This window comes from Phocoena phocoena, chromosome 17 (assembly GCF_963924675.1).
Source record: "Phocoena phocoena chromosome 17, mPhoPho1.1, whole genome shotgun sequence".
NCBI classification, from domain to species: domain Eukaryota; kingdom Metazoa; phylum Chordata; class Mammalia; order Artiodactyla; family Phocoenidae; genus Phocoena; species Phocoena phocoena.
This window is the reverse complement of record NC_089235.1, coordinates 12537078-12609166: the sequence shown is the minus strand read 5'-3', so window position 1 is coordinate 12609166 and position 72089 is coordinate 12537078. Positions and strand designations below refer to the sequence as shown.

Here is a 72089-nt window from a genome sequence, read left to right as displayed (position 1 = left end):
ATGAACAGAGCTTATCTATGGTGGTGGTATAGACTTTTTTCTACATTTATACATATACGCAGTATGTTCAGTATAAGTATTTTACTGTTGTACTATGAAGAAACAGTTGAATTATAAAGCAAAATTAATTGGAGACTAACAGAAAAATATGAATTAGTATAGTATTTGTTAGATGCTTTACCAGACTAGTCCTGTTCTCTAAGAATTTGTTTTCCAATGAAATGGTAGAAGAGTTATTCCTCCTCCTCCTTTTTTAAGCAGTTTTCAAATATGGTATTATTAAGTATGGTCACCATGTTGTACATTACATCCCTGTCACTTACTTATTTTATAACTGCAAGTTTGTACCTAAAAGCCTTTACTTTTGTTTTTGCTATGATTTTGTTTTATTAGATTCATGAAGAGGTACAGATGGTACCATTAGTTAACATTTTATCCATATAACATTAAAGAGCAGTTGTCGTTGTGCTGCTTCAATTAAGTTTTTTATGGACATCTCTCAGGCATTATTAAAAGAAAAAACCTCATTTATGCTAGTATTCATTTCACGAATTCTGAGTGCTACTATCTCTCCAGTGTTGTGCCAGGCCCGGGAATAGAAAGTGAAATAGGCCACTGACCTTTTCCTGACTCTGAAAAGCTTCTTGTCTAGAAGGGGAAACAGAAAAGTAAACTGAGTTAACCTGCAGTGTGATCAGGGCTGTGGTGTTCATATGCATGGGAGCATTAAGGAGGGTACCTACCTAACCACCACTGAAGAAGAATCCTAGAGGAAGTGACACCTAAATTGAGTTTTAAAGAATACATAGCTATTACTGGTGTTTGGGGAACTGGAGCAATTTGGTAGTGTTGCTTTGTAGAAATCAAGTTAGGATATGATGAGAGAGCTGTGAGATAGGAGCAAGGGTAAGGAATCTTAGGCTGCCTTTTATGCCGTGAGAAAGGAGCTTGGACTTACCATATAGTTTGGTGGGACCATTAAAGGTTTAACTCTGAAGGCTATATGGAGTAGAGATTTGAGGAGAGTAAGATTAGAGGGAAAACCAATTTTGAGGCGGTGGCAGTGCTTCAGGCAGGAGATGGGCCTGAACCAGGTCAGTTGTACAAGGAATGGAGAGAAATGTAGCAGAGAGCCATCTGTGACTGATGGGGGACTTGTGCAGTGTCACAATCCTTGCTTCCTGATCTCTGATCCCTTTTCTTGGTTCTGTTTCCAACAAACATGACTTCAGTGGAAGTGTATATATACCAAAGGAAATAATTTGCCTAGTTTTTCTTTCAACCAGTTGTTGATGCCATGGATTTCTATAAGAAGAGGGTATGGATAGTTCTGCCAAATTTGTTGTAACATGATTTGACCTTTAGTAGAGGTTTAGTATCAGTGGAAAAGGTATAAGCTGTGGAACGATATACAGGATTCAGATCCAGGCTTTGCCGCTTACTAGCTATTTGATCTAGCGAGAACTATTTAAACTCTCTGAGCTTGTTTCTTTTTCTGTAAAATTGGGCTCAGTTAGGAGGAGAAAACGAAATTATGTGAAGTGCCTGATCAGAGCTGGGTAGACAATAGAGATTTAGGTGGTATCTATCCTTCCCTTAAAGCAATAGAGTATCCATGCTCACTGGGGCCATATAGGTCTGAAGGGGGTGAAAATTGGTTCTTGGGGGAGGGTAAAATAAATCTTACTCTATTTAATGAAAAAAGTACAGATATACATACAGTATGTAAACAGATAAACAGTATATGTGTAGTATGCAAATATCATGGTTGAGGCAGATTAGAAAGATAATGGCTAAAAATAATTCTTAGGTAGATAATGAAAACACAAGGTTGATAAACAGTTCAATAGAGTTATTACTTTTTATAATTCTGCCTGCTTAAGTAAGGAATAGTTGGGTTTGTAAAGTATCAATATTAAGAAACATCGTTTTTCTTACTAGTATTTAGGTGTTCAGTTCTGAGGAGTTTACTATTTTGGCACCCGTTTAGATTTTTTTTTTTTTTTTTTTTTTTTTGGCGGTACGCAGGCATCTCACTGTTGTGGCCTCTCCCATTGCAGAGCCCAGGCTCTGGACGCACAGGCTCAGCGGCCATGGCTCACGGACCCAGCCACTCCGCGGCATGTGGGATCTTCCCAGACCGGGGCACGAACCCGGGTACCCTGCATAGGCAGGCGGACTCTCAACCACTGCACCACCAGGGAAGCCCCCGTTTAGATTTTGACCAAAAAAATTAAATGCTACCATCTAAGTTTTTGATATGTTTTGGTATTCTAGAGTATTCGATAAATGATATCCTAGAGTGTTTTACAAAATACCAAGTACATTTAAGATAACATTAATAATAAATAAATGAAAGATTACCACCATAGAAGTAATTTATCCAAATAAAGTTTAATGATAAATTCAGCAGTCAGAACTTCTGTCAGAAGTTATTAACGTTCTGTGTGCGGGAGTTCTTATTAATATTCAAAATTTTAAATTAAATTTCTGTATTCACCCTTAAATATTGGCAATTCTAGTAGTACTGTATCATTAGTGAATGAAGTGTTCATGTGCAAGTACATGTTCTAGTTAACTGAAATGTTAAGTGCCAAGGCTTTTTAAATTTATATACTTCAAACTGATACACTGAGCAACTTCAGCCAACTGCCATGTGGATTCACATTTCTGTTTATCAGTGTGGGAAGGGGTTAGAGCTCTGAGAGATTGGAGGTACGTAGTGATTAATTCACTTCATCAATAACCTCCATTCAAAGCTCAGATTCAATAGTGTAGTCCTCTAGTAGGAAAGATAAAAGTTAACCTTTCTTTGTTAAAATGAACTTTAAAAAGTCCTGACCAGAAAAGCAGTACATATACATTATCAGATTAGAAAATAATGAAAGTCTAAAGAAACAAAAATAACCATATTCCACAAACCAAAAGTAACTTTTATGTTCCTTCCATTCTTTATTAACTTCTTGAACAGTGGTTATCATTCTTAACTTTTATTTATTCTTTTTTTTTTTTTTTTTTTTTTTGCGGTACGCGGGCCTCTCACTGTTGTGGCCTCTCCCGTCGCGGAGCACAGGCTCCGGACGCACAGGCTCAGTGGCCATGGCTCACGGGCTCAGCCGCTCCGCGGCATGTGGGATCTTCCCAGACCGGGGCACAAACCCGTGTCCCCTGCATCGGCAGGCGGATTCTCAACCACTGCGCCACCAGGGAAGACCCTATTCTTAACTTTTTATTTGAAACTTCTTATTGATAATAGGCACTGTCAAAGGATGTTCTTGAAAACAACGTTTTTGTGAAATAGTGGGTTGCTTATAGCTATTTTGTGGGTTTCTAATGTTTATTCTAAATCTCATCAATAGGTCATTTCCCCCCTAAATTTCTGTTTTAAAAAGTCAACTTTGCAACAACAAAATACATTAATTACTTATATTCAGTCTACCTATTTACTTTTCTCCCTAGCCCTTTCCATCTGTTTTTATTAGTTTTAACCTAAATATAGAATATATTTTTTATATTCTCCTTTAAAAACATAGTATCTTTCTGTAACCTTTTCTGTTGTTCTAGTCCACAGTTGCATACTAGTTTACTTTGAACTGGATTGGGTCTTCATATGTATTTTGTTTAATATGCCCAGTATTGACTCATGCAGCTTTAAAGACACTTTTTATTTTTAAAGATGTTGGGGGTAGGAGTTTATTAATTAATTAATTTATTTTTGCTGTGTTGGGTCTCTGTTTCTGTGCGAGGGCTTTCTCTAGTTGTGGCAAGCGGGAGCCACTCTTCATCACAGCGCGCGGGCCTCTCACTATCGCAGCCTCTCTTGTTGCGGAGCACAGGCTCCAGACGTGCAGGCTCAGTAGTTGTGGCTCACGGGCCCAGTTGCTCCACGGCATGTGGGATCCTCCCAGACCAGGGCTTGAACCCGTGTCCCCTGCATTAGCAGGCAGATTCTCAACCACTGCGCCACCATGGAAGCCCCTAAAGAAATATTTGAATTAGTTCCTACATTTAAAAATGGGGGGACTTACCTGGTGGTGCAGTGGTTAAGAATCTTCCTGCCAATGCAGGGGACACGGGTTAGATCCCACATGCCACGGAGCAACTAAGCCTGTGCACCACAACTACTGAGCCTGCGCTTTAGAGTCCGTGAGCCACAACTACTGAGCCCATGTGCCACAGCTACTGAAGCCTGTGTGCCTAGAGCCCATGCTCTGCAACAAGAGAAGCCACTGCAATGAGAAGCCCACGCACTGCAATGAAGAGTAGCCCCTGCTCGCCGCAACTAGAGAAAGCCTGTGCGCAGCAGTGAAGACCCAGCACAGCCAAAAATAAATAAACAAATAAATAGAAGACATTAAAAAAAAAGGGGGAGAATTAAACATTAAAAACCTGGATTTCTGGCTTCTCTTGAAATGCCATTTGATATTGAAACATTGGGCCTCTACTCTTCCATGGCAGCACTTGGCAATGGCTGCCATCTTAGATGGACCATGCATTTTCTAGTCATGTTCCCTCATTCCATATCGCTTCCTATATGTTGTATTACACCAGACTGCATCGCTCACTTAGGAGATCTGCCTTGCGATCTCTGTTCAAGGCTAATCCATATTAAAGCAAGCCTGGGTTGAACTCTCTTGTTAGTTGCTAATACTGTATCTTTATTTTACAGGAGAAGATGTATGGTCTTATGCAAAGGGGCTTCCTCACATGTTCCAGCAGGGTGGCGTATTCTACAATATTATGAAGAAAACCATGGGTATAGTTGCTTTCTGATTTTATTCTTAGATAATATCTCCACTCAAGCTATTCTAAGATTAAGAAAGTTCAGATAATATTCTTATGAAACTATTTCCAGTGTTAATATTAGGTATATATTTTTCTTTATCAGTCTGCCTAGTTAAAATGGATTATTATCCTGGTATGGTCAGCTATGTTTTCTGCTATAATATTACTAAAAATCTCCTATCACTTTCTTTCTCCTGTTTTCTCATTTAAGTTATGTATATGATCCTTAACAACTAAAGACAAATTGTGAAATTAGAGGCTGATTTGTTTATAATGCTAGTGACTGTCCCAGAACCAGATAATACAGTGTTTTTTTGTTGTTGTGTTTTGACTATGATTACTATATACCTCAGTATTTTCTGGATTCTAGGAAACAGCTCACTTTACATTTAACCTCTTTTTACATTGGGTATACATTGTTTATAAAGATATGTGCAAGTATATAACTGTATCTTCACAGTTTCAAGAGAGAGGTTGCCAGTATGTATGTTTGGACCCCATGTGTTTTATCAAAAATTTGATGTGAGTAATTTTGGCCCCAGAATTTATCACTCTGGCTTATCTCACTTTCTTACCTACCTGACCTCTGTAGATATTAAGTACATAATCTCTATTTTATGTTTGTTTGTTTGTTTTCTTTCTCATGCACTTCTTTTTCCTTCTTAAAAAAACAAAACCCAACTTGGCTATTGTAGAAATGTTGAAACACATAAAAGTAGCAAGAATAATGTAATGAACCTCTATTTACTTACCACCCAGGTTCAGTAATTATCAGTACATTTCTACCTACCCCATCTCAAATGGACTGTTTTGAAATAAATCTCAGACATAATTTCATCTGTAAGAACTTCAGTATGTATTTCTAAAAGTAAGCACTGTTTTTTTTCTTTTTAAAAAATAACCATAATACCATTATCACATCTAAGAAATATGAACAGTAATTTTTAAGATATCACCAACTATCCAGTCAGTGTTTAAATTTCCTTGATTTTTGATTGTCTCAAAAAATGTTTTTTCTTTTGATTTATTGAATTGGGGACCAAAGAATAGCCAGCTAGCCAGTTGCCTTGCTTCCTTCCTTCCTCCCTCCCTCCCTCCCTTCCTTCCTAAGATAGGATTATTGAAACATAATTTGCATACAGTAAAATTCACCCTTTTTAGGAATACAGGCATGTGAATTTTGACAAACATATACAGTCATGTAACCACTACCACAATCAAGATATAGAATATTTCCACCATTCCAAAAAAGTCGCCTTGTGCCCCTTTCTAATTAATCCCTTACCTCTCCCCCTAGGCTCTGGCAACTACTGATTTGATTTCTGTCTCTATATGTTTTCCTTTTTCATATCACCGTATAAATGGGACCATATCATTTAACCTTTTGTGTCGGCTTCTTTGATTGAGCACAGGGGTTGGCAAACTCCTACCCGTGAGCCATACCAGGCCCGCTGCCTGTTGTATATAAAGTTTTATCAGAACACAACCACACTCATGTTTACATATTGTCTGTGGCTGCTTTCGCAGTGCAGTGGCAGAGGTGAATAGTTGTGACAGAGACTATATGGTCTGCAAAACCTGAAATATTTACCAGGTTGCCCCTTTACAGAAAAATTTTGCCAACTTCAGTTTTTAGCCTGGTGCTTTTGAGATTCATCCGTCTGGTTGCATGTAGTTTATTTGTTTTTTATTGCTGAGTATTATTCCATTGTATGTATGTATCACATTTTAAAAATTCCATAACCAATTGAAGGACATTTAGTTTGTTTTTAGATTTTGGCTACTATGAATAAAGCCACTATAAACATTTGTGTACACATCTTTGTGTGGATGTATGTTTTCACTTTTCTTTGGTAAATACCTAGGAGTGGGATTGCTGAGAAATGTGGTAAGTATATGCTCATCTTTATAAGAAACTTCCAGACCATTTCCAGATTGGCTGGACCATTTTGTATTCCTCCAGCACTTGGTAGTATTAGTTTTTTTTGTTTTGTTTTTGTTTTGTTTTGTTTTATTTTTGCAGTACGCGGGCCTCTCACTGTCGTGGCCTCTCCCATTGTGGAGCACAGGCTCCGGACGCACAGGCTCAGTGGCCATGGCTCACGGGCCCAGCCGCTCCGCGTCACGTGGGATCCTCCCGGACCGGGGCACGAACCCGTGTCCCATGCATTGGCAGGCGGACTCTCAACCACTGCGCCACCAGGGAAGCCCTCTCTTGCTTTTTTGCACTGGCTATAAATTCAGTGTTGAATAGAGTGGTGAGAGTGGATATCCTTGCCTTGTTCCTGGTCTAAGGCGGAAAGCATTCAAACCTGTAGGTTTTTCAGAAATGCCCTTTGTCAGGTTGAGGACATTCCCTTCTATTCCTAGTTTATTGATGGTTTTATAGTATCGTGAATGGATGTTGAATATTATCAGGTGCTCTTTTCCCACATCTATTGAAATGATCTTATAAGGGCTTTCTTTTTAGTTTGTTGATAGTGTGAACTACATTGATTTTTGACTGTTGAACCAATGTCACATGCTGGATTCTTTTCTTTTTTTGTAATCCATTAAAAAAATTTTTTTTTGTTTATTTATTTATTTTTGGCTGTGCCAAGTCTTAGTTGTGACAGGTGGACTCCTTAGTTGTGGCTCCCGGACTCCTTAGTTGTGGCTTGCCGGCTCCTTTAGTTGCAGCTGGTGGGCTCCTTAGTTGCGGCTCACGGGCTCCTTAGTTGTGGCATGTGAACTATTAGTTACGCTGTGCATGTGGGATCTAGTTCCCTGACCAGGGATCAAACCCACGTCCCCTGCCTTAAGAGGCAGATTCTTAACCACTGTGCCACCAGGGAAGCCCCTTTGCTAATATTTTGTTGAATGTTTTTGTGACCGTATTCATGAGGCATAATAATGATATGTAGTTTTCTTGTAATGACTGTTTAATCAGGGTAATGTTGGCTTCAGAAAATTGAGTTGAGAAGTGTTCACTCCTTTTCTGTTTTCTGGTAGATTTTGTAATAGCTTTGATATTATTTCTTTCTTAAATGGTACAATTCACCAGTGAAGCCATCTGTGCTTGGAGTTTTCTTTATTGGATGGTTTTTAACTATGAATTTAATTTCTTTAATAGACTGCTCTTAAGGTTATTCCTTTCTTCTTGAATAAGCTTTGTTAGTTTTGCCTTTCAAGAAATCTGTCCATTTCATCTAAGTTATCAATTTTATTGGCATAAAGTTGTTTATAATATTCCCTTACTGTCCTTTTAATGTCTTCAAGGTCTATAGCTCTGTCATTTCTGATATTGGCAATTTGTGCCTTTCTTGTTTTGCTGACTAGTCCAGCTAATGGTTTATCAGTTTTGTTGATCTTTTCAAAGAAACAGCTTTGGTTTTATAGGTTTTCTGCATTGTTTTCCTCATTTCATTTTCTTTGTCTTCTGCTATTTACTTTTTCTTCCTTATGCTTCCTTTGGATTTAATTTGCACTTCCTAGTTTCTTTAAGTAGAAGCTAGATTATTGATTATAAATTTTTGTTTTCTAATACAAGCATTTAAAGCTATAAATTTCTCTCTGAGCATCCCCCTGCCTTTTTTTTTTGCATCCCTTTTTTTTTTTTTTTTTTTTTTATTGCGGTATGTGGGCCTCTCACTGTTGTGGCCTCTTCCATTACAGAGCACAGGCTCCGGACGCGCAGGCTCAGCAGCCATGGCTCACGGGCCCAGCCACTCCGCGGCATGTGGGATCTTCCCAGACCGGGGCATGAGCCCATGTCCCCTACATCGGCAGGTGGACTCTCAACCACTGCGCCACCAGGGAAGCCCTGCATCCCTTTCTTTTTAACTTTCCATCTATTTTTTTTAAAATAACTTTCCATCTTTCACTTCATTCTACCTTCGGAAATATATCAATACCAGTTAATTTTTTTTTAAATAAATTAATTAATTTTTGGCTGTGTTGGGCCTTTGTTGCTGTGCGCGGGCTTTCTCTAGTTGCAGCGAACGGGGGCAACTCTTTGTCGCGGTGCACAGGCTTCTCATTGTGGTGGTTTCTCGTTGCAGAGCACGGGCTCTAGGCACGTGGGCTCAGTAGTTGTGGCTCGCAGGCTCTAGGGCACAGGCTCAGTAGTTGTGGCACACGGGCTTAGTTGCTCCGCGGTATGTGGGATCTTCCTGGACCAGGGCTCGAACCCCTGTCCCCTGCATTGGCAGGCGGATTCTCAACCACTGTGCCACCAGAGAAGCCCCAGTTAGTGGTTTTTCAAAAGTTATTACTTAATTATGATTGATGATAGGGCTCCCAGTAATTGGGGTTAGTATGCACTGTCTTTCATAGGACTGAACATAACTTCCCTCAGTTGTTTTTGTGTGTGGGAGGGTTGTGGTGGGTGGTGTGGGGATGACGCTCTTGATTATTTTCTAAATAGTTTTTTGGTTTTGGTTTGAAATTATTTTTAAAATGTTAGCTGTGATGCTAAGACAATTTAATGCGGGAAAGAATAGTTTTATCAGTGAACAGGGCTGGGGCAACTGGATATCCACATGCACAAGAATGAAGTTTGACCTCTCCTTCCCACCAAATACAAAATTAACTCAGAATGTATAAAAAAACTGGAGTATGAGAGCTAAAACTAGAAAGCTCTTAGAAGAAAACATAGGCATAAAACTTCTTGACTTTGCATTAGGCAAAATCTTTTTAGATATGACACCAAAAGTACAAGCAAAAAAATGTAGCTAAATAAAAACAAATTTTTGTGTTGCAAGGACACCAACATGAAAGTGAAATAACAACTCACAGAATGAGAAAATTTTGCATATTATATATCAGATAATAGATTTGCATCTAGAATATAAAGAGCTCAGCAGTAAAAAGACAAACAACCCAGTTACAAATGGGCAAAGGATCCAGAGAAAATATATAAATGGCCAATAAGCACATGAACTGATGGTCAACATCATTAACCATAGGGAAATGCAAATCAGAACCACAATGAGATAGTACTTCATACTCACTAGCAAGGCTATAATCACAAAGACAGATATTAAGAATGGTGGGGGCTTCCCTGGTGGCGCAGTGGTTGAGAGTCCGCCTGCCAGTGCAGGGGACACGGGTTCGTGCCCCGGTCCGGGAAGATCCCACATGCCACAGAGCTGCTGGGCCCGTGAGCCATGGCCGCTGAGCCTGCGCGTCCGGAGCCTGTGCTCCTCAATGGGAGAGGCCACAACAGTGAGAGGCCCGCATACCACAAAAAAAAAAAAAAAAAAAAAAAAAAGAATGGTGGGCAAGGAAATCCTGGTGGGAATGTAAAATAGTGCAGCCGCTTGGGAAGAAAGTCTGGCAGTTGCTCAGAAGATTTAAGATGGAGCTACTATATAACCCAGCAATTCACTCTTAGGTGTATACCCGAGAGAAATGAAAACGTGTCCACAAAAAACTTGTACACAGATGTTCATAATAGCATTATTCATAGTAATCAGAACTGGAAACAATGCAAATGTCTATCAACTTAGACACTGGATAAGTAAGATGTGATATATCCATACAATGAAATATTACTTGGCAATAGAAAGGAATGGGAATGCAGTACTGATACAGACCACACTGATGAACCTTGAAAATCTTATGCTACATGAAACAAGCCAGAAACAAAAGACCATATATTGTATTATTTTACTTATATGAAAAGTCATATAAATGACAGAATAGGCACACCTAGAGAGACAGAGAGAGTAAATCAGTGGTTGCCTAGGGATGGGGGAGGAAATGGGAGTGACTGCTAATGGGTTCAGGGTTTCTTTCTGGGAAAATGTTCTAAAAGTGATTGTGATGATGGCTACACAACTCTGAATATGCTAAAAAAACATTGAACTGTACACTTAAAAATGGGTGAGTTGTGTGTGAATTATATGTCAGTAGAGCTGTTATATTTTTTAAATGTTACCTGTGGTATTTATTCTTATTAGGAGGGAGTTTAGAGCTCTGGAGTAGGAACATCTGATACTAAATTTTGGTTCTCCTTTTTCCTGTGTGACTTCTAAGTCTCAGTTTCTCTATTTGTAAAGTGGGTATGATAATATCGGGGTTATTATTAGGATCAAATGAGATTGTGCACATAAAGCAGTTAGCAAAGGGCCTGGTACCTAATAAATACTTAGCTAATGTTTGTTATTATTATTAGAATCCCAGCTGTTATTTGCAGAATTATTTAAAAAATTTTTGACTGTAACACAGCCATTTGAAGTGGGTCGCCATCAGAAAATCATTTTACCTTTCAAAATATAATTTCATCTGATATTTGTGGTAAAATGTTACCTCTATTTTTAGGACAGATTCATGTGGCAAATCATTATCATCATCCCGTGGTCAAAGAATCAAAGCATAACAAGCCCTCCTCACCCCCAGACATACACCCATACCCTCCAAAAATTGGAAAAGAACATAATTCTCTTACTTTGTTCAAATCCACCCTAACAGATGGATGGTTATATCTACATTTGAACAGACATATTGCCCAATATAACAGATAGGCTTTTAATATTCCTATTCTTTATGTTTGGAAAGGTATTTTTAAATTAATTCATTCATTGTTCTGATGCACTTCAGGTAGTTTCCAGTTTTTTGATGTAAGAAAGAATGTAGCTATAAATATTATTATACATGTCTTTTGGTGTATATGTGCAATAGAATTGTTGATATATGGTATCGAAATTTTAATACACCTTGATTCTTAAAGTTCAAAGGACTATATAAGTTATATAAAACCTAAATGATTGTTTAATCACAACAGTATTTGTATTGATTTTTCAACATATATTTTAAAGTTTTTTAATAATGTAAAAAGTTTAGAAACTATAGAAATGGGGAATATCACCTATAATTGCTAAATACTTGTCTTATACGTGCATTTTTTGGTCATGATTGTAATTCCAATACTTAGATTTGTTTCCTGCTATTTTCCTGTATTATGCATATTTTACTGTATCAATGAGGCATCATAGGTTACTTATTTATATCAGTATTAATAGCTGCATATTACTTCTGTCAGGTGATAGACTGTAATTTTCTTAACCCTTCTCTTCTTGTTGAAGCTTAGATTGTTTCCAGTGTTTCATTGTAAATAATACTGTGATAAACATGTGGGACCGTGATTCTTTCCAGGGATAGCCAAGGGAAAGCATCACCGTAGCAGCCTGGAAACGACTACAAACCCTTGTGATCTAATATAGAAATTAAAACTATTGACTGCATGATGTATATTAGGCACTGTAGTATGTGCTTTGCATGTGTTCTCATATAATCCTCAAATAATTAGTTGAAATAAGTACTATACTCATTGTTATACTTACCTGATTGCATTATAATTGTCTATTGACGCTGGTCTCCATCTCCTAACAATTACATTTTATTTTGGAATCTTCAGGGTCTACTTTAGCTCCTGGCATATAGTGAGGCTCAATAGTTGTTATCTATTGAAATGATTGTTTAAAAGCTTTTCCTTGGGGCATCCCTGGCCTTACCATTCAAAATTCTCTTTTTTGCTACCTTTGTTTCCTGAGCTATGGTTTACAGATCTCTGAGGTAGGGGATTGGTAGAATGTAAACTGATTTAAGGGTTGTACTCTGAAGGGTACTATTTAGACATCTCTGATTTTAATTTTTGTACATCTATTTTTGTCAGTTCTCTCTGCCAAAAATGTGCCAAGAGGAAATTCTCATTAGATTTTCACTTATCACTGAAATGAATGTTTATTTGAACTTACTATATGGTATTTATTCATTTGAAGTTGTTTTTTTCTCTGATTATTTGGAATATTCACAGTAAGATACATTAGAACCACTCTGTAGCTTTTTTCAGAGAGGAAGGGACTATTCTTAATAACCTGCAAAACTGGAGAGAGCCTACCTAAGTGCCCACAAAGCATTCCAGAGTTCACTCATCCTTCCCCTCTCTGAATTTCTATAGTACTTACTAACAGTCTCATTCATTTTAAACTAGTTTGCTTTTGCCTTTATATTTTACCATAAACATACCCATATATTATTAAAAGTTCATTTTTTTAAAACAGAAAATCTGTGGTTTCATAAACGTTGAAAACCCTTATTTTTGCATATTTGGAGTCTATACTTAAAATGTAAAGATATTGGATAGCTTAAAACACACATGCAATTTTTTTATGCCCAGGCTGGAAAAAGTATAAAAATTTGAAATACCATGTAGTGAGACCAAACTCTTCAGCTAGAAAATAAAGGGAAGCCTGCTTTAAAATTCTTACCCTCTACTGCTGCATTGACTGTGAGAAAGTATATCGCACTGGGCCATTTGAAGAGCATCCATAACTCACTCTTGTTTTGGTGGTTCTGATCTGCCAGAGAGGAATAAGAGTTGTAACATGAAGTACAACTATTTCAAAGGAATTGAATTGAATACAATGTTATTAATCTTTTGTAACTAAATGTCAGTTCTTCCAGTTATACTTAAGTCACAGTGCCTTCCTTAATCCTAGCTTTCCTAAATGTGCCTCCACACCTATTTAATATGGAGTATCTTATTTTGAAAGTTCATACTTCTTATATTTGTGAAAAATACATATATGTACACAGAGAAAACTTTTATTCTGGTATTCTGTAATTTAATAGAATCACTTATGATTTTTAATTCAACACACTGCACAACATATGTACACAACACTTTGCCCTTATAGGTATTTTTAAAGTTTATAATTTGAATTTTACTAAATGAAAGTATATTTTCTTATTGCTTTACTATAAGCAAATGCTTTACTAACACAATTGCTAGTGTTTTTCTTATGCAAGCTGTTTGTTTCAAGCCTAACAAAGGGTTTGTTTCAAGCCTAACTTTCCTAACCTTGTGATAGGTTAATGATATATATTTTTCAAATCCCCTGGGAAACTACATTAAGGTTTATGGTGGTATTTCTTTTTTTGTAATAGCATTAAATTCTATTAATAAGTGTAATAAATTATTTGCTAATTAAGTTTGTTTTGAAAGCTGTTACCTGTAAATTATTATTGGAAGTTTACTATTTCAATTATAATTGTCTCTACTACACCTTTCAAGTAAGATTTTAATATGTTAAATTCTTTCTCCTCTCTTCAGGTATGGCTGATGGCAAGCATTGCACTTTTCCACATCTGCCTGGCAAAACCTTTGTCTATAATGCTTCTGAAGATAGGCTGGAGTTGTGTGTGGATGCTGCAGGACATTTCCCCATCGGTCCTGATGTTGAAGATTTAGTCAAAGAGGCTGTAAGTCAGGTTCGAGCAGAGGCTACGACAAGGAGTAGGGAGTCAAGTCCCTCACATGGGTTATTAAAACTAGGTAGTGGTGGAGTAGTGAAAAAGAAATCCGAGCAGCTTCATAATGTGACTGCCTTTCAGGGAAAAGGGCATTCTCTAGGAACTGCATCCAGTACCCCACACCTTGAGCCAAGAGCTAGGGAAACTCCAGTTGTAAGGAAGCAGACCACAGGGACACACTTTAGTAGTTCCATTAAAACAGAGCCTTCTGTATTCACAGCTGCTCCTAGTAACAGTGAGCTTATTCGAATAGCTCCTGGAGTAGTTACAATGAGAGACAGCAGGCAGCTTGATCCTGATATGGTTGAGGCCCAGCGAAAAAAATTGCAGGAAATGGTTTCTTCTATTCAGGCGTCGATGGACAAGCACTTGCGGGATCAAAGTACAGAGCAGTCACCGTCTGATCTTCCTCAAAGGAACGTCGAAGTTGTGAGTCCTTCTGTGAAGTCTGGGAGTCTTCAGACTGGCTTACCTGAATCTTTTTCTCTAACTGGTGGCACTGAAAATTTGAACACGGAAACAACTGATGGCTGTGTGGCAGAGGCACTGGGAACAGCATTTGCTACAAGGTCAAAAGCACAAAAGGGAAATTCCGTGGAGGAGCCTGAAGAGATGGATAGTCAAGATGCTGAGATGACAAACACAACTGAGCCAATGGATCACTCTTGATTTAATTAGAGGCTAATAAAGGCAGAATGTTTATTGTGAACATGTAATATTTGTTGGCTGGGCCACATAACTTGATTAGTCATTAAAAATCTTGTACGTATATCATTCAAAGATTATATCTTGTTATTCAGTGCATGATAGCAAGTGTGTGATTGGCAATAGCTTTTAATATACTGCCCAGGCTGGCTCTAAATTCCTATAAATTAGTTATTAGATCCGCTGAAATGACTTTCTTCCATATATGTGGTTCACTGTAATTTTAATTCCATGAAAGTCTTAATGTTTAAAACATGAAAATTCTCTTGCTACTTATGTTTGATTTCTGAAAAGGCTAGGGCTGGGGGGAAATAAGATTTTGCTAATGTTGATGTCATCAGGGTAACCATTCCACATATTTATTAGCGTGTCAAAGGATTTATGTAAATTTGAAGGTTATCTGAAGTAAATTGTATCTTGAAATTCATAAAAGGATATATTAGACACTGGGATCCTGACACTTTTGTGAACATGAACACATTCATAGAGATATATATTCTTGGTGAAACTATCTTGAGAATGTAGTGTAATGATATAACATTTTGCTGATTTGAGCAAGGTTGGGGAAGATAACTATTCTAGAATGATAAAGTCAATGTGATTCAGTAATGTTGCTGTCTGAGCCAACACAGCCAAGTGTGTGCTCTGTTGTTGATAATATGTTACCATTATTTTGAATCCTGGCCTGGTCAAATACTACCAAATTTTTGTCCTTTAATCTTGCAGAAAAGTTGATTGCAATGTGTGGTAGAAAATAATAAAAATAATGGTAGCAGTAGTTAATCTCTAATTTTCAGAGTTTGTCAGATTCACAGAGCATTTATAAATAAGAATTTATCTTTATGAATGAGTTACATTGTTCTACAATTTTGATCAGTGGTATTTAAGCTTGTATATGCTAAATGTATTTGAGCCCCTTTGAACCAAAAATGTTTCCCTTTTTTCTTAGAATCCATAAGATTTTCTTCATTTGTTGGCTTCACTTGGATTTGGATGCAAATTTGACTGCGTCATACCCTGATCAACCAGGCATTTGCTTAAGTAGTGTATTCATCAAATCTTTAGTGCCAGTTTCCTCAAGAAGCAGCTTTCAAGTTTACTCCTTAAAGAATGTTTATCCTGAGACTGGTATTGCACTATTTTATCCTATTCTGCAAATCTGTATTCTGAAATGTACACGTTAATCCATCTTTTTCCTCTGTTCACTGAAATTAAGTTGAATTTGAATGGATGAAAGACAAAATGTATGTTAATACAATCTCTTATCTAGAGCATTTAAAGCCTGGCTCTCTCTGTTTGCTCGTGTTAACAGATGCAGAACCGTTTGCATTTCAAGAAAATGTACATCAGAAATTATATTATCAGGTGTTTTAAAATGTCAACCTGTTGATTCATAAGGAATATAGACAGAACTTTAACTTGTGTTTCCAAATAAGGGAGTTTTTGGTTTCTTTCTATGAAAGTATCTCTGACTGAATCCACTTATTAAGTTAACTACTTTATTTTGAATAGGGAAAGAATGGAGACTCTAGATATTTTGCAGGTGATATCTGAGCAAGATACATATTTGGGTTAGTTTTATCACATTATCACATTTTTAAAACCATATTTTCTCCATTCTTCTTCTAAATTTACTTTCAGATACCTCTCTCTATGTCTATAAATACAAGGAAATTTTAGAACTTTTATATTGTGTACTAGTTTTGCATAAAGAACTGCAGCTACCAAATAATATTTCCCATTTGGTTAGTACAGGTGACTTCTGTGTGTTAAATTAAAAATTACAAATATCACTAACCACTATAATTATTTTTGGGTTTTTTCAGCCACTGAACACCCTCCCGCCCCTCCACCACCACATACTTTTTTTAGTTTAAATACAGGAAAACTAAAAAAAAAAAAAAAAAAAAAATACAGGAAAACTGGTTAACAAACGAATGCATTGCTTCCAGGTAAATGATATAATCACCCTTTAACAAATATTTTCTTCACCTGTGGCTCAGTATGTTTGGTTAATAACTGACATATAATTTCATAGCATAAAGCAAAAATATCAGATGCACATTTTATCTCCCTATTAAATACTTTTGCATTTAGTCAAACTAGAACGCACCTGTGAACATTAGAAGGCAGGCTAATCTTTGACAACACTATTAATTTCTCTTGCCAGAGCAGTGCTATTTAGAAGCTGGTTAGGTGTGAACATTATAATAATAGTTTGGGTTCTCCCTTGATAAAGAATAAAAGGCTCGATTCTGAGAATGGTCAGGTTTCTTGAAATTATTTTAGATCAACTGAAATTTGGTTGCAGTAATTAATGGTTTTTGAGAAGTGGGCCAGGTATCATCTTCACAAAAAAGTTTTAGAGCAGAATTTCTTTAAGTTCTTGACTATCATCGTTTGCCCTTCCATATGGTTATCATAATCAAATACATAATTATAGGAATGATTATTTTTTTAGTACTACCATTTTAATACTACCAGGACATCCGCAACTTTGAGTCCAACCTAGGGATCATAAATTAGTTGAAATATTTTCTTAGCCCTACATGTAATGTCATAACTCTAATTCAGTCCTATAGTTAAATTCTATTTGCAGTGTTTAACTGGAAATTGAAGTATAATTGTAAATTTTTTTCTTCACTAATCCATTTTATAGTTAGTCATACCAAGGTTGACTATATGACCCAAAGTCCAGGTAGAGTTGAAGATGATGTGTGTCTAGAATACTGGTTGTGAGAAACTGGTTGAAACTGAAGAAAACAAGACACTGTCAAATATTATGAGCAAGAATATAATGAACTCCAAGGGAATGGTTACTCAGGAACTAGTTAAAGAGCAAGCCTAAGGCCCATTTCCCCTCCTTTCACTATATTTCAGGTATTTTATTGGAAAATGTTAAGCTCAAGACCTGAGAAATTTAGCAAGTGCTATTGACTGTGAAACTTGCTTTATATCTTCTGATGATTTTTAGTTTCGTTTTTACAGTCAAGCCTACTGCTTGCAATTAAGATAACAAACTGAAATGCATCTATGATTCCCAGCCACACAGGTCCTTATTGCCATTATTTTTAAGAATCTAACTTTATTGGAAATTAGCAAACTTTTGCATATGGTCTCTTACCTCAGGGAAGATCACTTACTAGCAACTCACATACTAATGACAGGTTTCTGAGAATTGTACTGACATCACATGTTAGCTACTAACTGCAAAGTTTATAACAGTATTATTTTATGTAGCTACCTACTAATAACTGGCTGCTAGTGAACATTTCTCTAAAAAATTTAGACCTCACTACTAACCAACCTTTAAGTATGAAATAAACTTACAACTTCTGTCTTTAATTAAGCTTTGGTCAATATAGTGACAATATTATAAAATGTTTATTTCAGAATATCAATACCATTTGGTCTTCATTTTTCAAACAGGAATTTTAATTGGCCCAGACATAAAATATTGCAGAGCAGATATTGAGAGATTCATGGTTCTCAAAACAAGGTTTCCATATTAAGATTTTCATAAAAGCCTTTGCAAAATCAGATTAATCTCCACTCATCTTAATATGAATTTAAAATTACCTCTTATAACAGTAGTAGTGAGATACATACTCTAAAGTAAGTTGGGGTAGATATATCCTACATTTCCAGGTTATCATGTAATTTAACAAAATTGCATAACCTCAAGGCTCTTAATATAATTTTTCAAACCAGAACTATTCACTTGAAAACATACCACAGTAGAATGTTTACTTAAGAAATAACAAAAGGGGCTATATCACCAATGTAAGATTTGTAGTTAATTGTAAGTTCTGCCATTCTTAATAATTCTTTGAGATGCTAAGTGTTTCAATTCATATTTAATGATACTTAAATTGTGAGAATTTTAATGTTTGCTCCAAAATAGCAGAAATTGTAAAAATTGTGAATTATTGGAGAAAATGCCATTACTTGTATATCTGACATTTAACTTTTTAAATTATGGAGTCTACATGCTTTTTAGTATAATATTAATACGATGATTATTCTCTTGTAAAAGAAAAGGAAAACTAGTAAAAACAAGTTTTAGTTGATGTTATCTGCTTGTGAGTATCAATTACTTAGTATTTAAAAATTTTAAGGTATTGCATACTTTTCTTTAGAATGCACAAGTCCCTTCCTGAGCTTTTATGCCTGTGGTAGAGCAATAAAGGACTGAAAAGGTTGTCAGTATTTTCAGGTTTATTTGACTTTAAGAATTAGTGCCAAGAGCTGGAGAGTCTGCTTTTTAGAGGGAAATGTTATTAAGAATATGTAAAAATAAGTGTAATAGTGTAAATATTTAGAAAAAATTAAATAGCAAGTGCTTTAACTGCTCAATAAAGTAGTATAGATGTTCTACCATCCCTAAAGCACTGGCTGTTATCCATTATTTTCTGATTTTGTGATTGCTGTATATATTACACTTGAGTAATAAATAATTGGTAATAGTGTATTCCATCTATATAGAGTTCTATAGCACACTCCACTGTACAGTATTTGAAGTTTTCTTTTATATCAGTAATAAAACTGTAAGTTAATACATAGTTTCCTGGAATTATACCTAATTATTATAATGCATGAAAATATAGTTCATTTTCATAAAGGAATTCTTAGTATAATAAAGTTTATTTGAAAACTTCCTTCACTGGGATATCATATAGGGACAGTGGTTTCTCCCCTTAGTGCAGATTTCAATGCAAATGAACTGGACCCAATTAGAAAAGAGTAAGCAACATTTCTTTAGACATATTACATAATTGGGTCATGTGATGCTTACTGAATACTTAAAACAGATATGTTCTAACAGAGAAAACTTGTTCCATTCTTTTAAAAAAACTATTAGAGATAATGAGGAAATGAAGGGAAATATAGAAAATGGCACTAAATTACATTTGTATAGCTTAGTAATCAACACAACTGATACATTAAAACTTTTAAGTTTTAATGTTCAATTTGATAGAGCAGACTGTTTAAGTTAGTGGTCAGAGCATAGCTTCAGATATCAGACAGATGAGTCCTGGCAGCTGCTTACTATGTGACCTCTGTGCTTCAGTTTCCTCTCTGGGAGGATGATAATGACATCTACTGGGGTTTTTGTGAGGATAAAACCAGTTAACACATATCAAATGGTTAGAACAGTGCCTGACATATAGTAAACACTAAAATGTTTGCTATTATTGTTATTTATACATCAAAATAACTCAGTAGAGCTCAGTTGCCATTTAAGTAGGACAAATCTTACATAGGGCGTACATTATTTGAATAGTTTATGTTAAAACTCGCTTTATTTGTGGTATATAATTAATGAGCTAAAAACGGATTGGTTATGTGTCCAAGTGTTTATGCAAGAGATTTATGATCACATGCAACATTGAAAATCTGGAGAACTGACAGTCTCTGCTCTGTGACTAACTTATTCTGTGACCTAAGGCAAGTCACGAGCCTTTCAAGACCTCCATTTCTACTATAAACTTGTTTTACAGTTGTTACCCTTTTGTTCTGCTGACCACGTCATTGTGGTCTCACTTGCTGAAGGCATAGTGCTGATGGGAAAAACGGCATTGGTATGAGCCCCAAGATGACTAAACATAATTAGCTTTGCTTTGTGATTTGGCTGCACTTGTCCCAAACTTGGACTTGAGGTCTTGTACATGCATGTCACTGGTCACATACTACATAGTTTGGAGCTCTCAAAAACTTCAGTGACTAAGACAAACATCCTACTTATGACAGTTCAGTATGGATTTTATTTTTATTGACTGGCTTTTTCAGACCACAGTAACTGCAATTCTGACTGCATAGTTGATTGTTTCTAATCATTAAAAATGTATATAGAAAAATTGAAGTAAGTCTTTAATTGATTTTCTAAACTGTATATGGTATACTCAGGTGAAAAACTTACGTGCTCTTCAAATTTGTACTCTTTCTTCTTTGGAACTGAACCTGCCTTTGGTTCATTTATCATACCACATAATTCTTTATCTAAAAACTGATAGTGTGAGAATCTGGGGGGATTATTGCTGTTTGTCAGTTATATGTATAGAAAGAAACATGTACATGTTGGTGGGAATGTAAATTGATACGGCCACTATGGAGAACAGTATGGAGGTTCCTTAAAAAACTAAAAATAGAACTACCATATGACCCAGAAATCCCACTACTGGGCATATACCCTAAGAAAACCATAATTCAAAAAGATACATGCACCCCAATGTTCATTGCAGCATTATTTACAATAGCCAGGACATGGAAGCAACCTAAGTGCCCATTGACAGATGAATGGATAAAGAAGATGTGGTACATATATACAATGGAATATTACTCAGCCATAAAAAGGAACGAAATTGGGTCATTTGTAGAGACATGGATGGACCTAGAGACTCATGCAGAGTGAAGTAAGAAAGAGAAAAACAAATACTGTATATTAACACATGTATGTGGAATCTAGAAAAATGGTACAGATGAGCTGGTTTGCAAGGCAGAAATAGAGACACAGATGCAGAGAACAAATGTATGGACACCCAGGGGGGTAAGCGGGGGGTGGGGTGGTGGTGGTGGTGGGATGAATTGGAAGATTGGGATTGACATGTATACACTAATATGTATAAAATGGATAACATTTTTAAAAAAGCAAAAAAAAAAAAAGAAACGTGCAGTATGAGATATACCTCATACTTATTTGGCTTATGGGACCAACATATTATACTTGAATCCTTCATTCATTTAAAACATTTTATTAAGCACTGATCAAATGCCAAGCTTCTGTTCTAGGAACTGGGGAAACTGTTCTAAGTGAGACAACTTCCACGTGGCTCTTAGAGTTTACATCGCAATAATGGAGACAAGCAGTGAACACGAGCATAATAACTATCATTTAGTGACTCTTTCCATATATCCAGGCAATAGGCAAAACACAACATGAAACAATTAGTTTAATCCTCAAAACAGCTCTTTGTGGTTGAGTACCATAATTTTATTCATCTTTCAGGAAACAGGCTCAGGTAGGTAAGGTAGTTTACCCAAGGTCCTGAAGTTAATGGCAGAGCTGGGATTTAAACCTAGATGTTTATGACTCCATACACTGTGCTCTTAACCTCAGTGCTACATTCGTAATTTAGCAAAGAAGTAAAATTTGGTGGTCACATACATCTTTTTTTTTAAATTGAAGCATAGCTGATTTACAATGTTGTGTTAGGTGTACAGCACAGTGATATATATATATATATATATATATGTATATATATATACATATATATATATATATATGAGAAAGACATTTCTTACCTGCCTTTGTTATGCTTATATTTTTAGTGAAGAAGAGAGACATTTAAATAAGCAAGTGCAAATCTAGGGGGAATACTGAGTGGTGTGGGATGACACTACAGGAGGAACTACCCTGACCTGCTAGTGGTTAGAGAAAGCGTCCCAAGAGGTGATGTGTTAGCTGAGACCTAAAGAATTAATAGGATGTTTAAAAATCAAATTGCAGGCTTCCTTGGTGGCGCAGTGGTTGAGAGTCCACCTGCCGATGCAGGGTACATGGGTTCGTGCCCTGGTCCGGGAAGATCCCACATGCCGTGGAGCGGCTGGGCCCGTGAGCCATGGATGCTGAGCTTTTGCATCCGGAGCCTGTGCTCCGCAACGGGAGAGGCCACAGCAGTGAGAGGCCAGCGTACCATTAAAAAAAAAAAAAAAAAAATCAAATTGCAAGATACAGCACTTCCAAAAATGTTTTATTTACTTAAGTCAGTCCATCAAGCAAAATTAAGTTGGATGCTTATGTTTGCCATACTTTAGACCCCATCCAGTTGAATGGATAAGGATGAAAAAGTTTGAGAAAGCTTGTGCAAATAGGGTTAATAAGGAAAGGGAAACAAATTGTAACAGAGATTGAGATTCTAAATTCAGTGTACGAAACCACTTCAGAAACATGAGATTATAGGTGTCTCTGCTACTGAATATGATCGGTATAAATTAGATGCATAACAAAAATGTAAACAAAATAGTAAAGCAAGAATCAAATTAGAAGCTGGAAGCCCTCAATTTTTCTGACTTAACATTACCAGGATTATAGAAAGATGGTTCCATTTCTTCTTCTAGCTTCTCATGGCCCTGTCCCAGTATCTGTCACCTTCTTGGTTTCCATTAAGCAGTATTACTCTCCAAGTGGCTAGTAACCAATGTATATCTTAAGTTGTGCTTACAATATTGCTTTTCAAGTTAAGATTATCATTTTATCTTTCTTATAGCAAGTGATTTGGCTTTTTCTTTTGTATAGTAAACTTAACAATTTAAGTAAACTTAAATTTATTTTTGGTACAGTCATTAGAAAACTTAAACCAAAATCTGAAAAAGAAGTAATCTGTAAACGTTTTCCTTGAAATTGGACTTAATTGTTTTCCTTTTAAAAAGTTATTCTCAAGGCAATGCATGTACATGGTTAAAAAAAATTTTTTTAAACTACAGAAAAACACCCAGCTCCCCCATCTCAGTTGCTAAATCAACCATTTCTCTTTTGGTGGCTACCTCTATAACTTAAGTAAGATGTTTACAGGTCTCATCTCTTTTTAAAAAAATTTTTTTAAATAAATGTATTTTTTAAATTTTTGGCTGCGTTGGGTCTTCGTTGCTGCACGCGGGCTTTCTCTAGTTGCCGTGAGCGGGGGCTACTCTTCGTCGCAGGTCGCGGTGCGCAGGCTTCTCAATTGCAGTGGCTTTTCTTGTTGCGGAGCATGGGCTCTAGGCACGCGGGCTTCAGTAGTTGTGGCACGCAGGCTTAGTAGTTGTGGTGCACGGGATTAGTTGCTCCACGGCATGTGGGATCTTTCTGGACCAGGCCTCGAACCCGTGTCCTCTGCATTGGCAGGCGGATTCTTAACCACTGAGCCACTAGGGAAGCCCCTCATCTCTTGATTTATCAACTTTAGACAGTATTTGATTCCTCCATTATGAAGGCTGAGTCCCATTGCTCTTTTTAGGTTTTCTTTATAACTTTATATAATGTATTGAATAAAGCATCTGTTTATTGAGCCATCAACTTTAGACATTACCTCTTAACTCTCCATTATATAAAATGAGGAAATTAACATTTCTATACTTTATCATGTGCCTTATCTTTCCATTCTACTTCCTTTTATTAGCTATACTATTACTTCTATGTTATCAAGGTTTATATATTCAAAATATGTTCTGTAGCCATAATTGCTTTAAAGTATAGTTTGACTAAGCTAATAAACAGCTGAGGTGATCTTAAATGTCAAAATGAGAAGGACTTTTTTTTTTTCTGAGACGCCGACTAGAAGTTGGAGCTTTCCCAAGGCAGATATTGTAATTTAAACAGATTTATGTTTTAAAAGATCCCACAGGTGGCCAAGTGGAGGATATACTGGATTGGGACGAGAGATCAGTTAAAGACTTGCTGTAACCAGATAAGAGATGAAAGATGGGAGCTTGAACTGATCCACTGGCAGTGGGGATGGAGCGAAGAGGATAATGGAGAGTAAAAGAGTCAATCCAGACTCTCAGGTTGTGATGTGAGAGGCTAGATGGTGGTGCTACTAAATTGGAATTGGATGCAGGAGTAATTACACATTGGTGGGTAGGAAGTGAATCCCATTTTTGGACGTGTTGAATTTTGGGTGTTTAGTGCTTCCAGATGGAGAGAGATGGAGTTCAGGAGAGGGGTGGGGATTGGAAGTAAAGATCTGTGAATCATAGGATATGACTGAAATCACAGGAGTGGATGAAGTGTAAAGTGAGAAGAGCGCTAAAGATGCAATTTGGGGGAATGCCAACTTTTAAGGAGCAGGCAGAACAGAGACTAGTGGAGGAGTCTGAGGGATGGAAATCATGGAGGTGATGTCACAGAAAACAAGGGATGGAAGTTTCAAACAAAAGGGAGTAATGATGTCAAATGCTGTAGAAAGTTCAGGCGAAATTGATTTCCTTCTTCAAGTGTCCATTGGTTTTATAGCCACAATTTCAATGGCATGATGGTGGTAAAGGTTAGATTGTGAAAGGACTGAAGACTAATTGGATAGTGAAGTCAAGACAACTTTTAAGAAGTTTGAGCCAAAAAAAAAAAGTTTGAAAGGGAAGAACAGAATACTGCAGATACAGGGTTAAGGGAAGGATGGGTGGATTTTAGATAATTTTAGATAATATTTAGATCAATATTTTCAACCTTACTGGAGCCAATATCCCCTTTTTATAACAATATATTCTAGTCCCTATACTCTACTAAAATAAAATACATAGATAACTTATAATTTTTTTAAAGAAAATTTAATGCTCTACCTATAATATGAGGAGAAACAGAAGAGATTTATAATAAAACCCCTCTCAAGCACAACTAATCCAACTGATACATACGTAGACTCACCATGAACTCAATAGCTACAAATACAGATATCAGTGGGCTGTATTAGCAACTTACAATCTTGAGTGTCTTAATACCTTCAGTGGTGTGATTTTCTAAAATAGGTAAACAACTCTTGCTTAAGTCTGAATAAAATAAAATACAATCTTCCCCCGGTTTATATAGTACTTGTGTTTCTGGAAATATTCAGTGTATTTCAAAACAGTAAAAAATCCCCCAATACTTGTGTACTTCTGTTTATAAGTAAAAAGGAGTTGGTTCTAGGCTAAAATAATTATCACCAGGCTTTTCACTTACTGTCTGGTTGAACTTTGAATGGAACTCAACATAATTCTTCCTTGTGTAGGAGTCTCAGGCACTGCGAGAGTCTTATGTTCCTAGGCCTGTCACTCTAAATGGCAGTAAGGACCTTCAATAACCAGAAATTCCCCTAAAATTTCCCAAATTCACTGTTCCCTTTGGGACTGCCTGGATGTGCTAGACCAGAGGAGAAGAGGAGGCTGAAATAAAGCCAAGATAGATTATTGTCCCTGATACAGTGGGAGGCGATAAAATTGAGAGTAGAGGTAGAAAATTTAGGATTTAAGAGGACAAGCACACACATTCATATCTTGGCAGATGTCATGTTTCCCACAGATCAGTGATAGCTCTGCCTTAAGGATTTTGTGATATGCCGGTAAATTCTCTCTCTTTTTCAATGCCCTGAGTACCCTCTCCCTTAACTTGGAGTTCCTATCCTTTGTTTAAAGCCTTCAGCTAGTAGGCTCATTTGCTGTAAGGGCTAAATTTTGAACACGATGAAAGATTTCTTTTTTGAAGAGAAAGCACTATTTTTATTATGATAGGCCAAAAGTGTTGAAAATTTCAGAGAAGATATATTAGTTTCCTCTTCCTATTATTGTATTACTGCTGCTGTAACAAATTACCACAAATTTAGTGGCTTAAAACAACACAAAGGGGACTTCCCTGGTGGCGCAGTGGTTAAGAATCCACGTGCCATTGTGGGGAACACGGGTTCGATCCCTGGTCCGGGAAGATCCCACGTCGTGGAGCAACTAAGCCCGTGCGCCACAAGTACTGAGCCTGTGCTCTAGAGCCCGCGAACCGTAACTGCTGAAGCCCGCGCGCCTAGAGCCCGTGCTCCGCAACAAGAGAAGCCACCGCGATGAGAAGCCCGTGCACCACAAGGACGAGTAGCCCCCACTCGCCGCAACTAGAGAAAGCCCGCGCGCAGCAACGGAGACCCAATGCAGCCAAAAATAAATACAATTTAAAAAAATACAAAGTTATTATTCTAAGGTTCTGGATGTCAGAAGTGCAAACGGGATGTCCTTGAACTAAGGTCAAGGTGTCAGCAGGGCTGTGTTCCTTTCTGGAGGCTCTAGGGGAGAATCGGTTTCCTTGACTTTCTAGTTCCTAAAGGCTGCCTGCATTCCTTGGCCCATGACCCCTTCCTTCATTTTCAAAGCTAACATCATAGCATCTTCAATCTCCTCAGACTCTTCTGCTTCCATCTTCCACTCTTAAGGACCCTTGTGATTACATCGGGTCCACCTAGATATTCCAAACTCCCCTTGTCAAGATCCTTATTTAATCACATCTACAAAGTTCCTTTTGCCATTAAGGTAATATATTCACAGGTTCTGGGGATTAGGATGTGGACATATTTGGGGTGCCATTATTCTATCTACCAGAAAAGGGTAGAGCAAGGAATATTGGGTTGAAACTGGGACACTTTAAAACATTTTTTTTTCTCTTACAGTATTTTTTTTTCTTGCAGTTCAACCACCCTTACTTTTGCCTTTAAAAGCCAACCTAAGAATTCTATAGCTGCTTACGTTAGTACGGTTTCTATTTATAATTCCCATCAAATTTAAAATAGCACCCTAAATGTACAGATTAGCAAAATATATTGGTGGTGGGGAGACAGATGTTGGACCATACATTTATGTATTCAAAGTAGCATTCTAAACCTGATTTTGGTTTTCGTATCAAATACATAATATATGGTTTCATTATTCTGCCAAGGCGTATTTATTTAGCATTATCAATATTGGGACAAGTTTTACACACCATACTTGTGCTATTTCCTTGTGCCCAATTTTCCTCATTTATAAAGTGGAGGAAAGTAACGGTACCTATCTCATAGGGTTGTTACAATTATAGAAGTTGTGGCTATTACCAAAGACTAATGCATGCAAAGCACCTAGAAGGGCCTAGTAGTGTAACAGCCATTTAATGGCATTGTCTTAATATTACACTATATTTATTGGCTATATAATTGTTTTTTCCTGCTGATGAACCATTTAAACTAGCCTCAAAATGTGAATGCTTCCAAACTGGGGTTCTAATGGAATACACTACTATAAGCACTCAAGCACATCTTTTCTGCTTGTATTGAATTATATTTTAAATTTTTGTCAAAGGCTGTGCACACATTTACGGCTTTTGCTTGGTATTGCTTTCCAAAAGGATTATACCAGTTTCAATACTAACATCAAGGAATTATTCAAACTTTGTTGGCAGGATTTAGAAAAATTTTGCTACCTTAGTAGTCATAAAATCGTGTTTCAAATCTGGTTTAATTTGTACTTGTTGCATCCCTGTAAGCATAAATATTTACTTAATGCATTTATTTATATTTTTCCATTCATTCTACAGTTATATTTATTGAGCATCTGGGTGTGTCACTATTCTAGGGACTGAGGATCTAACAATAAATAGAACAGACAAAAATCTACTTATGGGAATGGTTGATACAGCTCTATGAAAACTATAGTCTATTAGGTACTATATTAAACCAGCATAAGCTTTTCAAACTAAGTTAGCAAACCTCTGGAGTATTTGGCCTTTGCAGGAGGATAAGAGGCTGGTGCAGCCATGTGAAAGATGAGCATGGTGAACCTTCTGCTCATTTATTTAATAACAATGAGGCGATTTATTTAAAGATTTGGAGTAAGAAAATAAATAATTTAAAAACTCATTTTTAAATATAAAAAATGAGTTTTCAAAGAAATTTCCAGCACTTGCCCCCAACCCCTGTCTCCCCTTGGTTTTCCCCCCTATACCTCTGTGGAAAGACTTGAGAAGCATTAACAGACTATTCAAAACTAACTCTTGGGGGCTGAGGAGTAAATGCATGACAAAGTTCCTTTGTTTTCAGCTTCTGGTGATTACAAATAAAGCCACTGTAAACATCTGTTTTCCAAAGTGGCTGTTTCAGCTGCATTCCTACCGGCAGTGTATGAAAAGTTATACTTGCTCAGCATCTTCATCTTCGCCAACACTTTTTACAGTCCCCCTCCCCCCATTCTAATAGCTGTGTAGTAGTACCTCATTGTGGTTTTACTTTGCATTTCTCTAATGATTAATGATGTGGAGCATCTTTTCATGCTACTTATCTTTTTCAGTGAAGTGTCTGCTCTAATCTTTTGCCCTTTTTATTGCTTCTTTTTTTTCCTCATTATTGAGTTTTGAGATTTCTTTATATACTCTGAATTAAAATTCTTTATTAAATATATTTTGATTAAAAAAACACAAGTCACAGGTTATATTTGAGTATGTGTATTCAAATGACTGTGAACCACTTTAATTCCACACTTTGTTTTTTTTTGTAACTAAATGAATTTGCGATGTTATCTTTCTGAGGAATTATGTTTTTCTCTATCTCTAAAATGAGAGGGACTTAGTTTGCTGTCAAAATCTAAAACAACTCTCTTCAAGCTCTAAAAACGTATTCTGTATACCTTTTAGACTACAGCCTAAAATATAGTAGAAACTCTGCTTCCTGTTAGGATGTAAATAAGCGGAGTGATGTGTGACCCAAGAGTAAAGAAAACACTGTTTTCAAACGACATTACTTTCTAAATTAGTTTTTTTTTTAAAGTTAACTAGCAACACAGCAAGGAATGATTTGAAAGAAAAGCTGTTTTACCTTCCCAGAACCCATACCTTGAGAAAAAGGAACTATAAAAAGGCAGGTGTTTTAAGTTTTAAAAGTAGTGCATGCAAGCTCCTCTTAATTCACATTTGCACCTGCATCTCTTATTTGCAAAAATTGATGCGTAAACTTTCAAAATAGCAAAATGTAAGTTTGTTACAATATTAACCTGTGGTTTCGTGCTCCATGCAGTAGAGCATGTTACCTTGCAAATTTGTGTCCTTTACCATTTCTAATCCTTACTGTAGTTAATCTATTCTAACGCTACTTGAACTGAGCAGTTTGTAGTTATTAGACTTGAAACCTCTAGAGTAGTTTTAACTGCCAGAAGCTCCTCCAGTGCAGTTGCCCCGTCCTCCTGTCTCTCCTGAGAAGGAAGGTCACCTTCTACTGTTGACGACCGTACTCATTCATCTGGGCGAAATTCCCAGTCCGCTCCGGTCTTCCTGCACTCTTCTCCCGGATCAGGGCTCCTTCACCGCGCACAGCAGCTACTTCCCGTAGAGCCGGGGAGATTAAGCACTTTGGAGACCAGCCGCCGACCCGGATTATTTCCCTTTTCAGTTCCAAGCACGTGTTCAGCTAAAAACTTTTTCTCCTGTCACACTCCTGCTCATTCTTGATATTCGGTTTCCTGCTACGGTCTTCGCTAGTTCAGCAGCTACAATGTTTGGCAAAAATAGCTCGCAGTTTTGCTTAAACAATAACGGCCGCGCAAATTTTATGGTTAGATTTGTCTCAAGTCCGAAGACCGTGCCTCCTAACTAGTGAGGAGGGATGCACCCGAGGACTGAAGAGCTGAGGCCGAGAGAAGGCTGCGGGGACATGCCCTGGCAGGACAGCTCAACCCTCAGGGACACCGTCCGCTCACCCCGGGAAGTTTGGGCTCCCGCCGCCGCTTCCGGACACGCCTCTCCGCGAGCCTGGAACTCGCTTTCCCAGCAGGCCCCGCGCTGCCCTCGGCGTCCCGCCCCCTCGGGTGCGGCGTTCTGCGCGCTCCGGGTCCTGTCACTGCTGGACCCGCGAGCCTGGCCTGCGGCCCCACCCCCTGGCTCCCAGCTCCTTCCCCGACTCCCGCGGGTTCCAGTCCCGACTTCCAGCTCCCCAGCCCCCGCCCGCAGTCGCGCGCGCTCTCCCCGCCCCGCCCTCGTCCCCCCGCGTGCGGCCGCCACAGCCAATAAGATTAGGGGCCGCGTGCGCAGATTCAAACGGCGGCTCTTGAGGGAGGCTGGGCGCGAGATTCGGCGGTGCGGACAAAACCCTGCAGGAGGCTGTGATCCCTGCCGGGCTGTTCGCTGCGGGGAGAGGGCGGGGGTCGGCGCCCGCGGCGGAGCCGCGCTGGGACAGCGGCGAGGAGGCTGAGAGGTGGCGGGAGGGGCCGGCGGAGGGCGGGAGTGCGCCTGCTGACATGTTGGGGGCATCCGTGACCGGGCCGGGCCGGGGCTAGGAGCGGCGCTACGGACCGGGGGCGGGTCGCGGTCCGCGCCTCAGTCCTTCTGTCCTGCGCTGCCGGGGACGTGCGTTTCGCACTCGGTCGCCGCGGAGAGGGACCTCGGAGAGGGAAGCGGAGGGAGGGTCGGGGAGAAGGAGCGTTAGCCTGAGGCTGGAGGAGGCTGAACTGCGTCCCCGCCCAGCCCGCGCCTATGCGGTACTTGAAGGATGGCGAAGAGGTCGCGCAGGTGGGTGACATCCCTTTCGCCCGGGCCCGTCGGCACAGTGTCGGCTCAGATTCCCTTTCCTTTCCCGCTGCTTCTGTACCAGGCCTTCCCCAGCCGGGGCAGAGGTTTTCTTCCCGCTGCTCCACAGCCGCTTCGGCCCGCTGGCCTTAGCGCAGCCGTGACGTGTGGAGTTGGGGACCAGTGTGTTTCAGACTCAGAAAGTGACTAACAGATGCCCAGGTTGCTCTTTTGAGTCGACTTTCCCCACAGCGCACATCCAGACCCCCAAACGCTCACAGCCACTTCTTGGTGGGAGTTGACAGGTAAGTCTGTGCGCTTTCAGGGAATACGCTCCGCAGATGAAAGTGGAAGTGTCCTGCCTGGACGACCTGAAAATGGTGTTCAGAGGGCCGCTTTTTCTCTGAATGACTGGGCCAGTTAAAAATAGGAACTTTGTGATAAACCTGGGTGGGGACCCCTCTGCCGTCTTTGCTCCCTTGAAAGGTGTGGAAGTCCTCTGAGGAATAGCTGAGGAGAAAGGACCTTTTTTGATGTTTACTGTAATTACCATACCCATGTTCTCAGCTTTATGTATGTATTTTTAATATCTTCTACTGGGAAGATGCCACACTGTTACCACCAGTAGCTTGATCTTAAAATAAAACAATGTGTTTGAGTCACTTAATATTTTGTGTGTCTGTTGGGCTCTGACTGTGCCTAAGTGTTGCAACAAGGTAGGGCATGTTTTTTTGGAAAACTTGCTAGGATGAATTTACGCTTCTCATTTTTATTTATGTCATTATAGTAGCTACTCCTAAATTGTGTGTAGGAATTATTTAGATGACAAAAAACTACAGTACCTTTTAGCTGTCAGTATTATTAAATAAACATGAAAAGATGTTTGACAGGATTTCCAAATGGCTTTATGTATCTAGATCCACAGCCTCAAAGTCTCAACTGGAGGTGTATTTCCCAAGTTGAAATTTAGTACTAGCTTCATTCACTGCAGATTACTGTTAAAAATTGGCAATAAGTACACATAGTGTTTGTTGCTCTTCATTTATTAAGTATCTGCTGCATGTAAGGTATCTTTTGCAGAAATCAGCATAGAATGTAGTTAAGTCTTTGTTAGATTATTACTTTGTAGCAACTACAGAATAGATCAAACTCTTGAGGTGGAACAAATGTACACACACGTACACACACACACACACACACACACACATTCTCTAGAAGAGGCTTTTCAACCTAGGCACTTGATATTTTGGATCAGATAATTCTTTGTATTGGGAAGGCGGGGTGGGAGGGGTACTGTCCTGTGCTTTGTAGAATGTCTAGCGGCATCCCTGGCCTCTACCTGGTGGATGCCAGTAACACCCCACTTCCCCCAGGTGTGATGACCAAAAATGTCTCCAGACATTACCAAATGTCTGTTGGGGGCCAGAATCACCCAGGTGAGAATTATTACTATAGAACATCAAGGACCTGACTGACTTCTCAGTCTTCAGAAAAGATAGATATTAAAATCTCCTGTAACTATAATTACTGAGGTATTGATTTAGGCCTTTTCTTTTGAATTTTTAAATATACGTTCATTAAGCAAGGTGACAAGTGGATATTGTCAAGTCAATAACAGGAGTTAGTTTATATTCAATGTGTGGCATTATCTACTTATCAGTATTGATGTTAATCTTATTTGAAACAGTTTCTTGGCTAATTCTGTCATTAGCAGTTAGTTATGGTTAGACATGGATGCTTGAATGTCAGAACCCTGCCTTCTCCAGTTAGTTTTTCTGTCCATAATTTGCATATGCTTCATAATAATAGGCTAAGAAAGAAGTGATTTAATGATTAATTTGCCTGTATAAGTTGTTTTATTGACAATACTGTGAGCTTTGAGATCTAAACATTAATTGCACTGTTGACTTTTATTCCTGTCAGCTGTATAAATTAATTGAAATGTATTACAGAATGATTGAAAGAGTCATAAGTCTGGAGTAAAATGTGATGGGGTGAAGCTACACTCCCTATGGGAGTATACAGGTAGAAGATGTGATGAGGAATTATCATCTGTGAATGGTGTATTTCTTAGGGTCTTCATACTTGAATGTGTTTTGTGCTCTAAATGATATTTCTTGTATAGGTAAATATGACTTATTTATCTTAGAAAATAATAGGATGTGAAATGTTTTGAAGGATAAATAATCTATTGGGCAAAGTCTAGTCTCATGCCTTTAACTAAATATCTTAATAATAAATATGAACCTAATTTATAGTTGAATGAAAAAGGACATAATTCAGTCACTTTAAAATCTCCACTATACAACCATTTAAGTATTTGATTGAAAACTATACTCGCTGTATAAAAGTTTTGCATAAAACTACAGGCATAAATCCTGTAATAACCTCTCCTGTATGATCTGAAAAAAAAAAGGAGTAAAAAATGTTACCTCAGGTTTAAACAACTAAAGGATGTTAGCTCTTTTGATCTTTAAGATAGCTATAGTATCTCTGATCTGGATTTACATAAAGGAAAAGGTTTATTTGGTGTTGTGACTTTAAATAGTTTTTAGATCCCACTGGGGGTTTTAATGACATAATTTACAGGCAATACTAAAATTGGTATATCTGTTATTAACATGTATTTGATTTTTAACCATATTTATGTATTAAGTAATTAATTTTAGGTTTTAAACGCCAGTTCTACTCTTAAAAATAAGCTTTAAAAAGTGTCATTTAGACGCTAGAAGGCCTGTTTAAGTAGGAACAGATTCAGGTATTTACAGTTGAGATGACTGGTGACTATACTAAACTGGAAAGACAAAAGCCAGCTCTTTAGGTATGTGGTATGTGTGTTGTAGGAAGCAATTTTATTGTGTTGTTTCTAGTGAGATGGGTGTTGTGGGTGAAGAATACTGAAATAGGAGAACTGATTTTTAAATCAACTTTGTAATTAGCAATATTGTTTGGGGAAAGCAAGTAAACTCTATAGCCCTGCTTTTTGTCTGTTAATATAAGGGGTTTGGATTTTGTGGTCTATAAGGTACCATCTAGCTTTAATATAGTTCCTATTTTGAACTCTTTTTGTAATCATCTTTCCTCATTTAAAAATATACACACACTGATGGAATAAAATAGAAATGTTCTCGCATTGTTTTTGTTTATGGATAGCTAGGTAGAAATCCCTTCAGTATTTATTTCATTATTGCTATTAATGGTCAAATAAAGTCGAATTTGTCTTACTATAATGATGCTAATTTGCAGATTTGGGAATAAAATATTCATGTATGCAGTACATCGTATTAACCACTGGGTGGCCTGATTTCACTTTATTGACTCAAACTGGTAAATTTTCATCCCTTGAATTCGACTGAACTTAAAAAAAATTCACAGTTATTCTGTCAAGACAGTATAATAAAGATGTATTTTTTGATTATGATAAAAATATTCAGACTTGATGCAGTTTGATTTAAAATATTATCAAGTTGAAGTGATTTTACTGGAGCAAATTTTATAGAACTACTGATATTTCTCTAATTCAAATCAGTTTCTATTCAAATAAAAATAAATTTTAAAAAATTTCAAATTCTTCCTTTGGCACACCACGTTTTACTCTTTTTTAGGTGGAATAATTGATGTCCTTTAAAATTGAACTTCTCTCGAATGTTTTATCTTAATATTCCCAAGTGTGAATAGTTTGTGTATTATTTCACAGGGAAAGTTATGACTATCACATCCTATTAGCTTACACCCCAGTGTAGAATTACTCTTAACCATTTTCCTGGCCTAATGAGTCATAGTATTTTTGTGTGTGTGCATATGCTCTTCATTTTGCAGTTTCATAATCACCCTAATCACTTTGTTCATTCATAATCTACAAAAGTTTTTGAATATGGTACTTAGGTTATGCATTAGACAGTTACAGAATAAATATTTTATTTGACTTAAAAAATAAAACTGGCAGAATGATTCTGGAAACCAAGTCTTGAATGGAGATTCAAAGACCAAATTCCTCTTCGGTTTTTGCTTTGTGACTGGAGAAATAATTTCACCTATTTTTACTGTCTTCTAGATTAGTCACCCTAGGCTAAAAATGGTTTATCTATTTACAGATAGATAGTAGGAAGTTGATTTTATTTAACTATTAGATATTACCAGCATTGATAGCTACAATACAGAAATACTAAAGAATGAAGTAGAAAGCAGAAAAATAAAGCAAATAAAACAACAAATAAAATGAAATAATGATTTGTTTTGATGGTGTCTAACCATTTTTAAGCAATGGGACTTTTTCATTGTTAAATGGTGAAAGTAGAATATTGGTGAAGTTATTTGTGGGGTTTTATCTCTTCCCGTTTTTATTCGCAAATTGTAGGCATTCTCACTCTCAACCACTGCGCCACCAGGGAAGCCCCTCAGGCAGCTTTATGTTTTAGCTACTGATGAGTTTCTAGGATCTTCTTTTGTGACGCTTACTTGAAAGTTTTATCATCCTTTCAACAATTACTTAAATAATATAGAAATAACTTAATGCTAAAACTAAGAGGTAGATAGATTCTAGGGAAGTCCCAGTGGTAGAGAGATGGATTCTAAGAATTCTACTTTAATCCTCCCTCACACTCAACCACTCAAAAAACCCAGCTTCCTGAACATGATGGCCATACTGATGCAAGACAGAGAATGAAACCTCTTGTAGAAATAGAAATTTCTCACAAATCAAGTATGTGGTTAAAAAATAAGGCAGGTTTTTAAAGTTAAAATGAACACGTTTTCAGGAATATTACTCCTTGGAAACTAGTCTTTTGACCAAAATAACATTTTTGGATTCATATCTTTAACTTAACATATTTTGATAAGAATACTGATAAGGTGAATTTTGTACAGATTAGATGTGATGTAAATATTTTTGTGAATACTCAAAATTTATATGGGTGAGTCCCCAAATTAGAAATTGTTTTCAAATAACCTAATTTTTAAAATAACCTCAAACATGCTGTTATGGAAGGTGTTGGGGTCTGAGGGGAGGGAAGAAGAGATGGGAACCTGTAAAAAGCATTACTGAGGGCTGTTTGGGATGACAGGAAGTGATAATGTTGCAGGGGACAGTTCTAGGAAAGGTTAGGCAATATTAGTAGACACCGCAAAGAACCCCTTCTGTACTGAATTTTTTTTTATGTTTGTTTCAGCAGGTTATGCTTAAAATTCTACCACTTGGAGGTGCATTTGGATTTTGAAAGTTCTTTTTAATAAATGGGAATGCTTTTTATCTCCTCTTAGAGGTATTTGCATTTGTTAAAAAAAGTTTTCTTTCTCATGTCAACTTGAGATCAGCTGTATTAAGGGAGGTAAAAGTTTTGATTGGGTTGGGAAGGAGTGAGGTAATTTTGGAATACAGAATACTTGGAGGAGGTGAAAGAGTAAGTGAGAACATTCAGTAATTTTACAAATGTTTGAATGGCAGGTACTGTGCTTGATGAAGAGAGGTGAACATATTAGACATGGTCTTTGTACTCCTGAGTTTACAATTTGGTTGGGAAGGTCGACAAGTGTGATAGCATTGAGAAGGATGGGTGAGTTCCATGAGTGCGTACAGTGGACAGCAAGCTTCAGTATGGTGTTTTATCTGGTTTACTAGCCTTCTTAGAAATTTATGAAGTCATTGGATCCTGAACCATCTCCAATTTAACAGTTTAATCGTGGCTAATCAAGTGATATTTCTGATAGCTGAAGATGGCTGCAAATAACAGGTATTTAATTAAACCTGTGCTTTTATTTTCAGCATAGATTAACAAAACAATCATATATGGAAATAGGACTGGCAGATTATTAAAATAGACATTGGCTTTAGGGGAGAAAGTATTGGAATACAGAAGTGCATTAAACTAAAGAAGCAGTTAGGTGCCATAGGTAGGTGGGTGGGGGATTTTGGTGTCTTGTTTGGTCGGATAAGAATAATTTTGGTCCTAATGGAATTGACAAATCAAGGGAAATTAGAAGTTCTGCAAAGGATCTGTAAACAGTATATATTAAATCTAGGCCTTCATTTTCCACAGTGTCTGGTACTTAGAAACGTTAAGTAAATATTAGCTCATGTTATTTTCAGATGCTCATAACTTTATTCAGTCCATTGACTACTCAAAATCCTCTAATTCAGTTTATCATAAAGACCTGCCCTCTTTTCTGGGGTTTTGTGCTCTCATGGCTTTAACTGTTCGGTATGTGCTGGTGATTGCCAAAACTGTATGTCTACCCTAAACCTGTTACCTGAGCAGAAGATCCATGTGCCCAGTTGTCTTCTAGATTGGCTCTGCCTAGTAGGAGAGCCACTAGTCACATGTGGCTGTTGAGCTCTTGATGTGTGGCTAGTCGGAATTGCTATGTACTTCTAATTTTATTTTATTAAAAATTTAATTTAATTTTTATTTTTCGGATTAGCTCTGTCTGTAGCTAGGAATTCACTTTGTTGCTCCTGGGCTCTTTCTATCAGCTTCATCTTCTTGTTTTTTTTTCCTCTTTCTCTTTTGCCTTTGGCACTCTCTTCCCTCCTGGACAATGCCACACCAGATTTTGAAGACTTAAGTAAGAAGAAAAGAATGTAAAAGATTTTGTGATTATGTTGATTGCATGTTGAATTGACAATTAAAAAATATATTGGGTTAAATATTATTTATTATTAAAATTAATTTCACCTGTTTCTATTTTTTTAAATGTGGCCACTAAGAAATTACATATGTGGCTTGCATTACATTTCTATCGGACAGTGCTGTTCTGGATATATCCAGTATCCACCTGTATATTTCTCAAGTGCCTTGAAATCAGTCCAAATTGCTTACTCTCCTCATTCCCTTCTACCTTCCAAAGTTCTGTTTCTCCTTCTATTCCGTATCTCAGTGGATAGCTCTATTTATGCTCCCAAAGCCAGAAATTTTGGAGTCGTCCTTGAATCTTCCTCCCATGTCTCTCAGATTCATCAGTTGAAAAATTCTTTTGTTTCTACCTTTTTCATATCTCAGTTTTATGTGCTTCTTTCTGTAACTACTATCACGACCTTAGTTGGTTTATTCTTTTATGGTTTCTTGATTTTTGTCACATTTAGATTTCTTCTACTCAAGGATGTAAAAAATAGAATTCAACCCTATTATAGTACTATTATGTTTTCATTTTTTTAAGTGTAAAATATTTGCTTCATCTGAAGTTTTTATTTTAAAGTAAGACTTTAGCTTTATTTTTTTGAGATAGCTACCCAGTGTCTTACTCTTCATTGAAAAGTCCATCTTTACCCCACTGATTGATATGTTACAATTTACCAAATTCCCATACGGGTTTTGTGTTTTTCCTGAATGTTCTATTCTGTTCCATTGATTTGAGTATCTGCACATGTGTCAGTACCATTCTGTTTTATTTATTGTTTCTCTACAGTATATTCTGATATTGGGTAGTGCTAATTCTCTCTCTCCTTTTTTAGAACTTTTTTGGCTATTACTGCCTGTTTATTTTTCCATGTGAACTGTAGAATCAACTTGTCTAAGTTCCTCTGAAAATCTATTCATATTTTTATTCACTTAATCTAAATTTATGAATTAATTTACAGAGAATGGACATCTATAATATTGTTTTCCTTTCCAAGAATGTGCTCTGAATGTTTTTTCATTTGTTCTTCTGTGTCTCATAATAGTGTTTCATTGTTTACTATAACTTGATCTGTATACTCAAATTATTTCTACATATTTTAACTTTTTTTGTTGGTGTTGTAAATGGCTCATTTCTTCCATTGTGTCTTTTAACTGACTTTGTTTTGTATTTTACCATTATCGTTGCCAGGCCCTAATAATTTCTTACTTGGGGTATTGTGAAAGATTACCAACTGATCTTCCTTCCTCCATCTCTCCACATTCCTGCCAGCGACTTTTGCTGAAACACAAGATACTGGTCTTTTACTCCCTTACTTAAATTCCTTTAACTCTTTAGGTTAAAGGTCAAATAAAGAATAAAGGTCAAACTCCTTAGCATGACATAAAGGTTATCACTTGGCCTCTGCTGACATATCTAGCTTCATTCCTGTGTGTCAGTAAGAACTACAGCTCCTCTCCATTGTATGACTCTTAATTTTTTTTATACTTTGAATAATCTCGTTGGACATATGTCTGCTAGTCTGAGTGGCTTCTTTTCGTCGTAACTGTGTATTCAGATTCAGTGATTGAATTCACATCTTTAAATAAAATTCTTTTTTTTTTTGCGGTACGCAGGCCTCTCACTGCTGTGGCCTCTCCTGTTGCGGAGCACAGGCTCCGGACGCGCAGGCTCAGCGGCCATGGCTCACGGGCCCAGTCGCTCCGCGGCATGTGGGATCTTCCCGGACCGGGGCACAAACCCGTGTTCCCTGCATGGGCAGGTGGACTTTCAACCACTGCGTCACCAGGGAAGCCCTAAGTAAAATTCTTGATTTCACAATTGTGTTCTTTTCAGTGAGGATGAGGATGATGACCTTCAGTATGCTGATCATGATTATGAAGTCCCGCAACAAAAAGTGTTGAAGAAACTCTGGAATAGAGTAAAATGGACAAGAGATGAGGTAATTATGTGATAAGGCTTACTAATTCCATGCTCGTATTTAATGATTAATAATATATATTAAAGATATTTAGAAACAAAACATGAGAAAAGTTATCCATCAACTAACTTGCACATTATTTTTCTTCAACCATACATGAATAGCGGGTTGATATTGAGACTGACAGAATCAGTTTAGTAAATGGGAGAACTTGTGTTATAATGGCTTCAGTCCTTCTAAAAATGGCCACCAGATATGACATGGAAGAATTGGAGAGTATCTATATTCAGGAATAGGGTGAGGGAGAACTTTCTAATTTTTCATACCTGTTTTAATAGGATGATAAGTTAAAGAAGTTGGTTGAACAACATGGAACTGATGATTGGACTCTAATTGCTAGTCATCTTCAAGTAAGTGAAACATTATCCTTTATTGCTGACATGAATGATTTAGGCCATGGGGTTACATTTGCTATTTTTCAGAAATGTGTCTACATTATTTTAGATTTAGATTTCCTTCCTAAAAACATCTCTTTTGTTCCGATCTTCCTACAGTTGGAAGCTTTTAAAGTCTGATTTTCTAGTAATTAGTTTATCCAGGGATCTAAAAAGATTAATAATCTAAAACAAAAATGATACGAAGTTTGGGTAGGGCTTTATAAATATTTGCTGATAAATGTTAAAACATTTTGAGAGAAGTTAAATATATTGAAGTATTTTGGTAGCTAATTAATAAAACCAGAAAAAGCTATGTTGCTGTGAGAATTAGAAGTAACGTATAGGATGTTCCTGACATTTAGCATGTGTTCAGTAAATGGAAGCTAAATTAGAAAAGCTATTTACATTAGCTTTATCAGTTTAATTTCAATGGTATAACAGCAAATGAAGTGAACAGAGAAATGCTACAAGGCTATACAGGAACAGCCTAATTATTTTGAAAAATTGATAACCTTAAAATGGATCAGCATTGATGTACAGAAGCTGTAAAGGAAGAAGCTCAGTTTGAATAAAAATAAGTCCACTAGGCACCAGGACAGAGCTATTGGTAAATAAAGTATTTGTATTTATATGCTTCTAAATCATCTGTAATCCTGTATATGAGCTAATATCTTTGGAAACTGAATCACTAATGAAAAGTTAAGTGTTATTATTATTATCCTTGTAATACATAGGAGTTACTAGGTTGTGACTTGACTAAAATAAGGCTACACTTATGAATCATTTTTGGAGTTTGGGCTGTTTCTACATAAGGTTTTATCCTGGTAAATTCATTTCCCTTTTGAACTTTAACACTTAAATAATTTAACTGGTATATAATGCACATCTTCTATCTAGGTATATTTAGTTTTTACTTGATAACTTGGAGGTTGTCATTTATAAACATCCTTTAAATACCATGAGTGGTCTAATAATGCCTTTCAGGATTTTTAAATTTTCTAGAGTTATGTACTGCTATACTATATGAATCCAGACTGCTATGCTGTTTGAGTTCGTATGTCTGCTTTGTATAGTTGTCTGTTTACTCCCTTTTATTCATCAGTACATTTCTTTATGGCAGTATCTGTGTTGTAGCTTTGCTTTTTGCTGTTATAAGGCAGAGTATAGAGATACATAATTTAACTTCAAATATATATTGTCTTTATTTATAGTCTAAGCAATGCTGACAACTTTAATTAAAAATGAATTGGGGCACAGGCATGTAAAATAAATACTACATTTTTCAAGAATGCTATTGAATGCATTATTCTCGAAAAACTTTCTTCTTAAGGTTGTGAGATATAAGTTTGGGCTGACTTGCTTTCTGGAAGACAATTGTTCAATAACAAAATCATCTGAATTCTTTCAGAATCGTTCTGATTTTCAGTGTCAGCATCGGTGGCAGAAAGTTTTAAATCCAGAATTGATAAAGGGTCCCTGGACTAAAGAGGAAGATCAGAGGGTAACATGTTCATATTCTTTATTTTCACTGTGTAGGTGGACTTGCTTTTTTTCTTCCTAATACATTGGTTTTTTGTCACATAAATACATGTTTAAATCACTTTGATTTGTTCTCTGAGTTACTGCTGGCATAAGAATTGAAATTTGAGTATCTTGAAATGTAGTTTTTTCAGAACTGAGTCAAACCAAATATAATATATATAGCCTTTGCTGTCTGACAGTTTGGTTTGCAGAAGGAAAAATACTATCAGCTTAGTCACCTTCTTTAGAGCTTAGGTTAGCAACATTTAGGATATAATTTCTTGGTGAAAATTGAGTTAGCATTTTATAAACAGAATTTAATTTTATTCCTATTTTATCTGAAAATGTGAGGTGTAAGGAAGTCATTCTTAACTTTCCCTCTTGACCTATAATGAACCCCCAAATAAGATAGATATCAGAGCATCATGTTCCCAAAGAGTTGGATGATTCAAAAACCAAGGTAATTCTTTGTGTTATGAAAGTGTGAGAAGAATGGGAGAGTTGCTGTCCTCTACTGAGAATTGCTCTTTAGTTCATGCTCTTTATGGCATAAATGTTGTTAATGTAGTTGGGAAATTAGAGTATTCTTACTGCCACTCAAAGTAAAGAAAAAACCAACAAAAAACAAAACAAACAAAAAAAACCCAAACTTCACTAGGTTCAGAACTGATCTGATTTATTTGATGGCCAATGATAAGTTTTAAAATGTATGATTTGTATCCTTTCAGTTTGAGAAAGGAAGAAATGAAAAGACAGTAACTGTAGATCCTTCCTGCTTCCATAATGATTAGGCTTTCAGCTGAAGCTTTAAAAAAAAAAAAAAAAGTAAGAGTAGAAAATGCTTAAGTCTCAACGTTTTTACTGTTATTTCATATTAATGTATGAAACAATTTAACTTACAAGTCACTTTAATTAGCAACTTGTATTTTAGATAAGTTTGGAATCAATTTTTGATTGCAAAAAAAGATGGCAAATGCTGAAGGAATAGTTACTAGTAAAATTGTTTTTTTTTAAGTTGTAGTTGTGGTTTGGATTTAATGCACTAAAAATGGCATTCTTGAGTTATGTTTTAAAATTCTGTGAAGGTAGTGCTTTTTTAAAATTGAGATATAATTATGTATTAGTTTCAGATGTACAAAATAATGTATATATTGCAAAATGATCACAAGTCAAGTTAATATCTATCCCCATATGTAGTAAAAAATTTTTTTTTTCTTGTGATGAGAACTTTTAAGATCTACTCTCTCAGCAGCTTTCAAATATGCAATACAATATTACTAGCTGTAGCCACTATACTCTACATTTTACCCCCATGACTTATTTATTTTAAAAATGGTAATGCTTTTTTAAGCTTTGCTTTCTGTTTCTTAGGTTATTGAATTAGTTCAGAAATATGGGCCAAAAAGATGGTCTTTAATTGCAAAACATTTAAAAGGAAGAATAGGCAAGCAGTGTAGAGAAAGATGGCATAATCATCTGAATCCTGAGGTAAAGAAATCTTCCTGGACAGAAGAGGAGGACAGGATTATCTATGAAGCACATAAGCGGTTGGGAAATCGTTGGGCGGAAATTGCCAAACTACTTCCTGGAAGGTACTTATATAAATGTATATACATTTTTCATTTTTACTTAAACTTGATCTTTATTATGTTACTATTAAATATGTTTATAAGTACCCCATGACTTTTATTTATAATTAAAATTTAGACTGCAGAATACAAGCAACCCTTTGCGTTATTTGTAATATCAGTATATTTTGTGGTAAGGGATATAATTAGTTTTTTAATGAAATATTTTATAGCGGTAATTTGTGCAACAAAATGATGGACCTTTAGATTATGTGAACGTTTAATGCACTCCCAAAATTGTGTTTACACATCAGTGCCATTTAAGCAACCTTCTTTGTACAAACTAATTTGGAGTGGAATCTGAGTTGAAGAGATTTCTTTCGTATTGGATTCTGTGTATAAGACCAGAGAATAACAAATACACTGGCTAAAAAAACTGTTACGAAAGTACATTAGAGAAAATTCAATTCTTAATTAATTATGGTATCATTCAGATCATGAGTAGTGTGTATATATCCATGTGGCTAAAATATAGCACTTCCCTCAGGGGCACTGATGTGCTAAGTACACTATACATGGCACTGGTTCAAATGTTTCCTAGCTGTCTGTAGTACAGTAGACCAACAATCTTGGGAAAATCCATACCTCACTCGGAAGATACGCACTTGTTTTTTATTGCTGTAATCTCTGTATAGTCTTTAATAGTTTATAAAATACTTTTTACATATATTCTTTTTTTTCTTTTTTTTTTAGAGAAAGAAAACACTTTTACTGTTGAATAAACATTAAATCAGAATGTGATGCCCATCATAGGCAATCTGATAAGAGATTGCAAAAAACCGGAGAGAAATCCCACCTTTCACCCACGTAGCCTAGCAGATACCACCCATTACATACAGGTTCTCAAGATAAACAATAACTAGTCCTTAAGTCAGAAGACTTGACAGCACCATTTTATTTCACATAGTTCATCCTGTCGTACACTTACCTAGCAATTGGAGTAGCCATCTGTGTTAGTTACTTGGCTTTATATAAAGGAAAAACAAACTTCTCATATCTTTTTTAGAAAGTAGTTTTACAACTTGGAGCCAGGTCAGCTAAAGTTGTGCTCCTACCCTCCTGCTGAAACTTGGAGATAGCGTGTTGTATTCTATATATTCTTAATTAATCTTCATATACTTGTGAAATATGTAGAGCAAACATTGCTGTCTTTGTTTTATAGATAAGGAAATTGAAGCATAGTGTTAAGTTTTTTTATCCAAGTTACTGAACCTGGTCTAGGAACTTCTGATGTTTTCAGTCTTTGATACATCTTTTTACTGTCCGTAGAACCTAGCTTAGTGCTTAGCATAAAGTAGATTCTCAGTAAATGTTTATGTATTTTTAAAAATTTATACTACAAGTAGCTGTAGGTTGAAGACTTCCATTTTTACAAGGGGAACTTAGGTAAAAGGGGAGCCAATGAACTCTTTGTTTCGTAGGTATTTTGTTGTAAGAAGTGAAAAAGAATACTGGGATTCTGTATTTTGTGGTTTGCATTTTATGACCATGTTTGATCTTGGCTTTGGGGCTTTTGCCCTCACTATGCCCTTTGCCTGGAATGCTTTTTTTTTTTTTCTGTTCTTGTATAGCTGGTTCATTCTTGTCATTCAGATCTTAGCTTCACTGTAACCTCACAGAGGACTTCCTGGACCACCTAATCAAAAAAGTACTATAGTTACTCACTTTTCTTATCCTACTTTAAATGATCTGCATTGCACTATTTTTCTTATTATTTATTTTTTTGTTTTTCTCTTCTTTCCTCCTTCCCTGCCCCCATGCTTCCAGTGAGAATGTAAAGCCCCATGAGAGCTGGGACTTTCTTTATCTTATTCACTGCTGTATCTCCAGTGTTTAGAGCTTTATCTGACATAGAGACATACAGTTTATTTTTTGAATTAAAAAAAGTGTCTAATTTCACCAGTTGTAAAAATTTGTTTTAAGTACTTCGTATACTTTATACAGTGTTAACATTTATGGAATCCTCTTTTTCTTTTTAAATATATACTTTCTTAGGACTGATAACTCTATCAAAAATCATTGGAATTCTACCATGCGGAGAAAAGTGGAGCAGGAAGGCTACTTACAAGATGGAATAAAATCAGAACGATCTTCATCTAAACTTCACAAACCTTGTGCGACTATGGACCATTTGCAAACCCAGAATCAGTTTTACATACCTGTTCAGGCACATATTTTTAATACCTTTATTATTTAAAAAATATCTTTAGTTGCTATATTTCTTTAGTTTCTTTAGGGAAGGTGTTTAGTTTCTTAATAAGACAAAAACAACATATATTAAGAGGAATAGACATTTAAATTTCCAAACTGAAGAAATAGGCCATGACTAGCTTTTAAACCATTAGTGGAAGTTTATCTCTACTTGTTTTGATTGATAAATATTTTGAGAGCAAACTCATTAAAATATTTCCTTTTATATATAATTTTTACATTATCTAGTTAAGAAGCTTAGTATGTACATTTCCTAATACTATCATTCTTTGAATCTTCATGATTCAAAGCTAATGATCATTTGTGCTTTAATAGTGATTGTAGTTTACTTTTTAAAAAAATTTTGTGTAATTGTAGTATTGCTTACCTCTAAGAGGTAAGTGTATATAAAATGGTTTAGAGGAGAAGATAGTCAAAAATCATTCAAGCCATCATTTTGGAGTGTGCGGTAAATAATTGGTTCTTTGATGGCATTCAACTTTGCTTTTCCCTCATCACTCAGCTGACTGAGTGACTTCAGCCTTTGTTTAGACAGGTTCATTGGAGATGACCCACGTTCATCATAGGGCAAGCTCTGTTTTCCTTACAATGCATTTTCCTACCTGCAAGAAATTAGGAGTTTTCATAAGATTTGTTTTACGTTTTCCTGTCTATTTGTCTGTCGTGCCATTTTTCATGTTGAGCAGTTCTTGGTTCTTGTCACATAAAATGTGACAAGATAAAGTATCTACCAAAAGATAAAAATTGGCTAATTGTTAACAATCTGTGCTTAGTATGCCACAGATTTGATTTTATTCCACTAAGTGGACATTATTTTTTTAGCCATAATTTCAAAAGAATCACTTAAAAAAGGTAGTGAGATCTTAATTTACAAATAGGGAAACACGTAAAGACAGTACAGTTATCTGCTGATACTCAGTACCTTAAGGTTTTTATGGTCTGTTTCTTTACATTTTTCTTTAGAGTCCTAGATTTCAGCAGCATAAGCTGAAACATTCTGCTTCTATCTTAGAAAGGTTATCATATAAATGTATTTTTTTAACTCATAGGAAGATAATTTTTTTTATTATTTGGGGCCAATGGAGTGTTTAACACTCAATCAAAATATATTGGAAAGTAAGGATATTTCTTGTACTTTAAGAATTATTTACCTTACTTTTAATAATTCTTGACAGGTTTGTGTATTCATAGTTCAATTCATTTAAACTGCTAAAAAGATAATTCTAATTTTGACTTGAAAGAAGAAAATGCATTGGTTTGAAATCCTGTCACAGATTAAAATGAAAAGTTTGAGAAAGATAAGTTTCTAATTCATTGGAAGCTGAGCAATAACTGATACTAATGAAGTGTTGTGAAAATTAAGTTCCATGTTAGAAGTTATATATAATGTTTCTGCATTATGTAGTCCATTATGGAAAATAGACAATTTCATATTTATATGTATTAGATTTTAAGGTTTTAAAAAACACTTCTCATATTTCTCCCTACCACTGCTCACTAAGTTTGCATGCAACTTCAGAAATTTTATTACAGATGCTTTAGAAAAGAAACAGAATAATTCTTAGTCTATTTTCAGAGTATTAAAAAGTACATGAGTGATTCTGATTGTTTTTCTGAGACAAGTAATAGAAGCAGCCTCTGTTTTCATATCTTTCTGTACAGAGATTGGCATGGGGTGGTGGTAGAAGTAGGAGTTAAGAATATTGAAGACTTGCTTTAGGCTCTCACTTGGAGAATGCTTCATATGGACCAGCCCCTTCCTTTGAAGGATAGGAACACAATTACTTTGTCTTCTGCAGGAGGCAGAGCAATACTTTAATAGCAGATTTTAAAAAATACTTGGTGGGGCTTCCCTGGTGGCGCAGTGGTTGAGAGTCCGCCTGCCGATGCAGGGGACGCGGGTTCGTGCCCCAGTCCGGGAAGATCCCACATGCCGCGGAGCGGCTGGGCCCGTGAGCCATGGCCGCTGGGCCTGCGTGTCCGGAGCCTGTGCTCCACAACGGGAGAGGCCACAACAGTGAGAGGCCCACATACCGCAAAAAAAAAAAAAAAAAAAGAAAAAAAAAATACTTGGTGGATATTGTAGATAATAGATAGACTGACTGGGTGATAAATCTAGCCCAGATAATTCTTATATTTCATTCAGGAGAAAATAGGTGTTTGCTGAGTTATGACTTTTAATCAGTAGGTCCTAAGATTAAAGATGTAGTTATTAAGGAACTATTAATATGTGTAAATATTCAAAGTTAACAGAGATACTTAGTTTTTCATGTTGATTTTCAGTTTTTGTGCTTTGTCTCAGATTTTTAAAAATTTCCAGAGCATTATATGTATGATGTTAATGTTCTAATTACTTTTTAGATCCCGGGCTATCAGTATGTGTCACCTGGAGGCAATTGTGTAGAACATGTTCAGCCTTCTTCTGCCTTTATTCAGGTAACTTTTTATTTATAAAAAGCAAAAAACCAAAACAAACCCAAAGGAAGCACTTTCAAACATTTTCAGATCTAATAGTGCCTGTTTCCTCATCTTTAAAATTAGGGCAAAAATAGTACTATCTGGTCTATTTACTTTGAGTATTATAACATTAAAGGAGAAAGTTTGTGTGTTTGAGAAATATAAACTGTACAAATGAAAAGTAGTTCACAACAAGAGTAAGGTGGTTCTTTCATTCTTCCAACTTAGAGCATTCAGATTATGAATGGACATATTTTTGCTAAATTGGATAGAATATATTAAGATTCAATAAATTAAAACAGACTCCACACATAAGTTTTTCAGTTGATACAGATGATATAATGTAAGGTTTTTCATGCATTTAAATTTCCCACATTCTTTCTGTTAAATTGAAAATATTTACCAGCACCTCTTTAGATACCAGAAGGATTGTGATACTGAGTATTTGGGATTTAGTAGTATTAAGCTTTATTAGAGAAAATAGATTTTATGTTGCATAGAAGAAAATAAAAATTAGAACATTAATAATAATAATAAAGCAATTTTGTAAGTAGCCTGTTTTTTTTCTTTTATTTAACTTATTTTAGCAACCCTTTGTTGATGAAGACCCTGATAAGGAAAAAAAAATAAAGGAACTTGAGTTGCTTCTTATGTCAGCTGAGAATGAAGTTAGAAGAAAGCGAGTTCCATCAGTAAGAAATAAGACTAAGTGTTTAGATTTTATTGTTAGAATCTTTTATATGCTTTATATGCTCTTATAGTTTTAATCAGGACTGACTTTCATATGCCAGCAAGTGGAAAAAGCATATTCAGTGTGACTTCAGATTTTAATATGGACTAAAAATAGTTTTTCTAATTTGCAACTTTGAAGTTGCCTGTTTTTGATATGCATCTCTTTGAACATATTTTACAGTGTTCTGTATTAAGATGCTTCTTGAGTCATAAATATCAAACAGACTTAAGGTATAACCTTCAATATGTATATCTGTGAAAATGTCGTGTGGTTCAGATTAGGCTTTGGTTTTACTTTGGACATTCCATGTGATAATGGCCTTAATAGAAAAAAAAAGCTTAAAAAACAAGGAATTTAATAGATGTGTACAGATTTATGTGCTTCAGAATTATTTTTATTCTCTCTTTGAAAATGTTTTCCTGTTTACTATATTTAGAACACAAATTCAGTAAATTGGAAAAAGTTATAATGTTAAAAATATGGGAAAAGGAAACATTTAGATTTTATGCTCTCTAAATAAATTTTTCTATGGATGTTGGGTTTTGGTTATCAGGTATGAAAAGTATTGTCTGAGATTTGGTTGATAAGAACAACTAGGAGTATTAAATCAGGATAAATGGTAATGATTCTAGCTAAGTTAAACAGGCTATGCTAGATGGATTAAAAGGAAAAAAAAAGTTTATATTTAAATGACAATTTAAAAAGTTTAATACCCTGGGCCTTCTTACGTTTAGGAAAGTGTTTTTCTTGGTTTGGGGCTGAATGAGGGGACAATATATTTAGAGTGACTAATACAAAATTACTAAATAGAATAACCTGAGGACTTGAAATAGTATTATGAGGCAACTGGCGATGTCTTTGTACCATTTCAGAGAGTATTAATAAAAATGACATTTGTTAATTGTAGTAGATGAGATATACACCATGAGAAAAGTAATTTTTGCTTTGAAACTGCAAAAACCGTGGGCAAATAGGGAGACCTGAAGTGTACTTATTTTAAAGTTAATTTCAGTTTTATTAAGAAGCTGCAAATAAATAATCGTTCACATTTGTAGGTTATGTTTAAGCACATTTAAAATTTTTTGATAATAGTCTATCATTTTTACTATAACAGGACAATATAATTAGCTAAAAGAATTGCCATTTGCATTAAAAAAGAAAGTTATTAATTTTTTTCATAGTTTCTGTCTAAAATCCACCCTCATAAAGATCTGGTTGAATAGGGAGATTGGAGGTTCTAGAGGGAAATTGCTGCACCCAGTATAATAGACTCCATATGCATATAAAGTATTCATTCTAGACAATTATGTGATGATAATGATTGCCACTTTACTGAGTATTCATTACGTTCCACTGTTGTAGATGTGTTATATGTATTCCTGGTGATCCTTATATTAACCCTGCAAATTAGGTGGTTGGTTGCAAGGGATTCAGAATCGGGCCAGTGGGCCTAGTAAACCTCCCTCTTTGAACCTTTTTCCTGCCCACAAACTTAGCTGAAATGTGTATGTTTGGAAGTTATCTCCAGAAAGTGATTGTAAACTCGGAAGGTGGCTGTGCTAGTGAAATAAGATTGCTTTAATTTCTTTTATTTATAGGAATCTTTAAAACAGGTGGAACCTGTTTTGCAACAATGTTGAAAATTTGTTTTTTCACCTTACTTAACTCGAAACTTAACATTTTGCTATTGTGAATATCTAGCATATTCTAGTAATTTTTTATTTAATAGTCATAGGTACTGTTTATGGAGTGCCTCCTATGGACTGAGCAGTGTGCTCTCTAAAATATGGTAACTGTTAGACACATTTAATTCGAAATTTAAAAATTCAGCTCCTCAGTTGCACTGGCCACATTGTTGTTGCTCGTGTGGGTGGCGCCCGTATTGAGCAGTTTCAGGTGCAGAACATTTTCATCACCTCACAGATTTTGTTGGACAGTGCTATACACTTTACATCCTGTTTCTTTCTGTTTTTTTCCTAGTTTTTTGGAAATATAATTAACATATAGCACCATATAAGTTTAAAGTATGCAGCATAATGATTTTACTTACATATTGTGAAATGATGACCACAATAAGTTTAATGAGCATCCATTGTCTCATAGAGGTGCCAGAAAAGAAAGAAAAAGGGAAAAAATGTTTTTTTCCTTGTAATGAGATCTCTTGGGATCTACTATTGTTAACAGTTCTCAAATTACATAATGTTTCTTGACCATGGCTCTTCAAGGTCTCTCTTCTTGTTTTTCATTATGAGACACTAGGAAACTAGGCTCAAAAGATAAGTAAATTGGCCAGTGTACATCTCTAGAGAGATAAAGAAAAATGACACAGTCCCTGAATTCAAAGGACAGTGGGGACACAGATAAGAAACAGCATCCAGTGTGATATAATAAGTAACACAGTTTTATGGGAGTTCATAGAAGATTGAGATTTCGGTAGTCAGAAGGGTTCCTGGAAGAAATCCTATTTGAGCTCAGTCTTGAAAGACAGGCAGTGATTATGTATTAGCAAAAAGATGAACTAGGACATTATTATAAACAGAAACAGGTAGAAGTATATAATCAGATGGGGTACTTACCAATATTTGAACTGTATCTTAAATGAGGAATAGGAATTTTCCCTGGTCAGTAGGTTGAGCATTCCAGATGAAGGGAGCAGCAGTGTGTGCAAAGGCTGCTCCCTTTATCCAGGGTGAAAGCCCAAAACTTATCAGCGAATTGCAAGTACTGTACTATAGTTGGGTATTCACTATTCCCTGGGAGCAGGGGCTTGAGTTGGGAGATGAAGTTAGAAAGGTAGAGAAAAGACAGATTCTAGGAGTTTGGACCTTATGTTGTAGTATATATGGTACATTACTAGTTTTATCTCACCATGACTTTATAGATTTAAGAAAAATTTAGTTAGAAAAAAATATAGTCAAGATGAGGTTTAATTTAAAAAGTTTTTATATCAGTTTTGAGGAAAGATGGTATATTTGCTACTATATTTTTAGCTGAAATGTTGTGAAGTATGTTGGTCTAGAAAAAATTTTTACTTAAAATCCAAATTTTTGCTTAGATTGGGAATGACAAATAATGTTCAAATTTCTTTTGTACTTTTAGCAACCTGGAAGCTTTTCTAGCTGGTCTGGTAGTTTCCTCATGGATGATAGCATGTCTAATACTCTAAGCCTTGAGGAGCACACTAGTGAGTTTTACGGTCTGGATGAAAATCAGGCTGTGTCTGCTCAGCAGAACTCACCCACAAAGTTCCTGGCCGTGGAGGCAAACGCTGTGCTGTCCTCTCTACAGACCATCCCAGAATTTGCAGAGACTCTAGAACTTATTGAATCTGTAAGTTTGAAATGGTGAGATTATCAAAAGCTCAGTTTTAGTTATGTGGTTTCATTTTCAGAAACTCAGTTTAATGGACACTGACCAGTTTTATGTTACACATTACCTTGTCATGCTTAATTTTGTTCTGATATTTTGCAGTGGTTTCTGGCAAAAAATATATATATATATATATATATTTATGTATTTATTATACAAGTTGTATATTAGAGATAGCTGGAAAGTAGAGAACACTGTAGGAAGAAAATTAAAACCCCCATAAACCCAGAGTTAATAATTTGAGGTATTTCCTTGCAGGCTGTGTTATAGACATATAAAACACACATATATGTATACATTTTTAAACCCAAATATACACTAATGTATTATGTTTGTGAATTTTTTTCCCACATTATATCGTGAGCATGTCCCTGTTTTCTTAACTCATTTTTTTGTAAACATCCTTTCTTTTTTTTTTTTTTTTAAATTTTATTTATTTATTTTTGGCTGTGTTGGGTCTTCGTTTCTGTGCGAGGGCTTTCTCTAGTTGTGGCGAGTGGGGGCCCCTCTTCATCGCGGTGCGCGGGCCTCTCACTGTCATGGCCTCTCTTTGTTGCAGAGCACAAGCTCCAGACGCGCAGGCTCAGTAGTTGTGACTCACAGGCCTAGTTGCCCTGCGGCATGTGGGATCCTCCCAGACCAGGGCTCGAACCTGTGTCCCCTGCAATGGCAGGCAGATTCTCAACTGCTGCACCACCAGGGAAGCCCTCTTAACTCATTTTTAAACTTGAGTTTTAATGGCTTCATGGTATTCTGTCATATGAATGTAGCAAAATTTATTTATCCAACATACTATTATTTATTTATTTACACCATTTATGTGGTGTCCAGTTTTTCAGTATTACAAATTAAAGAACATACATAAAGCTTTATGCAAAATCATGATTATGTCCTTAGGTTAAATTGAATGTTTGGATCACGGTGTATGACCACTTTGAAGATATTCCATACATATTACCAAATGATTATGTAGATGTGGAATATAGTGTAAAGTTTTCTGATGTGGAATAGAATGTGAAGTTTTATGACGAACTGTACTCTCTTATAAAAATAACTTGAAATAATTTGTTATTTTCATTTAAAGTACTTTGACAGTAAGCTTCAGCTACTTAGAATTAGATGAAATATTACTTTGGAATATTCCAACTGGAGTTGTCGTAAAAGCATAATCTGTTCCTCTCGAATGGGCTTGCTTAAAAAAAAGATGAACCAAGGAAAACCTATTTCTACTGGTAAAAATGAGTAGTTAATTAACTCTGGAAATCATCATCCTATGTTCAAGACTAGATTTAACCAGGTTATAACAGTAATAACTTTAGTTAAGAATTTAATTTATTGCAGGATCCTGTAGCATGGAGTGATGTTACTAGCTTTGATCTTTCTGATGCTGCTGCTTCTCCTGTCAAGTCCACACCAGTTAAACTAATGCGAATTCAGCACAACGAAGGAGCCATGGAATGTCAATTTAACGTCAGTCTTGTACTTGAAGGGAAAAAAAACAGTTGTAACAGTGCAGACAGTGAGGCTGTTCCTTTAACATCCCCAAGTGTGGCTAAGTTTAGCACTCCACCAACCATCCTCAGAAAGAAGAGAAGAATGCGAGTGGGTCAGTCCCCAGGCAGCAACCCTGGTGATGGCTCATTCAGTGATGGTGGTAATACGGCACTAAAACACACACCGGTGAAAACACTACCATTTTCTCCTTCACAGGTAGTAGTGTCATTTTTATTTATGTTTCCAAATGTTGACGAGTTGGATTAAATTAGATCTTTAACATCCATACTAACAGTTCCTTGCTTTGATAACACATAAAAATGGATAATGTATTTAAATGTATACAGGAGAGTGCTGAGCTATGGTAAATCAGAAAAGTATCTCACAAAGTGTAGTAGTTGCATTTTATCTTACAATTTTTAGAGCGGACAGGGATGTTTTAGATATGTAGTTCTACATCTTTATAGAACTCATCAGGAAATAGGCCCAGAAAGATAAAATGATTAGCCCAAAGTTATCTAATGGCAGAGCTGAGACTGGGAGCCAGTTTCCTGACTGACTGTTCAAGAGATATCAGGTATATATTCATAGACAACTGCTCCCTATAAGAATTTCATGTGTCAGTAGGTTGTTTAGGGATGTCAGGAACTATCTGCTTTCTCCTGTAGTTATATCCCTGGGGAGCAGATATTTATATCAAGGCAAACTGTACCTTTTATTTTATAATACTATCTTTCTTAATGAACACCATGTTCCAGGCTGTGTGCTAAACATTTTTCTTATAGTATCTTAGTTAATGCTCTTTAAGAAAACCTTAGAGGTAGGTAAATGAAATTCAGAAGTTAGGCAATTTGTCCAAGGTCAGTTACTAAGAAAGAGATGAAGCTGGTGTTTGCTTAAAGTGTCTTGACAGAGGTTAAAAAGTCCAATAGGAGAAGAAGGAAGTTTAATGGCCAAATAAACTTGGAGGATGTTGGGATATTATTGGAGGTATGTTTTTGATGCTGGGAAGATGAGGATCTGGTAGTAAGTATACAGCCACTGTTTTCTCTGAAAATGGCACCCCCTCTGCTTCAGGGGATGCTATTTACATAGGCTACAATGCAGGTAGTGTGTCCACCCCCCACCCCAAGAGTTACAGAGTATCCCGAGGAAGGTGAACCAGGCTTGAGCAGACTAGCAATTTTCTATTTTTGGAGTTTTGTGTACCTGCAATTTTCATTGAGCAGTAAATTGTAAGGTGGAAAATGGCTGAGAAGGTGAGGCATGATTATAAAGATTGTATATCCCATGGCAAAGAACTTGGATTTTATCCTATGATTTATGGGCATCAGAAGTGATAGAGCTATTATAGAATTCATTCCAGTTATAAGCAACCTTAAAACGATTTCCATTTTTTTCTTAATTTATTTATTATTATTATTATTTTTTTTTGGCTGCGGCAGGTCTTAGTTGCAGCATGCGGGATCTTCACTGAGACATGCGGGATCTTCTTTCCTTGCAGCGTGCGGGCTTCTCTCTAGTTGTGATGTGCAGGCTCCAGAGCGCTTGGGCTCTGTAGTTTGCGGCATGCAGGCTCTCTAGTTGAGGCGCATGAGCTCAGTAGTTTTGGTGCCCGCGGCATGTGGGAACCTAGTTCCCCGACCAGGGATCGAACCCGTGTCCCCTGCATTGGAAGGCAGATTCTTTACCACTGGACCACCAGGAAAGTCCCTGGCAATTTCCACTTTTTCTTACCATTGCTTCTACTCTGTTGGCTACAGAAATAAAGTAGTATTTCACAATTGTATGGTAAGTTAAGATCCAATGAGTAAATTTGTCATTTGGAAAACAGGCTCTATGATACCGATTTTGGCTGCTCAGAGGTTCTGAGCTGTGTTCTAAATAGGCAAATTTGCCCGACAGCTGTACTTCTTCTTAGCAAAGCACTGTTATTATATTCTGAGTTCTAAATATTCTTATAGAAAGGAACACTTAAGATCATTTATTAATAAAATCATAAAACATTTTTTTCAGTTACACTGTTGTACAAAGCTTACATTTAACACAGCAGCTATTTATGGTTTCTATAGATTCCTATTTGATAAGATGCACTGTTTGGAAATTTTTTTATTGTGTTTTGTTACTTTTGAATATTTGTTAAGCGGCTATTTTTTGAATACCTGTTACATCTTAAACACTGTTCTGCGGAGGCAGTGATGAACAAAACAAAAATGCCTGCCCTCTTGGAGCTTAATTTTTATGGAGTGGAATGTAAATGTATTATTGATAATCCTTTCCTAAAAGGAATGGAGAAATAATTTGAAAATCTTATCAGTTTGATATTTGTGTAGGATTTTGACATTTTAGAAATTGTCTTTGAACTCTCTTCCTTTTTTAGTTTTTCAACACGTGTCCTGGAAATGAACAAATTAATATAGAAAATCCTTCATTCACATCAACCCCTATTTGTGGGCAGAAAGTTCTCATTACAACTCCTCTTCATAAGGAAACAACCCCCAAAGATCAAAAGGAAAATGTAGGGTAAGTACACATTAAATAATTGTGTTAGAGAAAATGGGAAGCACAATTTCAAGAGCAGATTAGCTTTTTGTCCATTTATACATATATCATGATCCCTGTCCATATGGAATTTAGAATAAAAAAAAATCATAACCTTATGTTTTATCCCTAGGAGACTGAAAACCAGCTAAATGTAGTATAAAACTTTGATCTTGAGCAAACAACATTTTTAGTACTTATTCCTGCATTAGTCTTTTTTCTATTTTAAGATGATTGATTGGAATAAGAATAGTTTAGGCAGGCACGCTTTAAAAGTCTTGGAATGTTTAAATAAAGCATGTGTATATACAGGAAAATTTAGTGTGTGCTTTTATTGTGGCTTTGCCTTCCTTAACTCATATGAAATCAAATTTTGACTGTAATACAAATATCTAAATGATTGGATAGGTTTAGAACACCTACTATTAGAAGATCTATATTGGGTACCACACCAAGAACTCCCACTCCTTTTAAGAATGCGCTTGCTGCTCAGGAGAAAAAATATGGACCTCTTAAAACTGTGGTATGTATACTCCTTTTATTTTTAAGAATTTTCCTAATAATAATTTTCCTAATTTTAATTTTCCTAATTTTGATTTTTATCCTTGATTTTTAACATTTTAAAAAAGATGTTCAATGAACTGGATTAAAAAAATGTTATCTCGATTTATAAGTTTGAATTTGTGTTAATCTTTTTCCTTGTAAGTAAACCTTTGCTTGGCTTCTTTTGAATTCAGACTTTCTTTATATCGTCTAGAGAAGGCAAGTCAAGTTTCAGTAGAACATTGCTTAATACTAAAACCCACCTTTTAGTAGTTTCAGTAGCAGTTACCTACAGTAGAATAAAATAATTTTAATATTTTGATATACATAAGTACTTTCCTAATAATATTTATGAAACTGATTGATCATGATACCTCTTTAAGGCTCAGTTTCCTCTTCTATTCAGTGGATATCATAAAACACCCTAGCAGGTTATTTGTGAAGATAGATAATAGAAATAAAGAGGCTGGTACTAAGTTTCAAGTAGTATATGCTTAGTTGCTGCTATTATTATTTAATAATAGTGGTAACAATAGTAGTACATGAGCAGAGGTAGGAATTGTTACCTGTGTTAGCACACAGATAATTTTGAAGTACCTTAGGTGAACCATGGGCACTCTGATTCTAGGCAGATAAAGATATCTGACAAATTACGTACATTAGAAATAAAATATGATTTTTAAAATATTGGTCACTTCTAGGGTACTTTAGTTATCTTCTATTTTTAGTCACATTTTGAGTAAATCAATTAATAAATTCTATTTTACTTGATTTAATCAATTTTCTACCAAAGAGCGTGTCTCACACTCAAATCTCCTAGTCTTTTCCTTTTTTTTGAAATACTGTTTTAGAGGGTACATAGTAGGATTGATCAAGTCTTTTTGTCACTTAGTTCCATATGCTACTATGAACAATTATATTCTCTTTAGAGTTCTCTAAACTTTTTAGTTTTTATGAATATATACGTAATAAAAGTGGGATCACACTGTGTACTCTTTTGTAACCTTTTAAAATTTAATAAATTGTATATATTTATCCCATAATTTTTAATGTTTTTGTATTAGTCCATTGTATGGAATTACCTAATTGATTTAATCTGTTTCAGCATTTTGTTATTCGTTTAAAAAATTTATCATTAATTTGATAAATATTGATTGAGTGGCTAATATGTGCCAGGCGCTGAGCTAGGCTTTTGGGGATGTAATGTTAAACATGTCAGGTATGCTTCCTGCCTTCAGAAGGGTGTGTAGCCTAATTGGGAATTCGACAAATAAGCAATAATTTGAAGACAGTTGAAAAATTCTGACAGTGCCTCAGGGTCATTTGGTCAACATATACGTTGAGTAAAAATTATCATTTTAATAATAGTACATAAGAAATTAGGTTTCAGATACCTAAGTCCCTGTCAGTTTGTTCATGTTTCGGAAGAATTTATCCATTGCCAAAACAGGTCATTTTCATCAGCAATTTAAGATAAAAAGAAAGTATTGATTTTGTAATTAAAATTTGTAAAGTATCTGTAGGCTCATTTGTAGCGAGCTGACTTTTCATTCCTTCCGCTCCTCCTCCTCCACTTATTTACTGAGCACCCACTATGTGCTAACCACTGAGCTTTCTTGTGTATCTTACAGTGGGTCAAAGGCACTTCCTAGAGGTTGGCTTTCTAGGACACTTGTATTCTTTCTTTTTTTATTTTTAAACTGAAGTATAGTTGATTTACAGTGTTATGTTAATTTCTGCTATACAGCTAAGTGATTCAGTTACACACACACACACACACACATATATATACTTTTTCATATTTTTTTCCATTATGGTTTATCACAGGATATTGAATACAGTTCCCTATGCTATACTGTAGGACCTTGTTATTTATCCATTCTATATATGATAGTTTGCATCTCCTAGCCCCAAACTCCTAATCTTTCCCTCCCCCACCCCTCTTCCCCCTTGGCAACCACAAATCTGTTTTCTATGTCTGTGAGTCTGCTTCTGATTCATAGATAAGTTCATTTGTGTCTATTGTAGATTCCACATGTAAGTGATATCATGTGGTATTTGTCTTTGCCTGACTTACTTTACTTAGTATGATAATCTCTAAGTCCATCCATGTTGCTGCAAATGGTATTATTTCCTTCCTTTTTATGGCTTGAGTATTATTCCCTTGTACATATGCACCACATCTTAGGACACTTGTATTCTTACAGGGGAAAAATAGATTCCAGGTTTCTTTTTAAGAACACCTTATCTATATTCTTTGTGAAATGTAATCCTTAAAACAAGACCTCTTGGAGCAACACACAGAAATACTGACATAATTCCTGCATGTCTCAGGCTGTAGATGAGAGCACTTTAAAAAAATTCTGTTTCCATTTTTAAAGTTTTTGTAAGTGCTGTGAAATCTCATTTATATATGAATGCTACTCTCCCTAACTTTGTTGACTGGGAACATAAGCTGCTGGTCATTACATGCTGCCAGTTTGTTCTTTTGTTTAGTGGCGCTTTGATTACCTTTTTTTTTTTTTAAACAGGTAGATGAATAATCTTTTGAGACTATTTCATCATTCAGCCCATATTCACGTTTTTTTTGTATCCTGCCTTCCCACACTCCAGTACACATATAGACACACACAGACACACATGCACACACTTCTTGAACACTGTGTCTCAGCTCTAAGCTTAAGGCTGGGTGTGCAGAGATGTATACACAGATGAAAAAGATGTGATCACTGCTCTCAAATAGCTCACATATTTAGTAGTAAGAGAAACATGTAAACTAGTAATTAGACACTATGCAATAAGTACAATAAAAATAGAAGGAGAGCTACTGTAGTCCCAATTCGTTCTATGTTTCCTATTTTTATATAAAAATACTTGGGGAAATAATCGCTTTTCTGTTTAATTTTGAGGATCCTGATTGAAGCAGGAGCTGTAATAGGTTCCCCAAAAGGAAGACTTTTGTTTAGTGCCCTAGCGTGAAGAAAGTGGCACACTTCATTCAGTGCTTGCAATGTGCAGTATTATTTTTGCCAATAATATTTTGCAATATTATTTTTGCCATAGCTATTTGAGAGCAGTGATCACATCTTTTTCATCTGTGTATGTATCTATAGGGACTGGGAGAAAATTATGCCAATAATGAAAAAGTATAAAAGATGGGTTTCTATATATGGGGAGAAAAAGGAATTGCTATAAAAGGCTTTTTAAAAACCCTTTTAAAAATAATTTAGTCACAGCCACTTGCCTTCTTGGAAGAAGATATTCGGGAAGTTTTAAAAGAAGAAACTGGAACAGACATATTCCTCAAAGAGGAAGATGAACCAGCTTACAAAAGCTGCAAACAAGAGGTGATCTTTTAGTATTGTTGTTAATAAAAGTCTTACCATGTTCAAGTGACTTGACCATAATGTTCCTGTTGTAAATTATCCATTCTAGCATACTGCTTCTGTAAAGAAGGTCAGAAAGTCACTAGTCTTAGATAATTGGGAAAAAGAAGAACCAGCCACTCAACTAGTAACTGAAGATCTTTCAGGCATGCAGGTTTGTAAAGAATTTTTCTTATATTAAGATGGTTGCTTTATGTCCTAGTGGTTCTTGTGTTTTACTCATTGTGTGGCTAATTCATTAGAGCTTCTTAGACGGTTTCCTTTAGTAGTATTCTGCCTAATTCAGAGAGAAACAATTAACTGTAGAGAATATCTTATTTACTTCCTTGCTTTTTATATTTGTTTGGTCTTGAGGGGAGTTAGCTCCCTTATGTATGATGTCAAAAAATGGTAGTTCTCAAAGCTTTAAATTTCAATATCTTTGGTTCATTTCTTAAATATTTAATTTTACTGCATTACTAGAAATTTCATCGGAACCAGCTTTCTTGGAGGGAAATGAACAGGGCTTCCACTACCACTTACTCAGTAGTCCCTCTATTTGTCTCCATTTTTGAATTAGTTATTTTATTTTCCTCTTTCTTTTTTCTCTTAGTCAGAAAATATATTTACAACATCTTTATTAATGATACCATTATTGGAAATACATGACAATAGGTGCAACTTGACTCCTGAAAAACAAGATATAAATTCAACCAACAAAACATATACACTTAATAAAAAGAAACCAAACCCTAACACTTCCAAAGCTGTCACATTGGAAAAGAATCTTCAGGTATGACTTTATAAATTTCTTTCACTGATTTTTATTGTTGTTCATTCAATTATTACTTTGGACCTACTGATCAGAAATTATACTTTTTCTTTTAAATTCAAAATTGACTATAATAGTAGCTAGACATTCACCATTGTTTTGTCACTCAAACTAGATTTGGGTTTTTGAGAGACTCGCTCATCAGGGCACATATAAACTAAACAATTGGAATGGTAGCCAATGTTGTTTCCTGTTATTACAAGCTAACATAGTAAAGACAATTGGAATCACTCTTCTGGTGATTTCTTAAGCACTGTTTCATTTTTAAACTAAAAATATCTAAATCTACTTCTGGCACCTCTTCTGTAATAAATAATTGTAGCCCTAATTGCTACTTTTAAAGGGTAAGTGGTTGGAAGCAGTTTCAAACTTCATTTTATTGGTATCGATATAATGGTTTCCAGTGAACTTTCTGGCTCAAAGTTGTAAAACAGAATCCTTTTTTCTGATGCTATGCAGCCATTACGTAACTGCAAATGAAGGCTGGAGAAATTTTTACTTTGTTATCTTAAGAATTCAACCAAGAGAATTTGAGAGGTCATTGAGGAGGAAGTTTTCTTCTTTACACTGCAGTGACTGCAGAGCTATCCTTCCTGACCTTCAAGCATTCCTTGAAAACATCTTTGGCAATCAGATGTGGCCACCTCCTCTCTTTCTTGAGCCACTGCTCTTCACAGAGCCATGTAACACATTCTCTGAATCCCCATTTACCAGTGTTTAACACAGAACTTTTCAGGAAATTTTATTACATAGCAGGTCATACCTATAGAGTAGTAACCTTTACTCTATAATAAGGGAAGAAAACAAATGAAACAAACGTAAACTTGACTTTGTGCTATGATATATTTCCTAATTTGCAAGACGTAAAGCATTCTTGGTTCATTTTTTGACATTGCATTCTCTCTAAATCTTTTGCAAAACTTTGAAGCAGTAAAGACTGACATTTCTTTCCATGTTTAGACTGATTTGATTTGACGGCAGTTGTGGGAACAGAAATTTTAAACTGCCTCCACAGTCCTATAGATAGCTAAAAAATTGACTTAAAAAACTTGATCATAAATATTTTAGTATGTACTTTTGAAACATCATTATTTAAAAAGAATCACAATGCTGTTATCAAAAACATTTTTTTACAATAATTACTTATTAAATATCCAATCAATTAATTGATTTTTTAAAAGTCTAATTGTGAAGTAGAATGGATAGTTATCTTAGTAATTTTCACATCACTATTAATATTGCCTTCCTAGTCTTGTGAATGGGAAACAGTGGTTTATGGGAAGACGGAAGACCAACTTATCATGACGGAACAAGCAAGAAGATATTTGAGCACTTATACAGCTACAGGCAGTACCTCAAGAGCTCTCATACTGTGATTGTTATTAAAACGGATGAAATGCCCCACTTCCTTATTAGATTCTCTACCAAATTAGGCTGCAATGAAATTTTTTTGTTGATTAACTGTTTTTAAAGTTTTAATACAGCCCTAAAACGGTTTGCATCCTTTTTCATATTGGGCAAGCAGAAAGCTAGGCACTTAAGTAAGGGGTAGGCAATTTCACAGTTTATTTTTTAAGACGTAAGATTTTAAAAAATTGTTTTTAAAGAACAGGATGGGGAAATCATATTAGAATATTCCTGGGTATTCTAAAAGTAAATTCTCACATATTTTCTTCAGAAGATATATGTTGCTACTCTCCTGATGCTGCGGTTTTGTTATAGATAGGTTTTATGAGTATGTATGATTTCTGAAACTAGTCTCTGTATAGAAAGCACTCATGGTTTTATGAAGTACTTTTGCCTATCTGCTGATTTACTTAGGCTACCATTTACAAAGAAACACAGTGGAAAGGAATTTAAAAGAAAGAAAGTCGCACTACTAATTTTTGGTATTTTTCAAAAAACAGTAAAATTAACTACAGTGTTAAATGTATTTATTTGAGCATAGTACTAAAAACAAAAGGCATTGCAAAAAGGTTTTTTCCTTATTAGTAAAGAGTCAGTATTTTCTTCATAAATCTCAGAAGAGCTGAGAGTTTTGTTGAATGTATTGTACAGTATGTAGGAGCAGGAAAACTTTGTAAATTGGAAAGAAGTCTGTTTTTATAATTTATTTTCATTTTTAAAGCTTAAATGTAGATATTTATACCTATACAGGGTGTCTAGAAGCCAATGTTGTTTCCTGTTATTACAAGCTAACATAGTAAAGAACAGTTTTGAGTTTTAAGTATGAAACAATAGTAAGTTATAGCTGCAAAGAATACAATATCTATACTGTATGTCACATCTACCTAAATATTGCACTATGTCCTTTAAATCATGTTGGTTATATAAAGTAGTTCTAAAAATGTACTAAATAATAATTTAATATTTTCTTTTTAAATTATATGGGGGGGTCATATAATTTAATCTGGTGATTTGTATATGTGTTTGAAATTTTTGCATTTTGTTTAAAAAATAATATGGTACTTGGTCCCTAAAAACAGTCTGCACTTAGACGTTTATTATATTTACTCAATGTTTCAGAAGTAGAGAACATTATCTTTTATTTATAAAAATATATGTCCTTTTATAAATGTTTTGTGTTTCTCTACAGGTTACAACAGTTGCTTCAGTTGCCTGTTTTAGGTGTTTGCACTTATTTTATTTCTTCTTGAAAGAATGTCTTTATTTGCTTTTGTGTAGAGATTTTATGTAATTTTTTTTGAGACATATAATGGTGTGCTGTCAACTTCAACACTGACAGGTAAATAGAATTGTACACTGTAGTTTTAATTATTTGTAATTGACACACTCTCTCCCTCTCCACTCCTGAAGTATGCTGCTATAGAAGATAGCAGAATCGGCTTGCTGCTATGAGAGAAGGAAAGAGCAACCACCACTTGCACTGTGTGAAAAGATAAAAAGCAAATGATGGCAAGTTCTCAAGTTAACTTAATGGAATCAACCATTACCAGGCAAATTCTTGCAAATATTAAAATGCTATGCCTTAAAACAAAAACAGCTTAAGATTCTCTGATGTTTTTATGTTGATAGAAATGGAAATACTATTTTAATGCCTAGCTTTTGAACAGTAGACCTAAAAGGGTTTTAAGCTATTTAAATCTACTTGCTCATTTTTGCATATTATATGTAGTGAGAAGTGAAGAAAATGTGTGGTACTAAGATTATGCCTTGTTGATACAAATAGATGAACCAATTTGAATCTTCTTAGCATGTTTGTTAAGTATGTTGATTGCTTCCTAATTAGTGAACTTCTCACAGAAACTTCACTTTGTAAAACCAGTGATTGTAGCAAAATCATACTGGATCATTTCAATTTCAGTTATCTTGAATAACATATAATGGTTCCTTTTTTTTTATGTAGCCCTTAGCTGGTTTGGATGAACATAGTCTCCAATTACCAAAGTATAATATCTTGGAAGAGCTATATTTTTTTAAAGCATACTTTTTCTTGAGCATTAAATTATCCCACATGTAATATATTGAAAATCAGCTTGGGCTTTTTGGACAGAGTACATATTTGGGTTGGTATTGGTTGAATCCTCTAGTTAACTGCTTTGTTGCTTTTTGCAAGAAGATTTCTTAATCTTAAACATGTCAGGCATCTTAAATCACCTTTTATACTGTTATGTTCCTTTGAATTTCTTTCAGTATGTTATAAAAATGCCAGACATACATGTAGCAGCCATACTTGCATGGAAACTGACTACACATATATAATACCACATTTTGTTATAAGCTTTTCGCATTAATACAGCAATTACCCTGACTAAATTCAGTTTTTTGATGTATGGGAAACCTTTCCATTGTAAGAGAATCTTGCATACAATGTTGACTGTTAACATCCAAAATAAAACATCTGTGTACAAGCTGACATGGCATTGCTCATTTCACTTTGGTTTTGTATTTTATGGTATTGATCGAACCTTTAAGGACTTAACCCAACATTCTGTTCTTAGACCATTTTTCTCCTTTAGAGCTCCCTTTGCAGGTGATTTTATCTGTTAACACAGCTTGACGTCTTTACTCAAGAAATGGAAATACTTGAGCTTCATTTAGAGCCATATTTTCAACTGCCTTTTTTTTTTTTTTGCGGTACGTGGGCCTCTCACTGTTGTGGCCTCTTCCATTGCGGACCACAGGCTCCGGACACGCAGCCTCTACGGCCATGGCTTACGGGTCCAGCCGCTCCGTGGCATGTGGGATCTTCCCGGACCAGGGCACGAACCCGCATCCCCTGCATCGGCAGGCGGACTCAACCACTGCGCTACCAGGGAAGCCCTCAACTGCCTTTAGATATGACTCTCCATGACTCTTCTGTTGGTACCTTAAATGTAGTATGTTCTCTTTTTCCCAACTTGGACCTCCCCCTTCTTTGTTCTGTCTCTTAGTGGTGTTATTTTCCCTTTGATCACCCACTGTGAAATCTCGTGCTTCTCCCTCACCCTGCACATTGAAATCTGTTGTAAAATCTCAGCCCACATAAAGGCACAGCTGTAATTCCATTCCTTCATCTTTTATTTAGATGATTGCACTAATCACTCTGATCTCCATTCTACAGAAATATGAAGAAATTGTTCTGTGACATCAGAGTGTCACCTGGGCAAAGCCAACTGGTCACCCAGTCAGGTTTGTGCAGTATTATATCACCTCGGTGAATTTGTCACCATCTAGATTTTACTTTTAGCCTTAGAAATCTGATGGATTAACACACCAAAAATGAGTTTACCTCTCACTAGAATGCCTATATCAAGTGTGTGAGACTGACACATGAAACCAGAATGCTAATTTATTAATTTACAGTGTGAAATATAACTGCTGAGAGGAAATACAACTGCTTATATGTGAGTGTACAGAAACTTATAAAAAACACACAGATTTGATCACATCTCTCCTATTCAAAGATCTTCCATAACTGTCTGTTGCTTAAATAATAAGACTTCTTCACTTCCTAATCTGGACCTGGCGACTTGGATCTTTCCGGAACATATATGTGCATGCTTCTATCTCTGTGCCTCTCCTCATGGCTGCTTTTCTTTGTCTCCCTACCTGTTAGAATCCTACTCAGGCTTCAAGGCACAGGTCTGTGAATCATTTCCTGATTATCCTGGTGCCTCCATAAAACTTTCCCACTAGACTTCATGTTTTGAAGAGTAGGGATTGCTATTTATAGCTCCTGTGTCTAGCGTGGTGCTTAGAAAATCTCAGTAAGTGTTAAATTGAAAGAATGTTATAAAAGGAGTCATGATGCTTAGGGAATATTAACTATACTTATTTTACCCAATAGTTGTGAATAGGTTTGGTCTCTCAGTTATCTGCATAAAACCAGTGTTGCTTTATAGTCAGTAAGCTATTATTTTGTTAAAATCTTTTAGTTCATTTTATAACCATGTGATTTCCTGCCTGATTTATCCAGTTATAGAGTGGTAGGCTTGCCAGCCAATCAGACTTTTAATTGTAATATAAAACAGATGGGAGGTTTTGAAGAGGTACTTCCCACTCTGTGACTCTGTGAGAAGTGAAAAGTTATTTTTAATTAAGTAGTGGAGGGTAAAAGGAACCAAGGGCAATTCCATCAGAACATTACACTTTCCCCTTCTCTGGCCGTTTTTGTTTGTTTGTCTTGATAAATGGATAATGTCAAGAAGATTTTTTTAAAAATTGGTGGAAAACCAAGATAAAGTACACCAGGAAAAAAATTATTCATGGCTGACATGTTGGGAAGAGAGTGTTTTCAAAAACTTTTTAGCATCTTGGCATCAGTACATTAAAAGCTGTTGAGTTTGAGCAAACTCCATATTAAAAGCAGTGTACTATCCTGCCCTTATTTTTGAAGGTCTCAGATCCGGTATACTTATTCAAGTTCCAAGTACAGAATGTGCTAGATTTGAGTGGATTTTTCTTGCCAGCACAGGGAAAGAAGGAGGGAGATTGAGCTATGCCAACCATAGCTCAAAAGACTGGATCAGTTTCTGACATAATTTCCTAAGCCCCAGTACAGTTAGCACTTATTTATTTGTTCAACTAGCAACCAATACTTAACTGTGTGTTTACAGTTCCTGGCAATAGGTACTGGGGATGCTGTGGTAAACAGGATAGCTTCCCTTGAGGAAGCTGATATTCTAGAAGAGATGCGTAAATATGTAACAGAAATGGCATCTCTCCTCCTTTGGCCAAAAGTGAGATCAAGTAGCCAAGTTCCGCCCAGATAGTGTGGATTTCCTCCCTTACACTATGGAGAATTGTGCCCAGGGGTCTTCCACCTCCCAGGAAGTCCACAGACTGGAAGTTTGAGTACAGGTAACAGCTGCAACCATGTGCCAGTCACATATATGATCTCATTTAATCCTCCCAACAACTCTATTAGATAAACATTTTATAATCCACTTCTATGGATATGGAAACAGGCTTAGGTTAAGAGGCTTGTCCAAACTCAGTAAAATGCTGAGATTTGGATTGATTCTTTAAAAATTAAGCATAGGGCACGAAAGAATACATATATGATTCTATTTCTCTAAAAGTATAAAAACAGGCAAAACTAATGTATACTATTAGAAGTCAGGTACCCTGGTTGGGAGGATTGTTGAAGGGAACCTTGAGGGGGGTGTCTGGAGTGCTGCAGTGCTCTATTTCTTGCTTTGAGTGCTGATTTGGGGGGGGGGCGCACCACACAGCTTGCGGGACCTTAGTTCCCCAACGAGGGGTTGAACCCGGGCCCCGGCAGTGAAAGTACAGAGTCCTAACCACTGGACTGCCAGGGAATTCCCTGGGTGCTGATTTTATGGATGGTTTTATGTTTATACAAATTCAAGCTTTACTATTAAATGTGCACTTTTCTGTGTTTATGTACATTACACTTCTATGACACGTTTTTAAAAATTAAGCCTAGGTTGGATAGTAGAGGAAAATACAAACGAATTATGCCTTGCACTATTCCGTTCATATGCTTACATGTAAGAGTCTACAATGCTAGCACTGTTACGGATGTCTCACCATTATTCTCTAGTATATGTTGGGCCCATTTCTTCTGGTAAATTTATGTTAAAGTGCTGCATGGAATAAGTGACTATTTCCTTGGGCTGTATATACCAAATATACCAAAAGTTGACCTGTAAGAGCTTCCTACACTCCACCGAATGAACTTTTGTCAGAGTCCTCCATAACAGTCCAGTTACATCTCTGAACCTTGCCGCCACCTTAAAGTTCAAGCTTTCACTCCTGCCCCACTGAAATTTCCATATTCTCCAATTATATGTCTCTCTAATGTGGTCCACTAGTTACTTTGTACTTTGTCAGCTACATTGCTTTATAGCACAATGTCTTATTACCTTGTTTATTTAGTGTTGATGTTCTCTCTCTCTCTCGCGGTTCTTTTTTTTTTTTTTCTGGCGGCAAGACTTGTGGGATCGTAGCTCCCCAACCAGGGATTGAACCCAGGCCCTCAGCAGTGAAAGCACTGAGTCCTAACCACTGAACCGCCAGGGAATTACCTAGTATTGACGTCCTCTTAACCAACATTCACTTAACTTACTCATCTGATTGATGGTTAGTAAGCTAACAGGCCTTCTCCAGGTTATTGAACACTTTTGCTCAATTAACAATGAGTGCAAATAATGTCAGATAAGAGGGCATCTACATTTTTAGAAGTTCAATAATTTATTTAACCCAATATATCCAAAATATTATCATTTTAACACGTGATTAATATACATTATTAATGAGGTATTTTACATTCTTTTTTTTCCCATGCCAAATCTTTGAAATCCAATGTGCATTTTATACACATCTCAACTAAGACCAGCCACGTTTCAAGGGCTCAATAGCCACATGTGGTCAGTGGCTACTGCACTGGGCAGTGCAGTTCTAAATCACTAGGAATTTACAGAGAAAATGTTTTGTAATTCAGAAGAAACACTGCCTATTTCAGGCCACAGCAGAACAACTTCAGAAGTTATAGTCATTGTAATTCTTCTTCCCACTCTCCCTTCCCTCTTCCCCTCCTTTCGGCCTAAGTCTTTTGGAGTTCATTAATTTAATCCCAGTTCTTCTCCTTACTGACCGAGGGGCCGGGGACATCTACATTCTTTAACCTCCGTATGACTGACTGTCTCTCTCAGTGGATTGTAAGCTCCAAGGGAATGTGTCCAGAATTTAGCACACCGCCTGGAGCTGTGCAAAACGCAAAGGATGCAATAGCAAAAGCAAGCAGCCCAGGAGCGTGCTTCCATCTGGGAGGGGAGATAGAACTCTAAGTGCTGGGAAGGAGAGAAATACATCCTATGAGAGGCTGTGACAAAGGAAACTGATCCGTTTTCCTCAGGAGAAAGTTATGTTTGAAGTGAGATCTGCCCGATGGATAGGCAGGAGGTAGTTAGGTAAAGAAGATTGGGGATCAGCAGGTTAAGGTCCCACGGAGGGAGCTAGTGTTCCACATGCAAAAATCCTTAAGGCCGGAGGGGCTGAAGTGTTGAGATGAGTGGAGAAGGAGGACAGGGCAGAGAAGGCTCCTGAGGAAGAGGGCACAGAGCGGGGAGGACACGCATGCCCTGGGAAGCAGACCCTGGTGGGGATTAGCAGGCGAGAGAGAAGTGAACTAGGGAGCCCTCTTGTAATCAACGCCTGAGGAAGGGAAGGAAGCAGGACTGGGCAGAGGGAGGAGAAGGCCTTGGCCAGCTCCATGGGGACTTCTGAGGCTCGGATGGCCCCTCAAGTTGTTCCAAGTCAGGTGAGGAGCCCAAGTCTTTCTAGCCCTGGGTCTACCGTTGGAAGTGGGCTCCCCAGGATGGGCGCCTGCCTTGGGCGAGCACTTAGCTCAGCAGAGGCAATCCTTTGACTTCAGTTTCTTTGTGGAGTAAGAGGCAGGGTCTTCTGCTGAGAAAAAAAGGAGGAATGGTTGGTGTTAGAGGCACCGTCAGAGATCTGAGGAGAATAAAGGGTTTCTGAAACAATTCTTGAGAAGAATGGAGAAGGGATTTGATCAGGGAAACACAGCAGAACTGCCAAGCAGCATGGAGGACTTGTTTTAGGTTGGCAGGTGTGGTTTTTTGTTTGTTGATGTTGTTGTTTTGTTGTTTTGTTTTGGCTGTGTTGCATGGCGTGTCGGATCTTAGTCCCCCAACCAGGGGTCGAACCCAGGCCCCAGCAGTGAAAGCGCCAAGTCCTAACCCCTGGACCGTGAGGGAAGTCCCAGGTTGGCAGGTGTGAGTTCAGGCCCTCTGCTAGGTCCGTAATGATGCTTTTGTGTTCATCCAGCCCCACTTGTCCCCTTGGATGGGTGCATAACCACAGGCAGGGCCCTGCACCGAGACACAGTGCTGTGTGTCTGCTCTGCCCTTGGTGCCCACCACAGGGGCCCGTTGATCACATGCAGCAGCAGAGGAAGCAGACAGCGTATCCATCTGCCAAATGTATGGGACAAAAAGACTGAGGGGCAAGGGACTGTGGAACGTTATCAAGAGAGGTAATTCACGGAATAGGCAGGGTAACCTCCACTGGAACTCACTTTGCCTCTTCTGACTTCCCACTGCTGGTTGTCATTACTTCTGGCATTTTTTTTGTGGTATGCGGGCCTCCCACTGTTGTGGCCTCTCCCGTTGTGGGGCACAGGCTCTGGACGTGCAGGCTCAGCGGCCATGGCTCACGGGCCCAGCCGCTCCGTGGCACGCGGGATCCTCCCGGACCAGGAAACGAACCCGTGTCCCCTGAATCGGCAGGCGGACTCTCAACCACTGCGCCACCAGGGAAGCCCACTTCTGTTTTTTTGTTGTAGTTTTTTATGTATGCCTTAGCTCCTCTTGCGGACTTGTAGCTCTCTGAAGAGTTCCAGCTCCCACTGGGCCGTCAACATATATTCTCTAAATGTTCCAGGATGTTGTGTTCCGGTTTTATTTTGACTCCCCTATGCTGACTCCATTTATAACTTAACCAAGTATTTGTTAGGGGAGGAGGAGAGGAGCCTGGATCCTCAACCCATGTTCTTTTTTTTTTTAATTTCTGGTTCATTTACTTTTTTTTTTTTAACATCTTTATTGGGGTATAATTTCTTTACAATGGTGTGTTAGATATCTCCATATCTCCTCCCACTTGCGTCTCCCTCCCACGCTCCTTATCCCACCCCTCCTGGTGGTCACAAAGGGCGGAGCTGATCTCCCTGTGCAGTGTGGCTGCTTCCCACTAGCTATCTCTTTTACATTTGGTAGTGTATATATGTCCAAGCCACTCTGTCACTTCGTCCCAGCTTACCCTTCCCCCTTTCCATGCCCTCGAGTCCATTCTCTACATCTGTGTCTTTATGCCTGTCCTGCCCCTAGATTCTTCAGAATCTTTTTTGGTTTTTTTTTTTTTTGGATTCCATATATATGTATTACCACACAGTATTTGTTTTCTGACTTACTTCACTCTGTACAACAAACTCTTAGTCTATCCACCTCACTACAAATAACTTAATTTCGTTTCTTTTTATGGCTGAGTAATATTCCATAGTATATATGTGTCACATCTTTTTTATCCATTCATCTGTCGATGGACGCCTAGGTTGCTTCCATGTCCTGGCTATTGTAAATAGAGCTGCAATGAACGTTGTGGTACATGACTCTTTTTGAATTATGGTTTTCTCAGGGTATATGCCCAGTAGAGGGATTGCTGGGTCGCATGGTAGTTCTATTTTTAGTTTTTTAGGAACCTCCATATTGTTCTCCATAGTGGCTGTATTAATTTACATTCCAACCAACAGTGCAAGAGAGTTCCCTTTTCTCCACACCCTCTCCAGCATTTATTGTTTGCAGATGTTTTGATGATGTCCATTCTGACAGGTGTGAGGTGATACCTCATTGTAGTTTTGATTTGCATTTCTCTAATGATTAGTGATGTTGAGCATCCTTTCATGTGTGTGTTGGCAATCTGTGTATCTTCTTTGGAGAAATGTCTATTTAGGTCTTCTGCCCATTTTTGGATTGGGTTGTTTGTTTTTTTAATGTTGAGCTGCCTGACCTGCTTGTAAATTTTGGAGATTAATCCTTTGTCAGTTGCTCCATTTGCAAATATTTTCTCCCATTCTGAGAGTTGTCTTTTTGTCTTGTTTATGTTTTCCTTTGCTGTGCAAAAGCTTTTAAGTTTCATTAGGTCCCATTTGTTTATTTTTGTTTTTATTTCCATTTCTCTAGGAGGTGGGTCACAAAGGATCTTGCTGTGATTTATGTCATAGAGTGTTAAGCCTATGTTTTCCTCTAAGAGTTTTATAGTGTCTGGCCTTACATTTAGGTCTTTAATCCATTTTGAGTTTATTTTTGTGTATGGTGTTAGGGAGTGTTCTAATTTCATTCTTTTACACATAGCTGTCCAGTTTTCCCAGCACCACTTATTGAAGAAGCTGTCTTTTCTCCATTGTATATTCTTGTCTCCTTCGTCAAAGATAAGGTGACCATATGTGCATGGGTTTATCTCTGGGTTTTCTATCCTGTTCCATTGATCTATATTTCTGTTTTTGTACCAGTACCATACTGTCTTGATTACTTGATTAGCTTTGTTGTATAGTCTGAAGTCATGGAGCCTGATTCCTCCAGCTCCGTTTTTCTTTCTCAAGATTGCTTTGGCTATTCGGGGTCTTTTGTGTTTCCATACAAAT

At 36.5% G+C, this 72089-nt stretch overlaps 2 protein-coding genes across 3 annotated transcripts in view; both read left to right on the top strand.

Moving 5' to 3' along the window:
* Window positions 1-16061, top strand: part of VCPIP1 (valosin containing protein interacting protein 1) — a 24129-nt gene extending 8068 nt beyond the window's left edge. Inside the window, exons 2-3 of the mRNA XM_065895654.1 lie at window positions 4670-4756; window positions 13883-16061. Coding sequence (XP_065751726.1) covers window positions 4670-4756; window positions 13883-14751 — 956 coding nt within the window. The 3' untranslated portion in view covers window positions 14752-16061. The remainder of the gene's footprint in view (window positions 1-4669; window positions 4757-13882) is intronic.
* A 14667-nt stretch (window positions 16062-30728) lies between these two features.
* MYBL1 (MYB proto-oncogene like 1) lies at window positions 30729-61980 on the top strand. 2 transcript variants are annotated; one of them, XM_065895028.1, is made up of 16 exons: window positions 30729-30802; window positions 39248-39353; window positions 39671-39742; window positions 41178-41270; window positions 42662-42882; window positions 44914-45085; window positions 47491-47565; window positions 48174-48278; window positions 51419-51649; window positions 53030-53398; window positions 55563-55705; window positions 56132-56246; window positions 59497-59613; window positions 59702-59806; window positions 60245-60424; window positions 61714-61980. In XM_065895028.1, exons 1-16 carry the CDS (start codon window positions 30783-30785, stop codon window positions 61837-61839), a joined length of 2250 nt encoding a protein of 749 aa, XP_065751100.1. In that variant the 5' UTR covers window positions 30729-30782; the 3' UTR covers window positions 61840-61980. The 2 variants fall into 2 exon arrangements, with proteins under 2 accessions (XP_065751100.1, XP_065751101.1); XM_065895029.1 differs by lacking the exon at window positions 60245-60424 and having other exon boundaries at window positions 30783-30802; window positions 61714-61839.
* Window positions 61981-72089: the final 10109 nt, after the last annotated feature.

Coding starts and splice junctions, on each gene's coding strand:
- MYBL1 (XM_065895028.1), top strand. CDS start 30,783: ATGGCGAAGAGGTCGCGCAG. Junction 30,803..39,247: donor ATGGCGAAGAGGTCGCGCAG/GTGGGTGACATC, acceptor TGTTCTTTTCAG/TGAGGATGAGGATGATGACC. Junction 48,279..51,418: donor GAAGAAAGCGAGTTCCATCA/GTAAGAAATAAG, acceptor TTGTACTTTTAG/CAACCTGGAAGCTTTTCTAG.